The sequence below is a fragment of the Vicia villosa genome, unplaced genomic scaffold (genome assembly GCF_029867415.1).
Source record: "Vicia villosa cultivar HV-30 ecotype Madison, WI unplaced genomic scaffold, Vvil1.0 ctg.000843F_1_1, whole genome shotgun sequence".
Lineage (NCBI taxonomy): Eukaryota > Viridiplantae > Streptophyta > Magnoliopsida > Fabales > Fabaceae > Vicia > Vicia villosa.
Window position 1 is genome coordinate 332,943 of NW_026705373.1, and position 72,089 is coordinate 405,031.

Below are 72,089 nucleotides of genomic sequence, written 5' to 3' on the forward strand. Positions count from 1 at the left end.
GTTAGTAATAACTGAATCACAATTTCTAATTGATTTCAAATCAGAACTTCTTAAAAAAAATTTCATTTCTTGTAAACTGATTCAGTTCTTCTTGCATAGCAATTATCCAGTCTGGATCTTCTAGAGCATGATCAACAGAAGTTGGCTCGATCAAAGATACAAGGCCTAATTGACAGTCTGCATTGTTCTTAAGGAATGCTCTTGTTCTGATTGGATCATCCTTCTTTCCAAGAGTGACATCTTCTGAATGACCAGAAATGAGTCTGGATGATCTTCTGACAGATGGTTCTTCAGAAATGCTTAGATTATCCAGAGAAGCTGATACTTGATCTTCAGATTCTTTGCTTCTGAGAAGCTCTGCTTCTGATGCGTTGCTCCTTGGCTCAACAACTTCTGATACATCAATATCACAATCTGCAAAATTATCAAACTGCTTTGGTTTTTCAGAACCAAGCTTATCATCAAACCTGATATTGATTGATTCTTCTACAACCAATGTTTCAGTATTGTATACTCTGTAGCCTTTTGAGCGTTCAGAATATCCAAGAAGGAAACATTTTTGTGCTTTGGAATCAAATTTACCAAGATGATCTTTAGTGTTCAGAATAAAGCATACACATCCAAAAGGATGGAAATATGAAATGTTGGGCTTTCTGTTCTTCCACAGTTCATAAGGAGTCTTATTTAGAATAGGTCTGATAGAGATTCTATTATGAATATAGCATGCAGTGTTTATTGCTTCTGCTCAGAAATGCTTAGCCATATTGGTTTCATTGATCATGGTTCTGGCCATTTCTTGCAGAGTCCTATTCTTTCGTTCTACAACTCCATTTTGCTGTGGAGTTCTAGGACAAGAGAAATCATGGGCAATACCATTTTCTTTGAAGAACTTTTCAAAGAATCTGTTCTCAAATTCACCACCATGATCACTTATGACCTTTATGATTTTACACTCTTTCTCAGATTGAATCTGAGTGCAGAATTCAAAGAACACTGAATGAGACTCATCCTTGTGTTTCAAGAACTTTACCCATGTCCAGCGGCTATAATCATCAACAATGACTAATCCATATTTCTTCCCTCTGACAGATGCTGTTTTTAATGGGCCAAACAGATCAATGTGCAAGAGTTCTAGTGGCCTTGAGGTAGAAACAACATTCTTGGACTTGAATGCAGGTTTGGAGAACTTGCCCTTCTGACATGCTTCACAAAGAGCATCTGATTTAAATTTCAGATTAGGGAGTCCTCTGACAAGATCCAGTTTGTTAATCTGAGAAATCTTTCTTAAACTAGCATGACCTAATCTTCTGTGCCAGACCCACTGCTCTTCAGAAACAGACATAAGACAAGTCACCTTCTGACTCATAAGATCTTGCAGATCTGTCTTATAAATGTTGTTCTTCCTCTTGCCGGTAAATAGGATTGAGCCATCCTTCTGATTTACAGCCTTGCAAGACTTTTGATTGAAGATTATATCATAACCATTGTCACTCAATTGACTGATAGATAAGAGGTTATGTGTTAATCCTTCTACAAGAAGTACATTTGAAATGGAAGGAGAGTTACCAGACTTTATAGTTCCAAAACCAATTATCTTGCCCTTCTGATCTCCTCCAAACTTGACTTCTCCTCCAGACTTAAGCACCAGGTCTTGGAACATAGACCTTCTTCCTGTCATGTGTCGTGAGCATCCAGAGTCCAGGTACCATGACATGTTGTGCTTTGTCCTTTTTGCAGCCAAGGATATCTGCAATAGGAATAATCTTATCCTTAGGTACCCACATTTTCTTGGGTCCTTTCTTGTTAGTTTTTCTCAAGTTCTGATTGAACTTGGGTTTAGCAATATAAGACATAGGAGGAACAACACGATAATCTTTAAAAGGAGATTCATGATATTTCTTAGGTCGTGTCACATGTTTCTTGGTGTGAACAGTGTTAAACTTCTGTGCATGTGATGTGTGCCTAATATCATGTGAGTGGCCATACTTGAACTCATCATACAATGGCTTGTATGTGATTTTCATCTTATCAACAGGTTCAAGTTTGTATGGGGTTTCACCCTCATAACCAATGCCTACTCTATTATTTCCAGACACAGCATATATCATAGAAGCAAGTTGACTTCTGCCTATGCTTCTAGATAAAAAAATTCTGAAGCTCAAGTCATATTCTTTCAGAATATGATTCATGCTAGGAATGGCTTTTTCTGTTTCAGAAGGAGATCCACTGTTTTTGGATAATTTTAAAACTTTTTCCTTCAGTTCAGAATTTTCCAATTCCAGCTTCTTAGTTTCAAATTCAAATTGCTTCTTCAGCTTTTTGTATTTGATACTAAGATGAGCTTTGAGTTCCAGAAGTTCTGTTAGACTGGAAACTAACTCTTTTCTAGATAGTTCAGAAAATACCTCTTCAGAATCTGATTCTGATCCGTCATCTTCTGTCGCCATCAGCGCACAGTTAGCCTGCTCATCTTCAGAGTCTGAATCATCTTCTGACTCATCCCAGGTTGCCATAAGACCTTTCTTCTTATGAAACTTCTTCTTGGGATTTTCTTTCTGAAGTTTCGGACACTGATTCCTGTAATGTCAAGGCTCATTGCACTCATAGCAGACAGCCTTCTTCTTGTCAGATCTTCTGTCATCAGAAGATTCTCCACGTTCAAATTTCTTTGAACTTCTGACGCCTCTGAACTTCCTTTGCTTGTTCTTCCAGAGTTGATTTAGCCTTCTGGAGATCAAGGACAGTTCATCTTCTTCTTCAGATTCTGATTCTTCAGAATCTTCTTCTCTTGCCTGAAAAGCGTTAGTGCATTTTTTAACATTAGATTTTAATGCAATAGACTTACCTTTCTTCTGAGGCTCATTTGCGTCCAGCTCAATTTCATGGCTTCTCAAGGCACTGATAAGTTCTTCCAAAGAAACTTCATTCAGATTCTTTGCAATCTTGAATGCAGTCACCATTGGGCCCCATCTTCTGGGCAAACTTCTGATGATCTTCTTTACATGATCAGCCTTGGTGTAGCCTTTGTCGAGAACTCTTAATCCAGCAGTCAAAGTTTGAAATCTTGAAAACATCTTTTCAATGTCTTCATCATCCTCCATCTTGAAGGCTTCATACTTCTGGATTAATGCAAGAGCTTTGGTCTCCTTGACTTGAGCGTTTCCTTCATGAGTCATTTTCAAGGACTCATATATGTCATAGGCCGTTTCCCTGTTAGATATCTTCTCATACTCAGCATGAGAGATAGCATTCAGCAAAACAGTTCTGCATTTATGATGATTCCTGAAAAGCTTCTTCTGATCATCGCTCATTTCTTGCCTTGTCAGCTTTACGCCTCTGGCATTTACCGGATGTTTGTAACCATCCATCAGGAGATCCCATAGATCACCATCTAGACCAAGAAAGTAACTTTCCAGTTTATCTTTCCAGTATTCAAAGTTTTCACCGTCAAATACTGGTGGTCTAGTATAACCATTGTTTCCATTGTGTTGCTCAGCAGAGCCAGATGTAGATGGAGTTGGATTTGCTTGAGATTCACCAGCCATCTTTAACTGAAGCGTTTTTCTCTTCCTGAATCTTTTCTAAACACGGTTAAGTGCTTGCACCTTAGAACCGGCGCTCTGATGCCAATTGAAGGATAGAAAAACACTTAGAAAGGGGGGGGGGGGGTTTGAATAAGTGTAGCTTTAAAAAACTAGACAGATAAAAATAAATTGCACAGTTATTTTTATCCTGGTTCGTTGTTAACTAAACTACTCCAGTCCACCCCCGCAGAGATGATTTACCTCAACTGAGGATTTAATCCACTAATCGCACGGATTACAATGGTTTTCCACTTAGTCCACGACTAAGTCTTCTAGAGTATCCTGATCACAACCTGATCACTCCAGGAACAACTGCTTAGACACAAGCTAAGACTTTCTTAGAGTATCCTGACCACCACGTGATCACTCTAATTACAACTGCTTAGACACAAGCTAAGACTTCCTAGAGTATTCTGATCAACACTTGATCACTCTAGTTCCTTACAACTTAATGTAATCTAATAAGAGTTATACAATGCTTCTTAAAAGCTATAATCACAAACTGTGATATTTCTCTTAACGTTTAAGCTTAATCTCACTAAGATATTACAACAACAATGTAGTGAGCTTTTATGAATATGAAGATTCTGAGCTTTGAATTGAACAGAGTTTCAGCAAGTTAATATGAGTTGTTTTGTTCCAGAATCGTTAACCTTGCTTCTCATCAGAACTTCATATATATAGGCGTTTGAGAAGATGACCGTTGAATGTATTAAATGCTTTGCGTGTTCCGTACAGCTTTGCATTTAATGTTATACGCTTTTGTCAACTACCTCGAGCCTTGTTCACGCTGTGTCTACTGACGTTGCCTTTAATAGCTTCTAACGTTCCTTTTGTCAGTCAGCGTAGCCTGCCACTTGTACTTTCTTCTGATCTGATGTTTGTAAATACAACGTTTGATTATCATCAGAGTCAAACAGCTTGGTGCAAAGCATCTTCTGATCTTCTGACCTTGAAGTGCTTCTTAGCGTGATACCATCAGAACTTCAGTGCTTCTGATCTCATGTTCTTCTGATGCTTCCATAGACCCATGTTCTGATTCTGCTTCGACCATCTTCTGATGTCTTGCCAGACCATGTTCTGATGTTGCATGCTGAACCTTCTGAGTCAAAGCTTCTGAGCGCTGATTTATGCATACTCTTTATATATTTCCTGAAAAGGAAATTGCATTGGATTAGAGTACCATATTATCTTAAGCAAAATTCATATTATTGTTATCATCAAAACTAAGATAATTGAACAGAACAAATCTTGTTCTAACAATATGCTGTGTCTGGAAACAAAAGAGTCGGCATTGGTTTTGAGGGTGAAACCCCATACAAACTTGAACCTGTTGATGAAATGAAATTCACATACAAGCCATTGTATGATCAGTTCAAGTATGGCCACTCCCATGATATTAGGCACACTTCACATGCTCAAAGTTTTCACATAACACACACCAAAAAGCATGTGACACAACCTAGGAAATATCATGAAACTCACATTAAAAATTATCATGTTGTTCCTCCTATTGCTTACAATGTTAAACCCAAGTTCAATCAGAACTTGAGAAAATCTAACAAGAAAGGACCCAAGAAAATGTGGGTACCTAAGGATAAGATTATTCCTATTGCAGATATCCTTGCCTGCAAAAAGGACAAAGCACAACATGTCATGGTACCTGGACTCTGGATGCTCACGACACATGACAGGAAGAAGGTCTATGTTCCAAGACCTGGTGCTTAAGTCTGGAGGAGAAGTCAAGTTTGGAGGAGATCAGAAGGGCAAGATAATTGGCTCTGGAACTATAAAGTCTGGTAACTCTCCTTCCATTTCAAATGTACTTCTTGTAGAAGGATTAACACATAACCTCTTATCTATCAGTCAATTGAGTGACAATGGTTATGATATAATCTTCAATCAAAAGTCTTGCAAGGCTGTAAATCAGAAGGATGGCTCAATCCTATTTACCGGCAAGAGGAAGAACAACATTTATAAGACAGATCTGCAAGATCTTATGAGTCAGAAGGTGACTTGTATTATGTCTGTTTCTGAAGAGCAGTGGGTCTGGCACAGAAGATTAGGTCATGCTAGTTTGAGAAAGATTTCTCAGATTAACAAACTGGATCTTGTCAGAGGACTCCCTAATCTGAAATTCAAATCAGATGCTCTTTGTGAAGCATGTCAGAAGGGCAAGTTCTCCAAACCTGCATTCAAATCCAAGAATGTTGTTTCTACCTCAAGGCCATTAGAACTCTTGCACATTGATCTGTTTAGCCCAGTAAAAACAGCATCTGCCAGAGGGAAGAAATATGGATTAGTCATCGTTGATGATTATAGCCGCTGGACATGGGTAAAGTTCTTGAAACACAAGGATGAGTCTCATTCAGTGTTCTTTGAATTCTGCACTCAGATTCAATCTGAGAAAGAGTGTAAAATCATAAAGGTCAGAAGTGATCATGGTGGTGAATTTGAGAACGGATTCTTTGAAAAGTTCTTCAAAGAAAATGGTATTGCCCATGATTTCTCTTGTCCTAGAACTCCACAGCAAAATGGAGTTGTAGAACGAAAGAATAGGACTCTGCAAGAAATGGCCAGAACCATGATCAATGAAACCAATATGGCTAAGCATTTCTGGGCAGAAGCAATAAACACTGCATGCTATATTCAGAATAGAATCTCTATCAGACCTATTCTAAATAAGACTCCTTATGAATTCTGGAAAAACAGAGAACCCAACATTTCATATTTCCATCCTTTTGGATGTGTATGTTTTATTCTGAACACTAAAGATCACCTTGGTAAATTTGATTCCAAAGCACAAAAATGTTTCCTTCTCGGATATTCTGAACGCTCAAAAGGCTACAGAGTATACAATACTGAAACATTGGTTGTAGAAGAATCAATCAATATCAGGTTTGATGATAAGCTTGGTTCTGAAAAACCAAAGCAGTTTGATAATTTTGCAGATTGTGATATTGATGTATCAGAAGTTGTTGAGCCAAGGAGCAACGCATCAGAAGCAGAGCTTCTCAGAAGCAAAGAATCTGAAGATCAAGTATCAGCTTCTCTGGAGAATCTAAGCATTTCTGAAGAACCATCTGTCAGAAGATCATCCAGACTCATTTCTGGTCATTCAGAAGATGTCATTCTTGGAAAGAAGGATGATCCAATCAGAACAAGAGCATTCCTTAAGAACAATGCAGACTGTCAATTAGGTCTTGTATCTTTGATCGAGCCAACTTCTGTTGATCATGCTCTAGAAGATCCAGACTGGATAATTGCTATGCAAGAAGAACTGAATCAGTTTACAAGGAATGATGTTTGGGATCTTGTTCCTAGACCAGATGGATTCAATATAATCGGTACAAAATGGGTCTTCAGAAACAAGCTCAGTGAGAAAGGTGAAGTGGTAAGAAACAAAGCCAGACTGGTGGCTCAGGGTTACAGTCAGCAAGAAGGGATTGACTATACAGAAACCTTTGCACCAGTGGCCAGGTTAGAATCTATTCGTCTATTAATTTCATTTTCCACTCAATATAACATCACTCTCTATCAGATGGATGTTAAGAGTGCCTTCTTAAATGGTTATATAGATGAAGAAGTTTATGTCCATCAACCTCCTGGTTTTGAAGACTCTATGTCTCCTAATCATGTTTTTAAACTAAAGAAATCATTGTATGGATTGAAACAGGCTCCCAGAGCTTGGTATGAACGCTTAAGTTCTTTCCTTCTGGATAATGGTTTCACTAGAGGAAAAGTGGACACTACTCTCTTTTGTAAAACCTTTAAAAGGGATATTTTAATTTGTCAAATATATGTAGATGATATTATTTTTGGAACATCTAATGCTACACTTGGAAAGGAGTTTGCTGAGTCTATGCAGGCTGAGTTTGAAATGAGCATGATGGGAGAACTCAAGTACTTCCTTGGAATACAAATAAATCAAACATCAGAAGGAACGTATGTTCACCAAACCAAGTATGTGAAGGAACTTCTGAAGAAGTTTAATCTTCTAGACTGCAAAGAAGCCAAAACTCTTATGCATCCAACATGCATCCTAGGTAAGGATGAGGTAAGTAAGAAGGTAGATCAGAAGTTATACAGAGGTATGATTGGATCTCTTCTATACTTGACTGCTTCTAGACCTGACATTCTTTTCAGTGTTTGTTTGTGTGCTAGATTCCAATCAGATCCTAGAGAATCTCATTTAACTGCTGTTAAGAGAATTCTAAGGTATCTGAAAGGTACTACTAATGTTGGCTTAGTTTACAGAAAATCTAAAGAATACAACTTAGTAGGATTCTGCGATGCTGACTATACTGGAGACAGAATTGAAAGAAAGAGTACTTCAGGAAGTTGTCAATTTCTTGGAAGTCATTTGATCTCCTGGTATAGCAAGAAACAAGCAACTATTGCTCTATCAACAACAGAAGCAGAATATGTCGCTGCTGCTGGTTGTAGTACACAGATGCTCTGGATGAAGAGTCAGCTAGAAGATTATCAGATATATGAGAGTAACATTCCTATATTCTGTGATAATACTTCTGCTATATGTTTATCTAAGAATCCTATTCTTCATTCAAAAGCTAAACATATTGAGATTAAACATCATTTCATAAGGGACTATGTTCAGAAGGGTGTTCTATCTTTAAAATTTGTGGATACAGACCATCAATGGGCTGATATCTTTACAAAACCCCTGGCTGAAGATAGGTTTAAGTTCATTCTGAAGAACATCAGTATGGATTTATGCCCAGAATGAGAAGATGAGAAGTTCTTATGTATGAGTATCTTCTGAAATGTAAATGGATTATTTGTTAATCAGAAGTTCTGATTGAAATCAATTAGAAATTATGATTCAGTTATTACTAACGTTTCATTGTCTAAGTTGATTCAGAACCTCTTTAAAAGCAAAACAGCTGTAACGTTTTATCTCGGGATGGTAAACCTGTCTTTACTGTTCATGGATAAGCGCGCGTGCAGTTGAAGGGACGCCGACCATAGGTAACTGTGCAAGTCACCTCATTTGTCTTTATTATCTCTCCTCATGTCACGTAACATTAAATGCTATTCATCATTTGTTTCATTTTTTTTTCTCTTCAAACGTCTCTCCTTCCCTCTTATATTTTCTCTATTTCACTCTGTCTTTGCTCTTCTTCTCTATCTCTCTGCATCCTAGCTGTTCAGTATCTGCAAATCCATCATGAACCCTTCATCAAGCCCAGGAAACCATAAAAATGATGAAAACAAAAAGAGAAAAGCTGATGAAACTTCTTCTTCCAAACCCAAAAAGATAAAGATCACCTATGACCCTCTCAAGTTGTCTGGAAACTATTCTAGACGTGTGTTTCAACCTCCCGGTGAAAGCCCTCCATCATCTCCATCTTCCTCCTCGTCTTTTTATCTTCCAAGACTCAACTTCCTCTTCATCTAACCTTTCCTCTCCCTCAACCCATTCCAAAGAAATTTCCTCATCTTCACCTGCTGAGAATGTTGTTTCTGATAGAGATTGTGGAAAATCTGCATCAGAATCAAGTCTCCCTAACCCCTCGCCTGGAAGCCCAAGAAGCAGTCAATGATGCGTTTTCACGCCTTCATGGCAAGAAAAACTGCAAATTATGACAGGGTTCAAGACATGCTGGCGCAGATTTTGTCTTAGCTAGGGTCTTAGTCTTTGGTCTTAGTAGTTTTCTTTCCTTGTTGCATCTGCTTGTTAAACATAAGAACTTTTGTAATATCTTTTGATTATCAATGAAAAGTTTCTCTGTTTTTTACATTCCAGTGATTTTATTTGTCGTTTTTTACATCTGAATCTTTTTGAATATTCTTTTTGATGTTATGACAAAAAGGGGGAGAAGATAAATGATAAATGATTTGATTAATCTATCAGTTGCTGGGTAAATCTCCCACACATTCACTAACAAGAACTGCAAGTTCTATATGGTTTAAGTGTTTTGCAGGTATAAAGAAGTGAAGAAAATCTTCAAAGCAAACACAAGAAGCAAAACCATAAGAAGCGTTATTCTGTAAAAAGAATAAGCTTATGGAAACTGAAGCAAGCTGAGTGCTATCAAGCTTCAGAATCAGAAGCACCGATAATAGAATTTGATCCAAAATTTGTCTATTTGCTGTGACAAAATTCTATTAGCTCTGATACATTTTATGTTCTGACTCGTTCATGCTGACTTTTGTCGTTTAGTTTTTGTTCTGTAACATTTCAGGATGTAGAGATGCTCTGATGATGCTCTGGTACATTCAACAATGTTCTGATACAAATCTAGCATGAAGTGATGTTGGTAGAAATTCAAAGCTCTGAAGCTATCCGAGGGAAGCAGAAATCAGAAGCTGTGAATGTTCTAAAGATCCAGAAAACTCAAGTTCTGAAGCTGTCCTAAATGGAAGCAGAAATCAGAAGTTGTGAATGTTCTGAAGATCAAAGAAATTCAAGTTCTGAAGCTGTCCTAGATGGAAACAGGAATCAGAAGCTGGGAATGTTCTGAAGATCAAAGAAATTCAAGTTCTGAAGCTGTCCTGAATGGAAGCAGGAATCAGAAGCTGTGAGTGTTCTAGGGATCTAAAGAAATTCAAGTTCTGAAGCTGTCCAATGGAAGCAGAAGTCAGAAGCTATGAATTCTCTGAAGACAGAAGCTTATGTGATCGTCTCTACCGAAATAATCAGGGAAGTTTTTTATTAAAGTTCTTCGAGTATTTATTTCAGGGGGAGATTATTTATCTCAGGGGGAGATTGTTAATCTCAGGGGGAGACATATTCACATGCTTATGCTATAGCTGTGTAATTTGTCTTTTTGCCGTCTGCTCTTTCTGATCGCAAATTCATATCATTTATATATGTTTTTGTCATCATCAAAAAGGGGGAGATTGTTAGAACAAGATTTGTTCTGATCAATTATCTTAGTTTTGATGATAACAATAATATGAATTTTGCTTAAGATAATATGGTACTCTAATCCAATGCAATTTCCTTTTCAGGAAATATATAAAGAGTATGCATAAATCAGCGCTCAGAAGCTTTGACTCAGAAGGTTCAGCATGCAACATCAGAACATGGTTTGGCAAGACATCAGAAGATGGTCGAAGCAGAATCAGAACATGGGTCTATGGAAGCATCAGAAGAACATGAGATCAGAAGCACTGAAGTTCTGATGGTATCACGCTAAGAAGCACTTCAAGGTCAGAAGATCAGAAGATGCTATGCACCAAGCTGTTTGACTCTGATGATATTCAAACGTTGTATTTACAAACATCAGATCAGAAGAAAGTACAAGTGGCAGGCTACGCTGACTGACAAAAGGAACGTTAGAAGCTATTAAAGGCAACGTCAGTAGACACAGCGTGAACAAGGCTCGAGGTAGTTGACAAAAGCGTATAACATTAAATGCAAAGCTGTACGGAACACGCAAAGCATTAAATGGATTCAACGGTCATCTTCTCAAACGCCTATATATATGAAGTTCTGATGAGAAGCAAGGTTAACGATTATGGAACAAAACAACTCATATTAACTTGCTGAAACTCTGTTCAATTCAAAGCTCAGAATCTTCATCTTCATCAAAGCTCACTACATTGCTGTTGTAATACATTAGTGAGATTAAGCTTAAACGTTAAGAGAAATATCACAGTTTGTGATTATAGCTTTTAAGAAGCATTGTAAAACTCTTATTAGATTACATTAAGTTGTAAGGAACTAGAGTGATCAAGTGTTGATCAGAATACTCTAGGAAGTCTTAGCTTGTGTCTAAGCAGTTGTAATTAGAGTGATCACGTGGTGGTCAGGATACTCTAAGAAAGTCTTAGCTTGTGTCTAAGCAGTTGTTCCTAGAGTGATCAGGTTGTGATCAGGATACTCTAGAAGACTTAGTTGCGGACTAAGTGGAAAACCATTGTAATCCGTGCGATTAGTGGATTAAATCCTCAGTTGAGGTAAATCATCTCTGCGGGGGTGGACTGGAGTAGTTTAGTTAACAACGAACCAGGATAAAAATAACTGTGCAATTTATTTTTATCTGTCAAGTTTTTAAAGCTACACTTATTCAAACCCCCCTTTCTAAGTGTTTTTCTATCCTTCAGGGACAACCCGCACAGTTCGCATTCCTGCTAACAATGTCCTTAAGGATAATGATTACCTGGATCTACAATACGGAGTACAAGAGGTGGACAACACAGACCAAGCACCTCAGACACAGTAGTCTATTCCTAACTCTGGGGAAGACTCCAAGGACAATGAACAAATCAAGGCACTAGAGGAGAGACTAAAAGCAGTAGAAGGATACGATGCTTTTGATGTGGATGCTTTCGAAATGAGTTTAGTCTCAGACTTGACTATCCCACACAAATTCAAGATTCCTGATTTGAGAAATACAAAGGACTCACATGTCCGAGGAACCACTTGCGCATGTATGTGCGAAAAATGGCTGCCTATGCCCATGATCAAAAGCTGATGATACATTTCTTCCAAGATAGCTTAAGCGGAGCATCTGTTGACTGGTACATGCAATTGGAGAAATCGCATATACAAAGCTGGAATGATCTTGCTAACACATTCTTGAAGCAATATAAGTACAACCTAGACACGGCACCCAACCGGATGCAATTACAAAACATGTCACAGAAGAAGGATGAATCATTCAAGGAGTACGCCCAAAGGTGGAGGGAAATGGCTTCTCGAGTCCAACCTCCTTTGATGGAAAAAGAACTGGTGGACATATTTATGAGTACTTTGCAAGGGCCATACTATGATAAGATGGTCGGAAGCATATCTTCAGGGTTCTCGGACTTGGTAGTCATTGGTGAAAGGATTGAAAATGGGATCAAAAATGGGAAGATACAAGAGGCACCCTCAGGTTCCTATCAAGCAAAGAAGTCATATGATAGGAAAAAAGGAACCCAACACTGTGGGGGCAATCCTGGTTAATCAGACCCCGGCACTACAACAGAAGGATCAACAAAAGCAACAGGGTGGCCAACGCCCGTGGAGGTCCAAGCCAAAACGATCATTTACTCCATTGCACATGCCACTGTCTCAAGCTTTGCAATACCTGCTCAGTCAGAATTTGATAACTCTGCTACCTCCATACTCAGCTCCAGCTAACCCCGCTCCTGGGTACAAGCATCATGCTAGGTGCGCTTATCATTCAGATAGTCCTGGTCATGATACAGAGGATTGTGGGCCGCTGAAGCACAAGATCCAAGATTTAATTGAAGAAGGACTCATTGAGTTCGAAGAGCCTCGCAAGTCTAATGCTATAAGTGGCTAGAAGGAGGGTTCCTTAGATCATTAGTTTTGTTTTCATTTGCAATTTCCTTTCAGTTTGTTTAAACATTGGTTTGCGGTATACGCTATGTACTTTACAATAATCATTAATGCATTGCTTACGTTTGTCTTGGTTTATTCCTAGTGTTTTCACTATATTAGAAACTATGTTTTTACTTGGCTTTATTATTTGTGATATTCAACTATTGTTCAAAGATGTGTACCTTTAGAGGGAGAATGACGAAAATGATACCACAATCTCATACAGTGCGCTTTCGAACAGACCGTGTTGACGATGTACAGGCATTGTTTCAATTCCAATACAGTGGAGATATAAGGATGTTAATCCCTCGTCAACCCCTTTGAGCCTGAGAAGTAGGAGTTTTCCTTCAAGTACAAAATAAAAACCCTCAAAATATAACCTGGGGTAGGGTAGATGTTCAGTTAACTGAATTATCCCAAATTGTTCCTTTGAACATAATCACTGATGGTTCCCCATCATAATTAAGCCTGGCAGTCAATGTCCTCATAGAAAAAGAAAAATAACACGAGGCCTGCCAAGTCAAAACCTATTAAGGAGACTTAGGCAAAATTGGGGCATCCCGCTGACTGTAATTTTAAATAAATAGTTCAGGCAAACATTAGGGAAAATAAAAAAAAGGGTCACTATATACCCTTGACAAATGGAAAATATTACAAAAGGAGGATGACTGTCTCTGCAGATAAACCTTTGGTTTTTGAACCATCATAAATGTCAGTATTACAATATCCAAAGTCGTTTGGAGCTTAAACGCATAGTTAACTGAGTATAGGACTGGAGAACATCACGAAGAAAGGGGTGGGTTAAATAAATTTTGAGCCTTATATCCGTTGTTTCTTAAAACCCTGAACCAAGGCCACGTTACAACCCTTAAAAGTCCTAACTGAAGCATGGTTAGTTCAAAAGCATACCGTTACAAAAAGGTATCCCGACTCCTTAAGGTCTACTATAACTCTTGAAGTTGATATCACTTTCTTACAAAAAAAAAGACTATGTTTTACTCAAAAATGTTTTTAAACTTTCAAGACAGACGTATGCATTCGCATCTGATGAATTTCATCGTAAAGCACACTGATCTATATAGATTCAAATGTTTTAACATCAGGGAGAATTTGCATGGGGCATGGCTACTGGCTAAAAAAATCCTACCGACATTTGAAATAGCTTTAAAAGCATATCAAAGAAGAAACATCTCCTACGCCTGACTCGGATGGCTAGTGTATATACAAGGCATAGCCCGTTGTCATCCTATTTATCTGGGGCAATCTAATCAAGATCCATGGGATCTCTCAAGGACTCTGAATAGCCCATGGGGCAAGCCCATTACCTGGGGGCACGTTGCAAAGGTCATTTCATATAAGATGGTGTTAATATATTTCTCACGTCCTTTCTAGGAACCTTTTTAGGTAATTTTCTCTAAAACGTCTCTTAATCCTTTCAGGCAATCTTCTTTAAGACATGCTCAAATATCTATTATCCTTTCTAGGAGCCCGTTTCAAATAGTCTTCTTTAAGACACATCCTCTCGTTCTTTCTACCAGCCTTTCCAGGTGTTTCTCATCAGTTTCAGAAATCTTTTCAGATAGTCTTCTCTAAGACATATTTCTTTCTAAGAACCTTTTCTAGGCAGTCTTCTGTAAGACATCCCTTAACTTTTTCAGGTAGTCTTCTTTAAGATATTCCTTACCCTTTTCAGGTAATATTCTCTAAAAATATCCTTTGTCCTTTCCAGGAACCTTTCTAGGTAATCTTCTTTAAGACATCCATCAATCTTTTCAGATAGTTTTTTTCTTAAGACATGTCCATGATACCTCCAAAAACCTTGTCAAAATTTGTTTAAAGTACAATCCTCTTTAGGACGGTCTCCTATCCTTTCTAGGGTAATCTTCGTCAAAATGTCTTTTCCTGAGTTTTGTTTAAAACACTACATTCCTTAAAATAGTCTTTATCCTCTATGGGATTCTTTGACCCTTTTTGCAAATGTGCCTCCCCGAGCTTTGTTTAAAGCACAATCTTGTTCAAGACAATCTCATATCCTTTCCAGGAATCTCTTCAGGTAATCTCCTAGAAGACATCATCTCACTCTGAGTATTCAGCGAACTTTTGTCCATCGGACACGACCAAGACGCATGACTAATTCTGAAGAGCATTTGCTTCACATTCGAATCAATATTTAGCATCATGGAGATTGGGTTAATCAAAGGCGATCATTGCTAACAAAGATCCCTGAACCGGGGGAACCACGTCTAGGGGGTTCTCCTAAACAGGGGCATACAATCAATGATCCTAATGCCTGGGGCATATCTTTCAAGAATTCAAATACTGGGGCAGTGCATATCAAGGTTCATGGCACGACATGGTAATATTCGAGGTCCCTCTAAGGATATTTCCTTCAAGTCAAATGGTGCGTCTCTCAAATTTTTGATATCGAGGAAATCACACTAGTATCACACAAGGAGCATTGCTGCATAATTGGCCTTCTTACGCCTGTATTATTCACAACCTACAATGTGGGATTGTCGTACATACATAATTCTCATTTATTTTGAGAATCTCATGACATGACACATGCATCATAACATTGCATGAAATCAACATTTGCCTTTTCAGGTCACTCCAAAGTCAAAAGGATATCATCATCCAAATACGGTGCAAATACGATCGTTTCAACGATTTAATCTTAACAATTTTGATGTTTTCATTCTGAGCCTTTCTTCAAAGGCAATTCAAAAATAATCAAAGATTTTCTTACCTTTCAAGGTAGTCTTCTCCAAGACGCTTATCAACCTTTCTAGGTAGCCTTCGATAAAACTTTTTTATCATCGCTAGGAGTCTTTCTATGTCAGTCTTGTTCAAGACATATCTAGGTTAACCTTGTAATTTTGTTTAACATATTTCGTATCCTTTCTAGGAACCTTTCTAGGTTGGTTTTGATTAAGACATTTCATATCCTTTCAAGGAACCTCTCTAGGTTAGCCTTGTTTAAGACATGTCATCTCCCGTCTAAAAGCCTTTCCAGGTCAATCTTATTTAAGATGTTTCATATCTTTTTAGAAACCTGTCAAGGTTATCTTGTTTAAGAAGTTCATATCTTTTTAGAAACCTGTCAAGGTTATCTTGTTTAAGAAGTTCATATCTTTTTAGAAACCTGTCAAGGTTATCTTGTTTAAGAAGTTCATATCTTTTTAGAAACCTGTCAAGGTTATCTTGTTTAAGAAGTTCATATCTTTTTAGAAACCTGTCAAGGTTATCTTGTTTAAGAAGTTCATATCTTTTTAGAAACCTGTCAAGGTTATCTTGTTTAAGAAGTTTCATATCTTTTTTTAGAAACCTGTCAAGGTTATCTTGTTTAAGAAGTTTCATATCTTTTTAGGAGCCTTTCTAGGTAATCTTGTTTAAAACGTTTCAGGAGCCTTTCTAGTTTTGTCTTGTTTAAGACATATCTCAACCTCTCTAGGTAATATTCTTCAAAAATTTATTCAAATCTTTCTAAATACATAGCTTGCTCTGTCAAAGAGTTTCCTCAGTCAGTCTTCTCTAAGACAATTCTTCCCGAGCTTTGTTTGAAGCCTAATCTCCATCACATCTGTCAATGATCTACACTGTTCAAGAAACCTCTTCAGGGTTAAACAAAGTCAATGGGTAACAAGGAGACAAGGCGTTGGAATTGTCATACATACATACTCATTTGCATACACGCAACATTTACATGTGTAAACATTCATACATCTACATTATACAAACAACAGGCTCATATGCATACACACGATGCATACGCATTACAAAAATCACCTATACAGGTAAACTTGTCCGAACCAGGGCAGATGACTCCTATTGATGCAGGCGAACTTGCTAGAATTATAGCAAGTAATCCTTCGGGGTTGCGCAGACTACGAGAACTTACTAAAACTATAGTAAGTGGGGTTCATAAACTGCGAAAAGCTTGCTAGCACTATAGCAAGCTGATCACACAACTGACTGCAGGTCCTCGCTATGTAAGGCTCAGGCTTTAGCAGGACATTTCTTTTCTCTCACCCTCAAGTACAAGGTAAATTTAGGGGTCTTCCATTATTTAATAACTCTTCGATTCAGAAAGCGTGAGACCTGAGTATTCTCACGCCACTAAATCCAAGATAATTAAATAGGGGCAGCTGTCATACCCCAAAATTTACCCAATTTAATTTGCACCTATCAATTTACTAAGGGCGTTAAAAATTAGGAGCCATAGGGTTTAGTATACCTATTATTAAACTCGCTCTCCTATAGAACTCCCTTATAAATTGATTAAAACAAAATAGAGGTGTGAATAGCAAATGTTTAAGATCCAATTTGGTTCAAGCCCATTGGTATTATCATTTCTCTTTTTTTTTTTTTTACACTAACCATAAGGATTATTAATATTATTATTATTAATTTTTACCAAGGATAGTATTAAGAGTATTGATATATTAGTATTAATTTAATTAACTAAATTATTATTAGTATTTTATATGATATGTTGTTATTATTAGCTATAAAAAAAAAAGAAAGAGAGTAGTAATTAAATAGGTCAAGTGGTTTTTGTTGGATATTTTTGGTTGTTATTGGGCCAAACAAAAAAGCTGGGATATGGACTTAAGGATTTGGAGGATCTGGGCCGGACCATGGACTGGGTGCGGACCGGGTTAGACCCGAACCCTGTTCATCGTCTCCTCCAACCCTTCCTCACGCCGCGGCCACCCCAAGCAAACCCTAATTCCTAATCTTCAGCGCCCAAGCCCAGAAGCAAAAATCAAATTGAATCTTCAATACAATCACAGACAAAACTAAATCAAATCTTAACATAATTGAGTCTTCAATCAACATTAAATCTGAATCAAATATAATATGATTAAAATCATTTACAGGTTAAAAATCACAATCGAATCAATGCTACAAAGAACCTGAATCTAATCTTTCCCTAAGTTGAATCCTAAACCTAAGTATAAAAGAAAAAAAGAAGAATTAGAGGGGGGGATTTTTTTCTGGAAACTTGAGGAGTCTCGGCGCCGCTAACAAACCCTTGGATCTTCATCTTCACCTGCGAAAAGAGAAACAAGGAGATTAGCGAGGAGCTTACACGCACCAACAGACAAGACAAAAGGTACAAACCGGTTTCGAACTTAGCTTAGGGTTTTATTTGATTGCATGCCTGAATGTCATTTATGTTTAAATTTGGGTTTAAGTATGGAGGATCTGGGGTGGGGACGATGAAGATCGTATGATCTTCATCCGGTTTTTTGGGTTTTACGACGTGGATGGGGGCGGCGCACGGTGGAGTATGGTGGTTTTCTGGGTAGTGTTCTTAGAGAGAGGAGAGAACAGAGTAGAGAGAGGGAGAACGAAGAGAGAGAAAGAAATCTGGGAAATGAGGATAAGTCCCAAAGCAAAATGGGGTTAATCCCCCTAGAACCGCCCGACGGGAGACAAATGGCCTTTCAATGGCCACATGTTAGTGTGAGAGAACATGATCCTCTCCGCCTCCCTCCCCATACGCCTTCTTTCATCAATACATGCAGGCCGTCGGATGCCTATAGATCTAGATCCAACGCATTAGAGTCTGAGAACACACCACTGTCCTGCGCCTTCACCACACCGGATTCGAATGGATCAAAAACATAAAGGGGCCTGATTCCTTATTGTTAACACCACCTTATTTACTACTCTCATGACAATATACACCCCTCACGAATAAAAGAATAACACTAATGGGCTCAGGCCCTTGCTGTTCACACATCCCTTAATTACTGACCTTCATAAGAATGCACCCCCATGTGAAAAATAAAGTAAAACTAAGTAATTAAAATTCTATAATTTTAATAATTGTTTAATTGTTTTTTTATTTATTCAATTTAATTTTCTCCTCAAACCGACTAAATCTATTAGTCGTAGTAGACGAGAAATAATTTTTAATTAATTAATTAATTTATAATTCTATTAATTCTAAATCAATTCTCTCCTCGACCCGACTAAATCTATTAGTCGCTTTGGACGAGAGATAAAAAATACGTAAAATCCAAAACACATTTAATTTGCTGTCCGCGACGATCTATCTATCGATCTGAGTAACCAGCAATGCCCCATAATCCGTTAGCTATACTGATCAAATCTATTGATCACCGCATCTAACGGTAACATATCAAATCAGGGTTGTACGCCCAAACAAACACTTAAAACACATCAAACCACAAACTACGGATTTTCATCCTCTTCAATCAGGCCATTCAAAAAGCCTCAAAACCACTTCAAAATACATTCAATTCAATTCAAAGGCGAACAACCCTGTGCCCGAACTACGTTGCTCTGATTCTCCATAAGGAGATACGTGGGCACTTGGATAACCAAGGCGAGTCCCCCTCCCTAAAATCTCAATTTTCCCCTATTCAATTCCTTAGCTATTAACCTTAACTTTTAGCCATAAAACTTGACCCTTAGATTCAAAGCCAATAGGAAAGGGTTGAGGGTGCCTAACACCTTCCCTCGACCTGATTATAATAACTTACCCCGATCTCTAAACTGCGTAGGGTTTCCTATTCGCCCTTCAGAATAGGTGGCGACTCTAAAGCTAAATTTTTAGGGCAGGTTGCTACAGTCATCACCATTGCTACGGTGATCATGTCCTTCTTCTGTCTACATAGTCCTGAAAAATGTGGACCTGCGATGGTTACACTCCCGATCATCTATTTTCTGTTGGTCATAGCATGGGTTATTAATCGTCATTCTTAAAGTTTGTCGTATCTCTTATTTTCTTAAATGTACCGTTTACTCGTCGTACCGTTCATTATAGTATGTAATGTTTGTACTGTCAGTATTAAATGTTGTACTATTTGTCATACTGTTGCTTAATTATTCAGATAATATTTTGTGTGTTTTCTGCCAGTTAAATATTTATTTTTCTGTGCATTAAATGTTTTTCAGGGTTATCGGTAATTTTGCTCGCGTACAGTAAATATTAGTTATTTATTATGTCTGTATTTTTAACAAGTCATGTAAATAAACTTTCATCTTTCACATAAAACAAAAACAACAAAAAGAAAATTAACTTTGACTGTTGATTTTTCACTCTAACTGCTACATTAATACCTGAACAGTCAGTTGACAGTCAAACCACTGACAGTGCAACTCTCCGTGTTTTGTGCCATCAATCAAATCAAACTTTTGCATTTCAAAATTCCAAGATTTTTGTTCTAGAAGTCTTCTGAATATCACATGATTAGCAGAGACTCAACACTGCACAAAAATCAGGTACGCTTAACTGTCCCTAATTAGGGTTTATTGTTTTTCAGGAGAAACAAGTTTTTGAGACCTCAAATGGATTTCATGGACCTCCATATATCTCAAAGTACCATCATACAAAGTTTCAAACTTCAATTCGCTCAGACGCACAGTCAGCAGCTCAAACAGTCAACAGACGACCCGTTTGACCAAAAAAGTCAACAAACAGTCAAAAATGAAATTTTTTGTCAACATCCATATTTTGTCAAAGTATTCATCATTTGATCATTGTATGATCATAATTCATCAAGGAAAGATCAAAAATCAACAAAACCCTAAGATTCAAAATTAGGGTTTTCTCCTAAAAAGTCAACTGAACTTTGACTGGTCATAACTCTCTCATCCTTCTTCCAAAAAATTCAAACCAAAGCTCATTGTGAAGGAAATTCAATTATCTTTCAAATGCAATTGGTGCCATGACCATTTGATTCACCATTTGAAAAATATGAACCAAAACATTACAGGTCATTTTCAAAGTCAACAAAAAGACACTTTTTTCAAAAGGACACACAAGGAGCATGGAAAATCATTTTGACGTGAGACCAAAGACATTGGTTAGAGGACTCTTTGAGGTTACCAAAACGTGCAAGATCTCCTTCATATGATAAATATTGAGGGACTTACACCTTGTTGAAGTTGGCTAAATTTTGGGAAAATGCATAAAACCAACATTGATCAAAAATGTATTTTTTCCAAATGGGGCCAAGTTTTCATAGTTCAAACATGTTTACCATGATATAATGGGCCTCCCACGACCAAGACAAAGCCCACATCATTTTTGTTCCATTTTTGATTTAATTTTATCATAATTAAGAATAAATTGAAAAAGGAAAATGGAAGGATAATGCATAGAGAAGTACAAGGCAAGAGAAGTGAAGAGGAGCAAGACTTGGTCAAATTTTCAAAGATTTTTAATATTTAAAAATCAAAGTTTCAACAAAGCTCATCAATGCTTTTAGCTTAGTTTTTAAGCACCATGTAGCTTATAAATTAGGTAGCATACTTCATCAATGTAATAGAGAGACACGAAATAGAGCAAGATATAGCATAAACTCACTTCATATTTCAAAAATAATCAAAGAAACTTCAAAATTCGTATTTAAATTTGCAGCTAGTTTCAAAGCAAACTAAGTCCATAAATCACTTCCTGGAACTTATTTGAGCAAGTTCAGATCCATAACCAAGTTCATAGAGGCCTGAAACTCGAGTTCTCTCACTCTCCGATTTGGTAAACTTTCATTGATTTTAAACTCTCATTTTATGTGTTGTTATCATGTCTAATGGTTATGGTTGAGTTTGTAATAATCATTAGGTCAGGTTTGAACCCTAGCATGAGAGTTCTAACGTCCAGAACGTAGGTTGCCATTGTCAACCGTGAGTTTATGTTTCTCTTCGAATCTCTTAACACAAGCACTTTCAGTCCAAACTAACCTCGCCATTGGATTCCCCGACCTCGATTTAGGGGGGGTAGGGTCTTCATTTGGTGTTTAAACTAACGATTTCGCAGGTTTTGAAAACTACCTCGCCGGAGAAGACAACCGGAAAACACTATTCCGGTGGTAAGCAAGGCTAGGGCATGGTTGACTGCATGCGTGGCTTCCTCCCTCGCTCCTATTGGCTGGTCAACAAGTCTATGGCTCGCGTGGCAAAATGTTATAACATGATTGGTTCTGGTTTAAAAACGTGGACCCCACATAATTCAAATTCAGAAAAAAAGAAACAAGTGGACTGGGCCTATACGAAGTGATTTCTACACCCCTGGTTTCTGGCCCAAATGCATCTTTTGAACTAAACCCAGTTCTTTTTCAGATTCACTTATTACACCCCCTGCATATTTTAATTAATAATCTCTATACTTTGCATTTTAATTAAAATCACAAAACACCAAAAATATTTTATTTTTTAGTTTTAATCTGATAAAATATTTATTTATTTTTAGACATAAAAATATTAATATTTTATTTAAATTAAGGCTATTTTGCATAATTAATTAGTATGTATATTTATATGTTTGCTATTTAATTATTTCAACTCATCAAAAAATCATAAAAAAATTGTTCTTTATATTAAATATAGTTTATATATCATAGGCTAATTTTGTACATATTTAGAATAATTTTCTCTTTAAGTTTTAATTATTTGTGTAATTATTTGTATAATTATGTGTTAATTAACTTAATAAATTTCAAAAATTCCAAAAAAATTAGTTTTGTTTTAAAATTAATTGAAAAGCATTTTGAACATATTTTGAACTTAATTTTTTAGGTTTAAATTCTATTCCCATCTTTTCCTCATTTTAATTAAATTAATCATGCATTAATTATAATTAAAATCAATCATAAAAAATCCAAAAACACTTCTTTTATTTTCTTGCACTTTAAATTCCTAGATCAAGTGTATAGGTTGTCAAATCCATGTAAATAGCGTAGTTTACATTTCCTGCACAATCGATGTAATAGCGTAGATTTACTTTCCGCATTTTACATTTCCGCATTTTAAATTCCAGCACATATAAACTGCGTGTATGTCAAAGATAAAAATTGAATCGTTAGATCACTAACTTCAAAGATAAAATATCTGAATCTAAACACAATCACACTTGCACCTCTTAAGGCAATCCCCTTTCTCATTCTTTTCAAAAATCAAAAAAATCAAATTCTACTGTTTCGAGTACAAAATCGAACTTTTGTTTATATCCGGTGAAAGGATAGATTTTTAAAGGAAATGGGATAAAGACCTTATAACTCAGGGTCGACCTCCTAATTTGCTTGCTCAAATCAAAACAAACAAATCTCTCATATATCATTGTTTTTCAAAATAAAACTTTCAAAAAGACAATACTTTGTATATATCCAAACAAGGATCATTACGAAGTTAACGTTCTTTTTTCAAAAAACATCTTTTGAAAGATAAAAACACTTTGTATACATCCGCACAAGGATCATTACAAAGTCAATTTACAAAGGTATTTGAAACCACATACGAGCATTTCAAGGCAATAGAAAAGTAATTGAAAACAAGTGAGCTAAGCAAATTAAAGAGCCCATGGATAACCATGGATACAAAGGGTGCTAACACCTTCCCTTTGTATAACCTACCCCCTTACCCAGAATTTCTTAAAGGTCTTTTTTCTGTTTCTTTTATAAACCTTTCCTTAATTGGATAAAATAAAAGGTTGGTGGCGACTCTCTGATTTTCAAACACAAAAGTAGAAACAAAAAAGAGTCAGTTCGCGTATCTCTCCGCGAGAGGTATGGTAAAAAACCGAGGGCGACAACAAGTACAAGTTACGACACCACTTCAACACAAAATAACAAAATATCAATGTGTATTACAAAGTATACACTGAAGTTCCAGACAATAGTATTAGTGCATTACATTACAATACTATAGTAGCCACACAAAAGCACGACCTATATCAAAACTAGGAAACCCATCACACGACTTAACAGAGAAACACTTAAATATTACAGTAGACCTTAAAAACACAACACCTAGGTGTGAAGAAGAGAAAGTCATTCGTAATTATAGGTTTAAGACATAACGAGTTTGGGTTGGATGTGGGTTAAATAAAGTTTGGGTTGTAACATAATGCTTAATGATTTGATTTTTAAAATACAAACCGCAAACTAAACCGAACTAAAAATTACTTAAATTTAAACTTAGTGCACTATACAATCTCTTAAATTAAAAAAGAACTAAAAAGAAAAATAGTGAAAAGGAGGCAAAGTTGTAAGCGGCTAGTATTTGATTTTCGGAATTGTTTTTTGGCGCTACAGAATTCCGGCTTAAAACAAAAAGTAAAATCGATCTTCAAGACTTCAACTAGGTAGCAAGGGTAACTTTTCAGAATCGTGAAAACAAAAAAGCCAACTTGTTTAACACAGCGTTGCGTAGATGCAATCAAAGATCAACAAATTTTTCAAATCTCCCTCCGACCCCCTCCTCCTCCCGCCGCCACCGCCACCGACGACGATGATTTGATCAATTGGAACTGGGAGTGTTAAGCTTCAAGCTTTCTCTATAGAGAGGAGTACAAAGAAGAAGAAGAGAGATAGAAGATAGAATAGATTGTTTATTACTCATCATCATGAACTCTACAAACTGAGTTTACATTCTATATATACAACACTATGCCATAACTGAATGTAACCACCTAACTAACAGAAAAACTGAAAAGCAGTTAGATGGATTGTATGCATGGAGTCGTATCGTAACTATCATGTGGTTCCTCTATCTTAACAGCCCCCCTCAAGCTGGAGTGAATGTCAATCATTCCAAGCTTGGACTGCAGATTGATGAAGGGACCCGGATGCAAAGATTTAGTGAGAATATCAGCTACTTGTTCTTTTGAGGATATTGACATGAGGTGAACTGTTCCCGCAAGAACCTTGTCACGCACGACATGGCAATCAATCTCAATATATTTTGTCCTTTCATGGAACACTGGATTAGTGGCGATATGCATAGCTGACTTGTTGTCACAATAAATGGTGAAAGGAAGTTGATATGAAATATTGAAGTCAGCAAGGAGAGAAACGAGCCAAATGCCTTCGCAAGTGGCTTGAGCTAGGGCACGATACTCAGCCTCTAAGGAGGATCGAGACACCACCAATTGCTTCTTACTCTTCCAACTAATGAGAGATTTTCCCAGGAAGAAGCAGAATCCTGTAGTCGATCTTCTTGAATCCGGGCAAGCTCCCCTGTCAGAGTCAGAAAAACCTGTGAGACATAGAGTGCTAGAGGCACTGAAGAATAAACCTTGACCAGGGTTATTTTTGAGGAAACGTAGAATATGTAATCCTGCTAGCATATGTTGGTCAGTAGGAGCATTCAGGAATTGGCTGAGTTTGCTTACTGCATAAGCAATATCGGGCCTAGAATGAGTGAGGTATAAGAGTCGGCCTATGAGTCTTCTGTATGCAGTAGGATTAGAAATAGGTACTCCCAATGTTGAGTGAAGTTGCAAGTGAGGTTGCATAGGGGTATTGCAAGGTTTGGCACCAAGTAATCCTGCATCATTAATTAAATCTAGGGTATATTTCCTCTGGCATAGAGAGATGCCTTGAACAGTTCTGGCAACCTCAAAGCCTAAAAAATATTTGAGGACTCCTAGATCTTTGATGCTAAATTTCTTGTGTAGCAAGTTTTTGAGTTGTGTGATTTCTGCAAGGTCAGTGCCACCAAGAACTAAATCATCTACATACACTAAGACCACAGTGAAACCAAATGGTGAAATTTTGGTGAAGAGTGAATAGTCAGCTTTGGATTGAATGAATTTGCTTGCAAGTAGAGTATCAGTAAGCTTAGTGTTCCATTGGCGACTGGCTTGCTTTAAACCATATAAAGATCTTTGAAGTTTGCATACCAAATCAGGAGAAGGGATGGAAAGACCTGGGGGAGGCTTCATATAAACCTCTTCATTGAGATCACCATGGAGGAATGCTGTATTGACATCTAGTTGAAACAAGGGCCAGTTGTTAATAGCAGCAATAGCCATGAGCATTCTTATGGTAGTCATCTTTACCACAGGGCTAAAAGTGTCCATGTAATCCAGGCCTTCAGTTTGTGTGAAGCCCTTTGCCACTAAACGGGCTTTGTACCTCTCAACTGTGCCGTTTGCATGTAGTTTGAGCTTGAAAATCCACTTGCAACCAATAGATTTCTTGTGAGGTGGTAAGGGTACAAGAGTCCAAGTATTGGTTGAAGATAAAGCATGCAACTCAGTTTCAATTGCCTCTTTCCAATTAGGGTCAGTGATGGCAGATTCATAAGAGTTAGGCTCAGTGATGGCAGATAAAAGAACAACATAATTTTTGTGTGTCAATGATAGATCAGCATATGATAAGACTGAAGAAAGAGGATACTTACATTGCTTAGGAGAATTGGCAGCAGTACCTTCAGAAGTGGGGATTGTACTTAGGAGATGACAGTGATAATCCTGGAGATAGGAGGGAGGTTTTGGTTGTCTTTTGGCTTGTTTAGGTAGTAAAGAATCTGAGCTGGGATGAGCAAGGGTTGTGGAGTTGGGTAAAGAGGTAGAGTCAGCATTATGGGAGGTGTTTGGATCAGGGATGTTTGAGGGTGATAGGCTTTGACTTGAAGAAGAAGGTTGATCAAACAATTTGTTGAAGTCATCAATGCATGTGGAATGTGATGCAGATTGATAGGGAAATATGTGTTCAAAGAAAGCAACATCTCTGGATACAAATATTTCTTTGTTTTGTAGATCAAATAGGGTATGACCCTTAATGCCAGATCTGTATCCTAAATAGAGGCATTTCCTAGACCTAGGATCCAGTTTCTTTCTGTTGGCAGATAGAGTAGATGCAAAACACAAAGAACCAAATACTTTGAGTGTGGTAAAATCAGGTAAAGAGTCATACAGCAATTGGTAGGGTGACTTGTGATGTAAGTAAGCAGAAGGTAGCCTATTTATGATATGAACTGCATGACCAACAGCATGTGCCCAAAATATGTGATCTAGCTGGGACTGAAATAAGAGGGCATGAGTTATACCAAGGATGTGTTGGTGTTTCCTCTCAACAATGCCATTTTGTTGAGGGGTACCAACACATGAAGTCTGATGCAATATGCTTGTTTGTTTGTAAAAATCATGCAAAAGAAATTCACAGCCATTATCAGATCTAATGCATTTTATGGATGAATTAAACTGTGTTTTGATCATTGATACAAAGGATTTTACAAGAGATGAAGCTTCAGACTTAAGCTTCATAAGAAACAGCCAAGTAAACCTACTTCTATCATCAACTATAGTGAGAAAGTATCTATAACCCATCATTGATGGTGTGGAAAGTGGTCCCCAAATGTCCATATGGACTAAATCAAAATTGGACTCTGAACTGTGAGTGCTATGAGTGAAGGGCAGTCTTCTTTGTTTGGCAAAGAAACATACATCACAAGGGATAGATTTGTGGATAGGTTGTATAAAAGGGAATGACTTGTTAAGATGCATCAGTGTAATGTTGGAGGGATGACTAAGTCTTAAATGCCAAAGTTGAGAGTCTTTGTCTTGATTTCTATGCTGTATTGAATTGATAGAGGGGATGGATGGTGTTTTATGTAAAGAGACTGTGGGGGACTCCAAGATGTACAATCCACCACTCATGCTAGCTGTGCCAATCCTCCTCTTGGAAAGTATATCCTGTATCAAGCAGTCATTATCATTAAACATCAATTGACAATGAGAGAATTTTGTAAGTTTTGGTACTGATATCAAGTTGAATGAAAAATCAGGCATGTAAAGAACATCAATGAGCTGAAGAAATTGATCAAAAACAATAGTGCCAGAATATGATGTTGTAACTAAGGCTCCATTAGGCAGTTTGACTGTAATTGGCTCTATTCTTTTGAGGCATTGGAAAAACTCTCTATTATGGCAAACATGATCTGTGGCCCCTGTATCAAGAATGAATAAGTCAGGACTAAGAATGTTTCCAGTGATACCTGCACTGATGGATGACTCAGTTGTCAAGTGATTGACTTGAGGCATGGATGCTCCTTGTAATAGAGCCAACAAAGCTTTGTGTTGAGCAGGGGTGAAGGATAAACTAGTCTGAGTTGAATCTTTGTCTCCATGAGGCTCAAGCTGACTTGTATCATGAGGTCCAGACTGTGCCATATTGATGGAGCTCTCTTGTTTCCAATGAGGTGGGTAACCATGCTTTTTGAAGCATGTATCAACTGTGTGGTTAGTCATGCCACAGTGAGTGCAAATTCTGGATCCTCTTCCTCTACCACCATAAGATCTACCACCTCTACCTCTGCCTCTAGAACTGGTGCTGGTAGATGCATGTTGGTGTGTGTTGTTAGCAGTGGAATTGGCATTAGGGCAAGCAAGGAGTTTGGACTCATCAATGGAGATGGCAGCCTGTCTTTCTTGCTGAACAAGTAACGAGTAAACTCTGCATAAGTTTGGAAGAGGCTCCATGAGCATAATCTGAGATCTAACAGCTGAGTATTGTTCATTTAAACCCTTAAGAAACCGAATTACTTGGTCACCATCATGGTAAGCTCGAATTTTGGTAATGGCTAGGCAAGTGGAATCACACAAACACTCCGGAATTGGACGAAAATTGTCCAATTCTTGCCATAGTTTCTTGAGCTTAGTAAAATAAGAGGAGATGGAAGCATCACCTTGCTTCAAATTGTAGATCTCTTCTTGAATGTCAGAAATGCGAAATACATCGCCTTGATAAAATCGTGCTTTGAGTTCATTCCATATTTCTTCTGCAGTTTCCATCCATAAGATACTCTGTGCAATTTCAGATTCAACTGAATTATGAAGCCAAGACATGATCATTGTGTTGCATCTATCCCATGCAAGAGAGTTGACATCTTCATCCATTGGCGGGGGCAAAACACCATTGATAAAATGAAGCTTGTTCTTGGAACGCAAAGCCATGGTCATGGATCTTGACCAAGAATGATAATTGTTGGGTGATAACAATGGAGTGACTAGGATTAAGGCAGGATTTTCGTTCGGATGCATGAAATAGGGGTTAAGGGTATCAGTTTGATAACCTTTGTTCGTAGCTTTGGATGAAGCAGTTCCATGAATATGAACGCCATGGATGCTAGGAGTAGAATCTGCAGAGCTTGCTTCAGACATGTCGCAGTAATGGAGAAAAAGGAATAAAGAAAAAGAAGAAGTGCACAATGATGAGATGAGTAAACAGAAGCAGCGGAATCAAGAAAATGTCGATGATACCATGTTAAGCTTCAAGCTTTCTCTATAGAGAGGAGTACAAAGAAGAAGAAGAGAGATAGAAGATAGAATAGATTGTTTATTACTCATCATCATGAACTCTACAAACTGAGTTTACATTCTATATATACAACACTATGCCATAACTGAATGTAACCACCTAACTAACAGAAAAACTGAAAAGCAGTTAGGTGGATTGTATGCATGGAGTCGTATCGTAACTATCATGTGGTTCCTCTATCTTAACAGGGAGACCAATCAACACACTATCATCAACACTTACACCCGAACTCGTCGGAACCCTAATCCAACTCCTTCACCTCCCACTGTAATCGATAAACCAGTAGTAGTCAAGAACAAGAAGAGAAGCTACGCTCAGTTCCATTTGGAATTAGGTCAATCCGATTTCCTGTTACGCGCGTGTTCCACTTGTGGTATTGAGTTCACTCCCGGAGACGTCCAAGACGAGAAACTACACGCCCAATTTCACAAACGTTATACGCAAGGAATCCAATTCAGAGTAATAACTAAATTCAAATTCCCCTTTTCTCATCTCTATAATTTGATTCCTCTGTCAATTGATTATTTATTTTTTCTTTAGGGTTGGAATAATGAAAGGGTTATTTCTTCTGATAAAAGTGGTCGACTTATTATTGGTGTTGGATAATGATCCGTCTTCTCACAGGAACAAGGTTATCCCCATTTCTGATGAATTGTTGGGTTTTGAAGTGTTGAATGGGTTCTTGTGAAATTGTTGTTATGGCAGGTTCAAGAAGTTGTGAAGATGATGGAAATTGAGATGGGAAGTGGATGGATAGCGAATCAACACTGTAAGGTGGCTAGTATTCTACTTCATCTCAAAAAACTTACAGTTTAGATTTAGATTTTGGTACTGTTTAGATTAGCTTTTGAATTATATAAGTGTGCTTGGTAGCTTCAATCACATTAGCTAAAATTGATTATCTAGGTAGGTGTATACTTGATTTTAACATATTGGAAGTGCTCGAGTAGAATTGATTCTAAATTGTATGCTTAGTTTAACATATTGGAGCTTTTTCCTTCAAATTGTTTTTTGTTCTTAAATGTATTGTTCAGCTCGGTGTTATAGAATATCCCTAACACTTTTAGTCATAAACAATTTTGATCAATGCAAGAACAAACATATATTTAAGTTTATGATTATTCATTTATGGAAAGATGCTTTCAAAGGTGTAGATATTCATGGATATCAAATGAGACTTGAGAGAGGTTCTGCATATTATAATTTATAAGCAATGAATATTTGTTACTATTCCAACTCTGAAAGTTTTTCTTATAATGACTATGCTGTTTTTAACATGTGAAAAACATCATGTTAGGTTGTTATTAGCTATAGCCTTGCATGTAGTTAGTATATTATTGTATATACCTACGTTAGTAGTAGTTAGTTGCATATACATACTTTTTGTTATGTATAAATAGTCTCTGTATCTATTTCTAACATTTAATGAAACAGTAATACATTTTCTTCCAATACACTTCTTTTTTTCTTTTCTCTCTTCCTTCTTGAATGCATCAGTTTCTTCTCTCTCCATGATGAGATTTTTCATCATTGACAGTTGTTTTATATATTATTGATTGGCATGTTTGTACATATACAGGTTTATTTGTTCATTTCTCTCCAGAAGGTTGTTGGGTGCGTGATTGCAGAACCAATCAAAGAAGCATTTCCAGTTTTGTCTTGCTCAGATGACGGACAATCAGCTAGCGCAAAGAAAAGGGAGAAGAAGCTGTCTCCAACCACTCTCCAATTTGGGAATATTGTTTTTCAAAGGGAATTTGGAAAAAGAGCTGCGAAAGTGAATGTGAGTGATTCTATGGATGGTAGGGAAATTGTATGTGAAAGCAAACCTGTTGCTGCTGTTTGTGGTATTGGAGCCATTTGGGTCACTCCCTCCAACAGAAAAAAACACATTGCTAGCCAATTGCTGGATGCCGTGAGGTAAACAAAACTTGGTTTAGTTGTTTCTCATGGAAATAGTACCCTGCAATGTCTGAATAGTACATAGATTTGTGTGACAATAACAACAATTGGATTCAAATACTACACAAGCAATGGAGTAATATCACATCTTTTAGGCATTTAGACTTAGTACTAACTATTTTGAATTAGTGTTAATTGGTTTATTATTCTTTGTTCAATTTCCGGCTAGTTGATTCAATTTTTTTCTGCACTAAATTTATAACAGGAAAAGATTCTGCACAGATGAGCTAGAACGTCCTCAGCTAGCATTTTCTCTACCAACCTCGGTTGGGAAGGCATTAGCCTGTAGTTACTCTGGTACTGGATCATTCTTGGTGTATAAAGCAGTTTAAACAGTGAGTAAACACATGTTGAAATCAAATGAAGAAGTGTAGATGACATGTTCTTCACTTTCTGTCGGTAAATGTTTAGGCAAAACCTTATTGCGTGTAATGGAGGTTGAGTAAGAGATTTCATATGCACTTAAAAATGTATTTATATTTGTATCTTCAGTTATATATGACATTAGCCATTAATGGTTGTTGTAATGAGCCACCATCAATGAGAATGTTTGTTAGTATTTGATTATTCTCCTGTAGTATGTCATGCTGAGTTCCGTTTCAATTCATTTGTCGAATTATTTAGATATGGATGAAGGGTGCTATTTAAGGTGGAAACAATTGATCATGTTTGCGCTTATTTCATAAAATTGATCCTCAAATGTGAGTCAAACCCGTTGTACTAGAATAAGAATTGTTAATTAAACCATTTTTCAGACCATCTTTACTAAGTATGCTGAGAACAAAATGTTGATTATCTTGGTGTTATTTAACTACTAAACACTGTCTTCACTATAAACACATTAGGTAAGACTTTGTCGAAATAATCACATACTTTTGCAACAATATAGATTTCCCTTTGTATAATTTAAATCTATCATATAAAACCATTTTTCTCAAATGTGAATCAAACCCGTTGTACTAGAATAAAAATTGTTAATTAAACCATTTCTCACTGGTTTTAAAGTTACAATTTTTCTGTCAATGCTTTTTTGCCTGAGACGACAGCACCAGTTGCAACTTTTTGTGCTTATACGACAGTTGCCGTCCGATCTTCTGATCAAAGGGGGTCAATCTCTTGAAAAGGTGAAATTGCAGTGACAAATTTTCGATCTCTTTCGGATGATATTAATTTGAACACATTGCTATACTGGGGAGGATGACCCTTATTTCCCTATACCACTTTATCTGGAAAAGGGACTAACCAATGAAGTATGACTATGCATTCTAGATCTTTTAGTTTTATCGACACTGTCTGTTTTGAGATTGTTTCATTCTACTATCCTTTCTTGAAAATTGGGTGTGAAAGCATGTTCAAATACTTCTGCTGCTAAATCAACTTCCGAAACTAATGCTCAGGTATTCACTTTTTCCAATTACTTTGCTGTTATGGTGGTTTAATAATTGTTTTATTTGTTTCTAATGATTTCATTGGTTATGTAGAAAAATACTTATTTGTAGCAGCTGGAACTAGATATGAAGAATAGACAATCTAGATTAATGGATGTCAGTGGGAACTCTCAGTGGAGATATTTAATCTGGTAATAATTGTTTAAAAATCAGTAAATGGCTTTCTTTGATTATAACAATAACAATTGTAGTGGCCACTAATTACAGCCACTAAGAATCTGGTAATAATTACTTTCTTTATTAAGATCGATGGTGTTTGAATCAGGGGGCATGTCCTGGCGCGTGCGGCTGTTAATTGTGAGAAACCAAAGTCTGGGTCAAAGCACCAATATGCCGAGTTCAAATCAACAGATTAGTTCTAAGTTAGGTGTCATTTATCGGATCCAAGGGAGGTTCGATTTGATTGAGGATCTGTTTGAATGATTGATTGAGGGGATTATCAGTTGGTCGCAGCTCCTTCGCTCATTAGATAGCGTAGCTTTGCATCTGATTTCTATCGCATCAAGTAATCTGTAGCCTGAGGCTGAATGTTTCTATCGATGTTTCGAGCCTGATTTGAATCAATGCTGCAGCATTCAGGGCAGCCTTTCATGTGCATTTTGTTGTTGTTGTTTGACTGCGTATGATGTGCATTTATATCGAACCGCTTAAAATACCAGTGGAATAGTATTCCAATGTTTTAGCTTTCTGGTTGGAACTTGGAACAATGATTTTGGTGTTAATAGCTTGGTTTATTATAGGTAGGGGTGGCAAAATGGATGGATCGGATGGATATGGATTGGATTGCTAATGGATGGATCTAATCAATCCATTAGTCCATTAACAATCCACTAAATCTTCATCTAAAAAGTCCAATCCAATCCATCCATTAAGATTAAAATCCAATCCAATCCATCCATTAATATTTTTTAGTGGATGGATGTCCATCCATCCAAAACATTTATTTAAATATTTTAATTAATTTTTTTAATAATTTAGATTTTAAAACTTTACAAAAACTTTTTTTTTTAATTTCTCTAGAATAATATTTTTACAATATATAGATATAATAGATTCATGTATTATATTTATTCATAGTTTATAATATTTAATAGATAAGTTTTTGATAATTATTTGGTAGTGTTATTCTATTTCATTTCTCTCTTTTTTTTTAAATGTTATTTCTAATTTTTAAGTACTTTCGTCCCTCGAATTGTGAAATGACAATCACCATCATCTAATTACAATTTCATTTAATAATTGGAATGATATCTTATTTCTCCTTCAATACTTAACTACTGTATTGAATTGTAGAATTTTTCAATTCTATTTTGAAATATGATTTCCAATTCAAATGAATTGAACAACCGCACAGTGTTTTTCAAATTGAAATTCCACCACTTCCTCGATTTTCAAAGTGACGTTCTTTTACTACACTCTTTTCTCTCTCTCTCTCTCTCTCTATATATATATATATATATATATATATATATATATATATATATAAAATAACTTTTTCAAGAAAAAGATTTTTTTTTGAAATTTTAAAATAAAGTTAAAAAAAATCCATTGGATTTATTAAATGAGATGGATGGATCGAATCCATTCATATAATTAAATGGATGGATTGAATCCAATCCGTTAACTAATTATTTAGTTGATGGATGGATTGGATGGATAAATTATTGGATGGATTGGATGGATTTTCCTTTAATGGATTTTATTGCCACCCCTAATTATAGGGTATATAATTTTCTTTCTGTAACAGGGAACTGATAAACACATCGTTGTGTCGACAACATATATGTCGATATTCTATTCAATGTTAACGGTCAACCATACTTAAAATTTGTACTCCAAACAAAAACTTGTGCTCCTAATGATGCAGCGGACGCCATGCTCTGAGAAAGCGACTTGAAGAGGTATACATACATTTTTATTGTGGCTAATGGTCCTTGAATGATTTCTTTAGTTTTATGAGTTACTCTCTGTTGTTTCAACTTGGATACGAACTTAAAGACGACCAAGTTGAGAGTTTGTTTTGGCATTTCAAAGTTGTGGCTGATCAAAAGAATTGTGGCTGAGCAAAAGTTAACGGGTGATTTTATCCTGTTCCATTTCATTGACTCAATCAACAAATTGGGTTTATACTTAAACTTTCTCCATTCAAATAGTGATAATAATTTCTTTAACCATCGTTGTCTGATGTCCGATAATGTTCATTCCCCAAACTTGGCTTACATTCTATGGATTTACCGACTAGATATATCTTTTATGATTAAGCTACACAACACACTGTACTTGCATTACGGTAAATAATATTTGAAAGATTTCTATATTGAAGGAAGCATGGATTTCTAATGCTTAAGTTAGCGACGAGACATGAAGGTTACAAACAGAAGGAATCGGTAATGATATTTTTTATATTGTTGTCATCATGTGTTTGGAAATGAAAAGTTTGTATTGATGTTTATTATGCATGCACATGATATTGGTTTGAGAAGATGGATTCTGCGACTTTCCAGCATCAGCAGCAGCACCTGAAATCAACTCTGGTGGTGATTGTCCTAACTCATCGTCATTGATTTACGGGAACTGTGAATTGATTCAGCCTTACAAAGGTCTTCAACCTGAGGTTTTCTTCAAGATGTCACATGACGTCTATAACTATGGAGAAGGGTATGAATCTTAGTAACATTCCCAAATTGCTTATTCTTGAAAAAGTTGGAAGAAAATAGGCTTAATTATAGGCATAAATGGATATAATGATCAATAAATTAATTTCTTGTCAGCATGGCATAATTCAGAAGACTCGGAGAGTAAAAATAAAACTAATATTGTATCTTGCATTCTTGTATGTTTTATGTTAACAAAGTAAAAAATGAAATGATGCATACTATTAATATTATTATAATCATAGTTAATGATTTTTTATTAAAAGTTACATGATACAGAATGTTTATTTTACAGCACCCTAGAACTTGGGAAGCTCAATTCTTGTCTGGTATAAAGGTATGAATGAAATTCCTACTTAGATTTCACACAGTATCTTCTATCTATATTTGATTCAATTAATTATAAATTATATATATTTATGTTGCAGACCATAGACCTCATTGCTGTTAGAGAATGTGTTGTTGTTCAATTAGAAGCTGTTCACAAGGTTTCATCTCTCTCTCTCTCTCTCTCGATCTCGATCTCTGATAACACGATTTTATATCGTATATTTAGCTTAAAATCCATAGATATTTATAGCATTTTCCGTTTATTATGTTAATTTATTATGATATTACGCGTGTATTTGCTTCGTTTCAGGTTTTACACTTCAATTACGACTATTTGCGAAAAGGAAAGAAAATTGAGCTTAAATGACCAATATTTATGCCTAAAAGATGAAAAGGGAGTGCTGAAGTGAAAGAAGGGTGCAATTAAGGACCCAAAGGCCCAAAAGAGACGAACCAGCCCACAAAGGAACAAAAATGCGTAGCCCAAACCATGCAAGCAAGCGGAGACGCACGTCTCCACGTTCTCTTCTGCCACGTCACCAAGAGGAGACGCCCGTCTCCAACTGCCCCTGTTTTTCCTCCACTTGAGACGCACGTCTCAAGTCAGTCAAGAGCACTTCCTGAAGAAGCGGAGACGCACGTCTCCAAGTCCCAGTCAGAAAAGCTCCCTCAATTCACGGATTCCAACTGCAGAACCTCTCCTATAAATAGGACCTGCTATCTCACTTCCAAAGGGTCCGATTTCCTGCCAACGAAGTGCTGCCGAAATTGTACCGCGAACTGCTTTTCTTTATTCTGCTTTCATTCAACCGTTTATTTTCTCACAACGATTTCTACACTGGAAATTGTTGTGAACTTTTTATAGATCTAGCCTTACGTTAGATTTATCGTTTTATTTCCTTGTTTTTATTTTCTGCCATTTAAATTCCGAAGAACGATCCAGCCAACTTGTGGTGGAAGTTCAGTACTTGAAGATCCAGTTACCATTTATTTTATTCAGGTTTTTATTTACCGCCTTATTTATATTTGTTTGCATGATATATTATATGCCATTTAATATGCTTATTATTATGAACCGAACCGATTTACGCATGTTTAATCGTATTAATATGTCTGGCTAAATTACTAAAGGTGTCGGTATGTAAAGTAAGTTAACCGTAGGGATCCAAAATAAATTGGCTTAATTATGTTTTATTAATTATCACTTATTTTTGGTTTATATGTCTAATTTAATTAGTAAGTCTTAAAACCAATAGAGCGAAAGTTTGAGGGGTTAGGACGGTCAAAGGTTAAAATCAATAGAGCGAAAGTTTGAGATCTTTAACCAGATAGTAGACATAGGACATTAGTTTTAAGGATGGCGAAAGCGTATTAAAACTAATTGGAACTTATCTATTTTCAAAAATTGTTTTTACACTCGAGCGGGATGGCGAAAGCGTACGTTAGGGTTATTAGCTTGCTCCGAGTCAACAGAGCGAAAGTTTGAGATTAAGAGATTTAAATAGATAACAACCTCGTAAAATAGGCATTTTATTAATTACATTGTTTCCAAAAAGCTCATCTAAAATCTAATGGGATGGCGAAAGCGTACATTAGGATTAGGATAGTAGTCTGAATCAACAGAGCGAAAGTTTGAGACGAGGATTTTTAATCAATGGAATTAGTAAAGATTTTTAATTTAATTATGCAAAAGCCAATGGACCTTCGGATTACCTTTAGTTAAACGAAATACATACTGATACCTGTCTTTTATTATTATTCTTTATTTTCTCACAATCATTTTCCCTTAGGAACAATCAAAATTTTAGTACTCCTAGCTTTACATAGTAACCTTAGATAACGGTAGATCGATTCATAGTCCCTGTGGATTCAATATCTTTTAAAACTACACGACACGACTGTGCACTTGCAGTTATCAGATTTATAGACACATAAAGTCGCAATCAAGTTTTTGGCGCCGTTGCCGGGGACTATTTAAGTCGATATCGTAACTCACTGTTACACCGTAGAGACTAGGAAAATTCTTCCCTTTCTTTCTGAACGATTGTATGCCAAATACTCGTTCACAAGGAGGAGATTTAATACAACGAATTAACGAGATCGAACGTTTCATTAACGTCAAACGACGAGCTCACAATCTTCCCGAAGTAGCAGAAATTCCGATTAATCAGGAATTGATTTTTACTGATCAAATTAATCAAATCACCCCGAAGTTAGAGATGGCTGCTATTCGTCCTCTTAGAGACTATGCCGCTCCTTCGCGCGCTGAACCGCATTCGAGTATCGCACCACCTGCGATTGAGGCAAACAATTTCGAACTCAAACCTTCGTTGGTCCAAGCTGTTCAACAGAATCAATTCTCTGGAAGCCCTGTAGACGACCCCAATCTCCATTTATCTGTGTTCGTGCAATACGCCGACACTATCAAAGCCAACAACGTTAGTTCCGAAGCTATTCGATTACGCCTTTTCCCTTTCTCCTTGAGAGATAGAGCGAGAGCGTGGCTTCAATCCCTGCCTTCCAATTCCATAACTACGTGGGACGAATTGAAGAGAGTATTCTTAGCGAGATACTTTCCGCCTAGCAAAACTGCTATGCTTAGAGGTCAAATCAACGGATTTACCCAGAAAGATAACGAATCGCTCTTCGAAGCTTGGGAACGTTACAAGGACATGCTTAGAATATGCCCTCATCATGGACTCGAACCATGGCTGATCATCCATACTTTCTATGGTGGTCTCTTATATAACACTAAAATGACTATAGATGCCGCTGCTGGCGGAGCATTAATGGACAAACCCCATGATGAAGCATACAAACTCATAGAGAACATGGCACAAAACCATTACCAATAGGGTGGAGAACGAGCCGCTCTAGAGAAAGCCCAAACCAAAGGAGGAATGTATGAAATAAGTGGTATAGACCGCGTTAACGCTAAAGTAGACGCTTTAACTCAAAAGATCGAGAACTTAACCATCACTCCTTCAGCCACCGCTGCCGCTGTAACACCTAACTGCGAGATTTGTGGATTGACTGGACATGTAGTTGCTGAATGCCAACTCTTGATTGGAGTCCCATCTGATCAAGTAAACTATGCTCAAGGAAACCCTTATTCTAACACGTACAACCCTGGATGGAAAAACCACCCGAACTTTTCTTATAAGAACAACAATGCGTTGTACGCGCCTGGACAAGCACCTGCTGTACCACCTGGCTACCAAAAAGCGCCTGTAGCTGCTCAAAACACCCCTAGGAAGTCAAATCTAGAAATCATGATGGAGAACTTCATAGCTTCCCAACAACAAACCAATAAGGACTTCCTAAATCAAAACATCCACAATAGCGAGCAACTAAAACAACTATCGAACAAAGTAGATGCTTTAGCTACGCATAACAAAATGTTAGAAACTCAAATCTCACAAGTAGCTCAACAACAAGCACCTAGTGCTGCCCCTGCTGGCACGTTTCCTGCTCAACCTCAACCCAATCCTAAAGGACATGCGAACGCGATAACACTACGAAGTGGAACGAATTACGATGGACCCATAGATCCTAGAACTCAAAACGTACCCATGTCACAACAAGAGCCAAAGGAAACCCAAAAGAAAACAACTGACGAACAAACTGCTAAGACTGATGAGAACAATAACGAAGTGGAACCCGAAAAAGAGAAACCTTACGTTCCACCACCACCTTATAAGCCACCAATTCCTTACCCTCAGAGATTAGCTAAATCAAAAACCGAAGCGCAATTTAAAAGATTTGTAGAACTTCTGAAGCAATTAAACATAACCATACCGTTCATAGAAGCCATAACTGAGATGCCTTCGTACGCTAAGTTCTTAAAAGAAATCTTATCAAACAAAAAGAAACTCGAGGATAACGAAACTATAACGCTTACCGCTGAATGTAGCGCTATCATCCAAAATAACATGCCTCCAAAACTGAAAGACCCTGGTAGTTTCTCTATACCCTGCGTAATTGGAAAAACCATCATAGAGAAAGCCTTGTGCGACTTAGGAGCTAGTGTTAGTTTGATGCCTCTTTCGACCTGTAAGAAACTCAATCTAGGTGAGCTTAAAGCAACGAGAATGTCTCTTCAACTAGCTGACCGTTCAGTTAAATACCCTGTAGGAATGTTAGAGAATATCCCTGTTCGTGTAGGTCAATTCTACATCCCAACTGACTTCATCATTATGGATATCCAAGAAGATTCTAACATCCCGATCATATTAGGAAGACCATTTTTAGCAACCGCTGGTGCAATTATAGATGTAAAGCGAGGAAAGCTTACTTTCGAAGTAGGAGAAGAGAAAATAGAATTTATACTTTCCCAATTCCTAAATGCACCTTCTATAATTGACACATGCTGTTCTGCTGACATAATCGACGAGTGTGTCAAGGAAATAAAATCCGAACCAAATAAGGAAACCGAGATCCTAAGAATTCCTATGCCGCCAATTCTTGAAGATGACAACTGGCGTGAGGAATATCAAGATAACCACCTGAGTGAATGCTTAGCCTTAACTCCCGATCCTATACCTGGACCTAAGAAACCTGCTATAGAGCTGAAGACACTTCCTACCGATCTTAGATACGAATTTCTAGACGAAGAACTAAACCGACCAGTTATAGTTAACGCCAACTTAGGACGAACCGAGACTGAAAAATTACTTAATGTCCTAAGAAAATACCCTACCGCTTTAGGATATAACATATCAGATCTGAAAGGTATAAGCCCTTCTCTGTGTATGCACCGCATTATGCTCGAAGACGATAGTAAAACCTCTAGGGAACATCAAAGGCGAATAAATCCTATTATGAGCGATGTGGTTAAAAAGGAAATCCAAAAACTGCTAGAAGCTGGAATAATATATCCTATATCCGATAGTAAATGGGTTAGCCCTGTTCACGTCGTACCAAAGAAAGGAGGAGTCACTGTAATCACTAATGCAAAAGGAGAATCTGTAGCACAACGTACCCAAACTGGATGGAGAATGTGCATTGACTATAGGAAGTTAAACAAAGCTACCCGAAAAGACCATTTCCCTTTACCTTTCATAGATCAAATGCTCGAACGCCTAGCTAAACACTCTCATTTTTGTTATCTGGATGGATACTCCGGATTTTTCCAAATTCCTATTCACCCTGACGACCAAGAGAAGACCATATTCACCTGTCCTTATGGTACATTCGCTTATAGACGAATGCCTTTTGGACTCTGCAATGCACCCGCGACCTTCCAAAGATGCATGATGGCAATATTTGCCGACTTCCTAGATGGAATAATGGAGGTCTTTATGGACGACTTCTCTGTCTGTGGAGGAAGTTTTGAAACATGTTTAGAAAACCTTGAAATGGTGCTTAAACGATGCGTAAGCGTAAACCTAGTCCTTAATTGGGAAAAATGTCATTTCATGGTTCGACAAGGAATTGTACTTGGACACATCGTATCCGATAGAGGAATCGAAGTTGATAAAGCAAAAATCGAAATTATCGAAAACCTTCAACCTCCCAAAACCGTTAAAGAAATAAGAAGTTTTCTGGGACACGCTGGTTTTTACCGACGCTTCATTAAGGATTTCTCTAAAATAACCAAACCCTTAACTGAACTACTTATGAAAGACTCCGAATTTATTTTCACCGATAAATGCACTGAAGCATTTCAAACGCTTAAACGAGCATTAATCTCTGCGCCAATTATGCAACCTCCCGACTGGAATGAGCCTTTCGAAATAATGTGTGACGCAAGTGATTATGCTGTAGGAGCCGTTCTAGGACAAAGAAAGAATAAGAAACTACATGTCATATATTATGCGAGTAGAACCCTAGACGAAGCTCAGATGAATTATGCCACGACAGAAAAAGAATTATTAGCTGTCGTATTCGCATTAGACAAATTCCGTTCTTACCTGGTAGGAGCCAAAATAATCATATACACTGACCACGCCGCCATTAGGTACCTCCTAACCAAAAAGGACGCTAAGCCAAGACTTTTGAGATGGATCTTGTTACTGCAAGAGTTCGACCTGGAAATTAAAGATAAGAAGGGCACTGAAAATGTCGTAGCAGATCACCTCTCTCGATTGGAAAATCTGAAACCCGAACAAGTACCAATTGACGATGATTTCCCTTATGAAAGACTCATCGCCCAATTAGAAGCAAATGAATTTGAACCGTACCGTCCAAACTCTGAAACCAACAAATTAGCAGAAATAACTTTAGCCCGATCTGACGCACCTTGGTATGCAGATTTTGTAAACTACCTAGCTGCTGGTGTGCTTCCTCCTGATCTAAGTTACCAACAGAAGAAGAAATTCTTCCATGACCTAAAACATTACTATTGGGACGACCCACTCCTGTTCAAAAGAGGCCCCGATGGAATCTTTAGACGTTGTGTACCCGAGGAAGAGATAAGAAGCATAATAACACACTGCCATTCTGCACCGTGTGGAGGACACCATAGCACATCTAGAACCTGCGCCAAAATCCTTCAATCTGGACTCTTCTGGCCCAACCTGTGGAAAGACGTTTATTTTGCTGTACTAAGCTGTGATAGATGCCAACGAACTGGAAACATTTCAAGACGCGATGAAATGCCTCAAAAAGGCATTCTAGAAGTAGAAATATTTAACGTCTGGGGAATAGACTTCATGGGACCGTTTCCGTCGTCGTTTGGAAATCAATATATACTCGTAGCCATCGATTACGTTTCAAAATGGATAGAAGCTATTGCTTCTCCTACAAACGATACACGAGTAGTTATCAAACTTTTCAAAAACGTCATCTTTCCTAGGTTCGGTGTGCCAAGATTGGTAATTAGCGATGGTGGGTCCCATTTCATTTCAAGAATACTTGAGAAACTCCTTCGAAAATATGGAGTGAATCATCGAATAGCCACACCATACCATCCACAAACAAGCGGTCAAGTAGAAGTATCTAACCGTGAAATAAAACAAATATTGGAGAAAACTGTTGCTATATCTAGGAAAGATTGGTCAACCAAGCTAAATGAAGCTTTATGGGCTTATAGAACAGCTTTCAAAACTCCAATAGGAACTACCCCATTCAAACTCGTTTATGGAAAATCATGCCACCTACCGGTAGAGTTAGAACATAAAGCCTATTGGGCCATTAAGAACTTAAACCTAAACTACACTGCCGCTGGTGAGAAACGACTTCTAGACATAAACGAATTAGAAGAACTTAGACAAGACGCTTACGAAAACGCCAAAATCTATAAAGAGCGAACGAAAAAATGGCACGACAAGCGTATATCTAGGAAAATTTTTAGCATAGGCGATAAAGTACTTTTATTTAATTCTAGACTAAAATTATTTCCTGGTAAGTTACGATCTAGATGGTCTGGCCCTTTCGAAATAACTAACATATTTCCGAGTGGAGCGATAGAAATCAAAGGAGAAACCGTCAAACCTTTTGTCGTAAATGGGCAACGTCTTAAGTATTACCATCATCTCGAATACGATGAAAACATCGAAGTTTTTAAACTTGACGAACTGCCCGCTCTTTCGAAAAAATAGTTTTCTATTTTAAAATCGTCGAGCTTACGACATTAAACAAAGCGCTTGGTGGGAGACAACCCACATTTATTTATTCTTTTTATTTTTATTTTATTTTAATTTTTAATTTTTAACCTTTAATTTTCATTTAATTATTCTATTTTTAATTATTCTAAATTTTAATTTTCTTATTTTTTTTCATACATCTTATAATAATTATTATAATTATAGCTGCTATCTTAATTCGAGAAAATACTTCCTTTTTATAATTATAATTATTATTATAATTTGTTTTATTTAATTTTATTTTTTTTTTAAAAATGAACACTAGCCTAGTTCTAACTTAATCTTAATATTTTCAACTTCTAGGTTTTTCATTTAACTACTAACTACGATGCAAGAAGTTGATAATATGGAAGTTGTGTTCCGTGGTAGAGGACAAGAAGCAAGATTTAACAAGCTGGCTGAAAGACACATGGAGTTGACTTGCTATCCTCACCAACCAACTATGGTGAAACTTGGTATCGAAGAAAGCGTCCTGCACCTGCTTAACCAAATTGGTTGGACTGGTTCTCACTTGTTCCGCAAGTTTAGCACTTACCGGAAGCTCACTCTGGAATTCTTGAGCTCCCTGACCTATCTTCCAAACTGTGGACAAGGGCTGAGAAAATGAGTTATTCTCTTTAGACTCTTTGGTATGGAGTTTAATTTCTGCATCCGAGATTTTGCTGAAATGTTAGAACTACCTCATGGACCTGATGCATACGCCAAAGTAGCTGAAGAAAATCTTCCATACTGGGAGTTGGAAAAATACTGGGGCAAGATCACTGGAAACGACAACCCTGAAGAGAATGAATTTCAATCTGAGAACATCCACAATCCTGCTTTCCGCTACTTTCACAAGATCCTTGCTCACTATATTTTTGGAAAGCCTGATAATGTCACTGAAGTTACGAGAGAAGAGTTGTTCATCATGTTTTGTACCTCTCAGAATCGCCCGGTCAATGCCATCGCATTCATGCTAACAAACTTCGAGCGCATCACGCAAGACGAAGTTTCACCCATTAGGATCGGCGGATTTGTCACTATGATTGCTAATGCCATAGGAATGAGAGTGCCTTTGCTTAGATTGACACCTTATGGTACCCATACCTCTATGGACATCAATTTCTGCTTTAATCGAGGTATCATCGGTAACCTTGGACCTGGTCGGTTTGAATTGCTCATTGATAACAAAGTTTGGTATCAGTTCACCTTACCGAATCCTAGGACGAGTGTGCACAACCCTGCCAACTGGCTTTACTATGGTCAGATTCCTGAGAGAGAGCCATCAGCTGAAACTCCTCAAGCTTATGAAAATTTTGATGAGGAAATGCCTGCATCTGAATCTGAACCTGAAACACCTCCTGGTTACTATGAACCTAATCCTGAAGATGAACCCATACCTGATTATGAACCTCTTCCTGTTGATGAACCTATATCTGAGTATGAGCCTGAAACTCGTTCTGAAAATTCCGTTGATGATTACACTGTTGATATGACTGATGTCGAGCTCGAGCAGCAACAACCCGCTACATCCACCGCATCGGTGAATCAAATAATGCCTAATCTGAATACGCACGAGCAAGCCATCACTGCGCTACAACAAGATGTACAACATGTGCGCAATGAGCTACACACTTTGCAAATGCAGTTCTTCGATTTTATTGACACCGTAAATGCTCAGTTCGACGAAGTTTTCAAACACATTCAGTCTAATGAGCACAACAATAGATGTGGCTAGATGTTACCGTATTAGACTATTAGATTTTATTTCTAGTTTTAGTAATTTCTATTCCTAAGTTTAGATTTTCATTTTTCTGCACTTTTACTTTCTGCTTCTGTTAACACTCAGTACTGGTTTAATATTAAATGCAAAATTCTTTTGATTACTGCTACTGTGTTATGTTACACTGCTATTGACTGCTATATATACTTGCCTGGTTATCATTTTTGCTGTTAATAGTATTAAAATTCGACACTGTTCTGAACTGATGGACAATTTATGGTATCTGTCAGCACTGTCTGGTCACTTGCATGCGTGACCCACTTGCCTGCAACAGGAGACGCCCGTCTCCATCTGTGTGGGACCAGCTGACAAGAATCAGGGGACAGGAGACGCACGTCTCCATGCTCTGCCCCAGCAGACTGACTGCCTGAGACGCACGTCTCCCAAGGCCAGCAGTCTGCATTTGACCACGCAGACCATTTTTCTTTCCCTCTTGAATTTTGAATTTGAATTTCAAAATTCACTCTTCCTCATTCTTCCCCTATTTATTCCATTTAAACTCCATAAACCTCATTCATCCTCCATCATTCACCTCTTAATTCTTCATCATTTCCTAACCTTCTATTCTATTCAAACTTCAAACACCACCATTAATCCATTTTAATTCTCCATTAACCACACCATTTTCAAACCTCACTATAAAACCACACCACCACCACTCTTCTTCTTCACAACTTTCATACCATTCTCTATTTTTCTACACTACATTTCTATTTTTCATTTCCATACTCACCATGCCTCCACGTTCATTCATCCGTAGTGAGCGTCCCGAGCGACCACCTCCCGACCTTTCAAACATTATCTTCCGAGATGATGACAATGATGCTCAACGAACAAAATATGTCGCCTTCTACGAACGTTCGGTTGTTCCCACAAAATTTGTGAACACCGAGTGTCTAGAAACTTTGGGTCTCATTGATGGTGTTACCCGTTTGCTCACTAAATCTAGCCTCCACCATCTTTGTACCGAACCCGTACCTACTTATGAGCCGCTCGTCTTAGAATTTTTGAGTTCTTTCAACTACAACACTCCCTCTAATCAACCACTCTCAACCGGTAACATCCAATTTCGGATGTTCACCCGTGAATATGCTCTAGATCAAGATGTCGTAGCTTCATATTTGCATTTTAATCATGCACCAAACGCTCACCGCTCAATCTTTCAAGAACTCAATGGTCGATCTTGGGAGGAACTCGCTTTTGAATTTTGGTTCCATCTCACTGGAGAAAATCCTACCGGTTGGAGAGCTCTCCATGCTTCTCACATTCAAAACCCCGCTATACGTTATTTTCAACGTGTCCTGGGGCATACCATTTTTGCGAGATCTAACAACCACAAGGTAAACCAAAATGAATTATTTTTCCTTTACTGTGCGCTTAATAATATCCGTTTCAATGCCGCACCGTTTATGTTCCAACACATCCAAGGTTTAGTCAACGCCCCCGCTACAACCCCATTCTTGCTTGGCGGAATTATTACTTCCTTGGCCTGTGCTTTAGGTCTTGGTGACGAGCTCCTCTCACTCTCGCATCTCATGAAGCCTGCTCAGTCACTCGATCTCACCTACTGCCGTGACTCCCACTTGGTTTCACCCCGCCATGATGGCCGATACACTTTGGTCATCAACAAAGTTCTTATTCCTTATGTCATCCTTCCATGCCCAGAAAGAATCAACATCCGTTATGTTCAACGTTGGAGGCTTATTGAAGACAACCCTCAAGATGACCAACAAGAACATCCTAATGAACCTATGGATGCAAATGAAGAAGAACTCAACCAAGGGCAAGCTGATGTCAACCAACCTCCTCCAAACAACCCTCCGCCTATCACTCTTGAAGCCATGTATGCTGCTATTCAACGCCAAGATCAACTCGTTCAAGCTATGCAGACAAACCAAACTGAAACAATTAGGCTCATCCGAGAGATGGAACAGGAGCACCGTGACTATGCTATTAGGAACGAAAGTCAATACACTGAAATTGCTACATATTTGCATGATCTTGACATTCGTGTGAATGACTCTCCTCCTGATAGACGTCGCCGTGTTCGTACAAGAGGCGCGAGCAGTTCTCGCAACCGCAACAATGAGGAGTAGTTCTTATGCACTGAGGACATTGCATCATCTAAGTCTGGGGGAGTCGTATTATTTCTATTTCCTTTAGTTCTATTTTTCCCTTCAGTTATTTCCCTTCCTTGTAATGTTTTTCTAATTCAATAAAGAATATTTATGGAATTTAAGTCTTATATGTATAATTCCGTAGTTATTTCAATTTCTTCCATTTTCTTGAGCCATAACAAAATTTTTTGCTCCTAAACAATAAATACAAACCCCACACGTTCGTGAAATACGAAGCTACTCAAACACTAAACGCATAGAAATTAATTCAAGTTAACATCCTTATTGTCCCAACACTCTAAAACCCCCGAGTATGCGTAACCGATTTGAATACCCGTTATACCAAAACCATCGACTTTAAGTTTTGAAACAACCCTTAGTAGTTTATTCTAGCAGTCGGCACCGTCTTAGATACAAACTACGCAGAGAGTCGATGAATATAAGTGTATGATCCTCATAATAATAATTATGTGCTTAACCATAAGAAGAAATGTGCCTACTAAGTAAGGTGATCCTCACAAGATCATTTAACCTAACGGTCGCAAATCTCAAATACAAAGAGTTTAAAAAACTCACTGTCGATTGGTTCAGAAGTCATCTGGTACTGAACTTGGTAGGAAGGACTATTGTCTGATTCCCCACAATCTACAAGTGAGTGCTAAGGAGTATACCACATATTGTGCCAGAACTCCATGAGAAGGATCATAGTCACTAGCCGACTACTCTGCTATGTGCGTGTCAAGATAATGGGCTTAATGTGATTGCGCGCGAATGAAAAGGGTGAAACATGATGACGAGTCAAAAAGGTCGAGCTATAATGGCATGATTCGGATTGGTATGCATACTGGGAGTTGTCTAGTGTTGTTACTATAAGTTTATTGCTAGGATCATTATCACTTTTTTTTCAAATAAGAACTCTATGTAGCTGAGTATGACCGAACGACGTGGTGGAAGTGTGTTTCATTTATCTTTATCTTATTATTTTGCTTGAGGACAAGCAAAGGTTCAAGTCTAGGGGAATTTGATAACACGATTTTATATCGTATATTTAGCTTAAAATCCATAGATATTTATAGCATTTTCCGTTTATTATGTTAATTTATTATGATATTACGCGTGTATTTGCTTTGTTTCAGGTTTTACACTTCAATTACGACTATTTGCGAAAAGGAAAGAAAATTGAGCTTAAATGACCAATATTTATGCCTAAAAGATGAAAAGGGAGTGCTGAAGTGAAAGAAGGGTGCAATTAAGGACCCAAAGGCCCAAAAGAGACGAACCAGCCCACAAAGGAACAAAAATGCGTAGCCCAAACCATGCAAGCAAGCGGAGACGCACGTCTCCACGTTCTCTTCTGCCACGTCACCAAGAGGAGACGCCCGTCTCCAACTGCCCCTATTTTTCCTCCACTTGAGACGCACGTCTCAAGTCAGTCAAGAGCACTTCCTGAAGAAGCGGAGACGCACGTCTCCAAGTCCCAGTCAGAAAAGCTCCCTCAATTCACGGATTCCAACTGCAGAACCTCTCCTATAAATAGGACCTGCTATCTCACTTCCAAAGGGTCCGATTTCCTGCCAACGAAGTGCTGCCGAAATTGTACCGCGAACTGCTTTTCTTTATTCTGCTTTCTTTCAACCGTTTATTTTCTCACAACGATTTCTACACTGGAAATTATTGTGAACTTTTTATAGATCTAGCCTTACGTTAGATTTATCGTTTTATTTCCTTGTTTTTATTTTCTGCCATTTAAATTCCGAAGAACGATCCAGCCAACCTGTGGTGGAAGTTCAGTACTTGAAGATCCAGTTACCATTTATTTTATTCAGGTTTTTATTTACCGCCTTATTTATATTTGTTTGCATGATATATTATATGCCATTTAATATGCTTATTATTATGAACCGAACCGATTTACGCATGTTTAATCGTATTAATATGTCTGGCTAAATTACTAAAGGTGTCGGTATGTAAAGTAAGTTAACCGTAGGGATCCGAAATAAATTGGCTTAATTATGTTTTATTAATTATCACTTATTTTTGGTTTATATGTCTAATTTAATTAGTAAGTCTTAAAACCAATAGAGCGAAAGTTTGAGGGGTTAGGACGGTCAAAGGTTAAAATCAATAGAGCGAAAGTTTGAGATCTTTAACTAGATAGTAGACATAGGACATTAGTTTTAAGGATGGCGAAAGCGTATTAAAACTAATTGGAACTTATCTATTTTCAAAAATTGTTTTTACACTCGAGCGGGATGGCGAAAGCGTACGTTAGGGTTATTAGCTTGCTCCGAGTCAACAGAGCGAAAGTTTGAGATTAGGAGATTTAAATAGATAACAACCTCGTAAAATAGGCATTTTATTAATTACATTGTTTCCAAAAAGCTCTTCTAAAATCTAATGGGATGGCGAAAGCGTACATTAGGATTAGGATAGTAGTCTGAATCAACAGAGCGAAAGTTTGAGACGAGGATTTTTAATCAATGGAGTTAGTAAAGATTTTTAATTTAATTATGCAAAAGCCAATGGACCTTCGGATTGAAGGATAGAAAAACACTTAGAAAGGGGGGGTTTGAATAAGTGTAGCTTTAAAAACTTGACCGATAAAAATAAATTGCACAGTTATTTTTATCCTGGTTCGTTGTTAACTAAACTACTCCAGTCCACCCCCGCAGAGATGATTTACCTCAACTGAGGATTTAATCCACTAATCGCACGGATTACAATGGTTCTCCACTTAGTCAGCAACTAAGTCTTCCAGAGTCTTCTGATCACACACTGATCACTCCAGGAACAACTGCTTAGATACCCTCTAAGACTTTCTAGAGTATTCTGATCCACACGATCACTCTAGTTACAACCTGCTTAGATAACCTCTAAGACTTCCTAGAGTATTCTGATCCACACGATCACTCTAGTTCCTTACAACTTAATGTAATCTAATCTAAGAGTATTACAATTGCTTCTTAAAAGCTATAATCACAAACTGTGATATTTCTCTTAACGTTTAAGCTTAATCTCACTAAAATATTACAACAGCAATGTAGTGAGCTTTGATGAAGATGAAGATTCTGAGCTTTGAATAGAACAGAGTTTCAGCAAGTTAATATGAGTTGTTTTCTTCAGAATCGTTAACCTTGCTTCTCATCAGAACTTCATATATATAGGCGTTGGAGAAGATGACCGTTGAGTGCATTTAATGCTTTGCGTGTTCCGTACAGCATCGCATTTAATGTTATACGCTTTTGTCAACTACCTCGAGCCTTGTTCACGCTGTGTCTACTGACGTTGCCTTTAATAGCTTCTAACGTTCCTTTTGTCAGTCAGCGTAGCCTGCCACATGTACTTCCTTCTGATCTGATGTTTGTGAATACAACGTTTGAATATCATCAGAGTCAAACAGCTTGGTGCAAAGCATCTTCTGATCTTCTGACCTTGAAGTGCTTCTGAGCGTGATACCATCAGAACTTCAGTGCTTCTGATCTCATGTTCTTCTGATGCTTCCATAGACCCATGTTCTGATTCTGCTTCGACCATCTTCTGATGTCTTGCCAGACCATGTTCTGATGTTGCATGCTGAACCTTTTGAGACAAAGCTTCTGAGCGCTGAATTATGCATACTCTTTATATATTTCCTGAAAAGGAAATTGCATTGGATTAGAGTACCATATTATCTTAAGCAAAATTCATATTATTGTTATCATCAAAACTAAGATAATTGATCAGAACAAATCTTGTTCTAACAATCTCCCCCTTTTTGATGATGACAAAAACATATATAAATGATATGAATTTGCGATCAGAAAGAGCAGACGGCAAAAGACAAATTACACAGCTATAGCATAAGCATGTGAATATGTCTCCCCCTGAGATTAACATTCTCCCCCTGAGATAAATAATCTCCCCCTGAAATAAATACTCGAAGAACTTTAATAAAAGACTTCCCTGATTATTTCGGTAGAGACGATCACATAAGCTTCTGTCTTCAGAGAATTCATAGCTTCTGACTTCTGCTTCCATTGGACAACTTCAGAACTTGAATTTCTTTAGATCCCTAGAACACTCATAGCTTCTGATTCATGCTTCCATTTAGGACAGCTTCAGAACTTGAATTTCTTTGATCTTCAGAACATTCACAGCTTCTGATTTCTGCTTCCATTTAGGACAGCTTCAGAACTTGAATTTCTTTGATCTTCAGAACATTCACAGCTTCTGATTTCTGCTTCCATTTAGGACAGCTTCAGAACTTTGAATTTCTACCAACATCACTTCATGCTAGATTTGTATCAGAACATTGTTGAATGTACCAGAGCATCATCAGAGCATCTCTACATCCTGAAATGTTACAGAACAAAAACTAAACGACAAAAGTCAGCATGAACGAGTCAGACCATAAAATGTATATTAGAACACATGATATGTATCAGAGCCATATAGGCTAAAATAATGTATCAGAGCAAATAGAATTTTGTCAGAGCAAATAGACAAATTTTGGATCAAATTCTATTATCAGAAATTCTGATCATTCTTCTTTCTTGCTTCTGATTTCTGAAGCTTGACAGCACTCAGCTTGCTTCAGTTTCCATAAGCTTATTCTTTTTACAGAATAACGCTTCTTATGGTTTTGCTTCTTGTGTTTGCTTTGAAGATTTTCTTCACTTCTTTATACCTGCAAAACACTTAAACCATATAGAACTTGCAGTTCTTGTTAGTAAATGTGTGGGAGCTTTATCCAGCAACTGATAGATTAATCAAATCATTTATCATTTATCTTCTCCCCCTTTTTGTCATAACATCAAAAAGAATATTTCAAAAGATTCAGATGTATAAAACGACAAATAAAATCACTGGAATGTAAAAAACAAAGAAACTTTTCATTGATAATCAAAAGATATTACATGAGAAGATGTTTAACAAGATGAGAAACATTCCTAGCAAATACATAAAAAATCATCCCAAGAGGAAATGACTACAAAAATTAAAAACAAAACCCTAGCAAGACACATTCTGTGTCAACCCATCAAGAATCCCTGTGGTCTTCTTGTCTTTCCAGACTAGAACCTCCACTGTAGGAGAGATTCAAGAGACCAAAGAGAAGGAGAGGGACAGTTCACAGACAGAGAACTGCTGTTGCAAACGGGGCTTTCTCTTAACATAGAAGTTAAGAATATCATTCTTAACCTCTTCCCATAATTCAAGAAAGTCTTCTGTCTTTGGGTGAACGTTGATAACAACATCAAAGAAGAGGTCTGACTTGAGAGGTATTAGGAGAGCCATCCCGAAATATGCAAAGATCTGCCGCCTTTGAGTCATAGATCTTCAACAGGCTTAGAGCATGATTAAGAGATCCAGACACAGGAGTCAAGATGAACGCTAGGTTTGAACTAGGATTTTTTTTTTTTTTTTTTTAAAAAAAAAAAACTTTGTTTGAACAAGAGAAAAAAATAGGAGAGAGAGAGAAAACTTGATGAGGAATGCAAAGGAACGGAGGATTTAAATAGACACAAAAAAAATGAAAAAGTACAATAAAGAAAATGGTGAAAAACAATTAATGTTACATGACATGAGGAGAGATAATAAAGACAAATGAGGTGACTGGCACAGTTACCTATGGTCGGCGTCCCATCAACTGCACGCGCGCTTATCCATGAACAGTAAAGACAAGTTTACCATCCCGAGATAAAACGTTACAGCTGTTTTGCTTTAGAAGAGGTTCTGAATCAACTTAGACAATGAAACGTTAGTAATAACCGAATCATAATTTCTAAAAGATTTTAATCAGAACTTCTGATTAAAAAATGATCCACTTTCATTTCAGAAGATACTCATACATAAGAACTTCTCATCTTCTCATTCTGGGCATAAATCCATACTGATGTTCTTCAGAATGAACTGAAACCTATCCTCAGCCAGGGGTTTTGTAAAGATATCAGCCCATTGATGGTCTGTATCCACAAAGTTTAAAGATAGAACACCCTTCTGAACATAGTCCCTTATGAAATGATGTTTAATCTCAATGTGTTTAGCTTTTGAATGAAGAATAGGATTCTTAGATAAACATATAGCAGAAGTATTATCACAGAATATAGGAATGTTACTCTCATATATCTGATAATCTTCTAGCTGACTCTTCATCCAGAGCATCTGTGTACTGCAACCAGCAGCAGCGACATATTCTGCTTCTGTTGTTGAAAGAGCAATAGTTGCTTGCTTTTTGCTATACCATGAGATCAAATGACTTCCAAGAAATTGGCAACTTCCTGAAGTACTCTTTCTTTCAATTCTGTCTCCAGCATAGTCAGCATCGCAGAATCCTACTAAGTTGTATTCTTTAGATTTTCTGTAAACTAAGCCAACATTAGTAGTACCTTTCAGATACCTTAGAATTCTCTTAACAGCAGTTAAATGAGATTCTCTAGGATCTGATTGGAATCTAGCACACAAACAAACACTGAACAGAATGTCAGGTCTAGAAGCAGTCAAATATAGAAGAGATCCAATCATACCTCTGTATAACTTCTGATCTACCTTCTTACTTACCTCATCCTTACCTAGGATGCATGTTGGATGCATATGAGTTTTGGCTTCTTTGCAGTCTAGAAGATTAAACTTCTTCAGAAGTTCCTTCACATACTTGGTTTGGTGAACATACGTTCCTTCTGATGTTTGATTTATTTGTATTCCAAGGAAATACTTGAGTTCTCCCATCATGCTCATTTCAAACTCAGCCTGCATAGACTCAGCAAACTCCTTTCCAAGTGTAGCATTAGATGTTCCAAAAATAATATCATCTACATATATTTGACAAATTAAAATATCCCTTTTAAAGGTTTTACAAAAGAGAGTAGTGTCCACTTTTCCTCTAGTGAAACCATTATCCAGAAGGAAAGAACTTAAGCGTTCATACCAAGCTCTGGGAGCTTGTTTCAATCCATACAACGATTTCTTTAGTTTAAAAACATGATTAGGAGACATAGAGTCTTCAAAACCAGGAGGTTGATGGACATAAACTTCTTCATCTATATAACCATTTAAGAAGGCACTCTTAACATCCATCTGATAGAGAGTGATGTTATGTTGAGTGGCAAATGAAATTAATAGACGAATAGATTCTAACCTGGCCACTGGTGCAAAGGTTTCTGTATAGTCAATCCCTTCTTGCTGACTGTAACCCTGAGCCACCAGTCTGGCTTTGTTCCTTACCACTTCACCTTTCTCACTGAGCTTGTTTCTGAAGACCCATTTTGTACCGATTATATTGAATCCATCTGGTCTAGGAACAAGATCCCAAACATCATTCCTTGTAAACTGATTCAATTCTTCTTGCATAGCAATTATCCAGTCTGGATCTTCTAGAGCATGATCAACAGAAGTTGGCTCGATCAAAGATACAAGACCTAATTGACAGTCTGCATTGTTCTTAAGGAATGCTCTTGTTCTGATTGGATCATCCTTCTTTCCAAGAATGACATCTTCTGAATGACCAGAGATGAGTCTGGATGATCTTCTAACAGATGGTTCTTCAGAAATGCTTAGATTCTCCAGAGAAGCTGACACTTGATCTTCAGATTCTTTGCTTCTGAGAAGCTCTGCTTCTGATGCATTGCTTCTTGGCTCAACAACTTCTGATACATCAATATCACAATCTGCAAAATTATCAAACTGCTTTGGTTTTTCAGAACCAAGCTTATCATCAAACCTGATATTGATTGATTCTTCTACCATCAATGTTTCAGTATTGTATACTCTATAGCCTTTTGAGCGTTCAGAATATCCAAGAAGGAAACATTTTTGTGCTTTGGAATCAAACTTACCAAGATGATCTTTAGTGTTCAGAATAAAGCATACACATCCAAAAGGATGGAAATATGAAATGTTGGGCTTTATATTCTTCCACAATTCATAAGGAGTCTTATTTAGAATAGGTCTGATAGAGATTCTATTCTGAATATAGCATGCGGTGTTTATTGCTTCTGCCCAGAAATGCTTAGCCATATTGGTTTCATTGATCATGGTTCTGGCCATTTCTTGCAGAGTCCTATTCTTTCGTTCTACAACTCCATTTTGCTGTGGAGTTCTAGGACAAGAGAAATCATGGGCAATACCATTTTCTTTGAAGAATTCTTCAAAGAAGCTGTTCTCAAATTCACCACCATGATCACTTCTAACCTTTATGATTTTACACTCTTTTTCAGATTGAATCTGAATGCAGAAATCAAAGAACACTGAATGAGACTCATCCTTGTGTTTCAAGAATTTTACCCATGTCCAGCGGCTATAATCATCTACGATGACTAATCCATATTTCTTCCCTCTGACAGATGCTGTTTTGACTGGGCCAAACAGATCAATGTGCAAGAGTTCTAATGGCCTTGAGGTAGAAACAACATTCTTGGACTTGAATGCAGGTTTGGAGAACTTGCCCTTCTGACATGCTTCACAAAGAGCATCTGATTTGAATTTCAGATTAGGGAGTCCTCTGACAAGATCCAGTTTGTTAATCTGAGAAATCTTTCTCAAACTAGCGTGACCTAATCTTCTGTGCCAGACCCACTGCTCTTCAGAAACAGACATAAGACAAGTCACCTTCTGACTCATAAGATCTTGCAGATCTGTCTTATAAATGTTGTTCTTCCTCTTGCCGGTAAATAGGATTGAGCCATCCTTCTGATTTACAGCCTTGCAAGACTTTTGATTAAAGATTATATCATAACCATTGTCACTCAATTGACTGATAGATAAGAGGTTATGTGTTAATCCTTCTACAAGAAGTACATTTGAAATGGAAGGAGAGTTACCAGACTTTATAGTTCCAGAGCCAATTATCTTGCCCTTCTGATCTCCTCCAAACTTGACTTCTCCTCCAGACTTAAGCATCAGGTCTTGGAACATAGACCTTCTTCCTGTCATGTGTCGTGAGCATCCAGAGTCCAGGTACCATGACATGTTGGGCTTTGTCCTTTTTGCAGCCAAGGATATCTGCAATAGGAATAATCTTATCCTTAGGTACCCACATTTTCTTGGGTCCTTTCTTGTTAGATTTTCTCAAGTTCTGATTGAACTTGGGTTTGACATTGTAAGCAATAGGAGGAACATCATGATAATTCTTAATGTGAGTTTCATGATATTTCCTAGGTTGTGTCACATGCTTCTTAGTGTGTGTAATGTGAAAACTTTGAGCATGTGAAGTGTGCCTAATATCATGTGAGTGTCCATACTTGAACTGATCATACAATGGCTTGTATGTGATTTTCATTTTATCAATAGGTTCAAGTTTTTATGGGGTTTCACCCTCAAAACCAATGCCGACTCTTTTGTTTCCAGACACAGCATATATCATAGAAGCTAGCTGACTTCTGCCAATACTTCTAGATAAGAACTTCCTGAAACTTAAATCATATTCTTTCAGAATATGGTTTAGACTAGGAGTGGATTTTTCTGAATCAGAAGGAGATCCAACATTATTGGATAATTTTAACAGTTTTTCTTTTAATTCAGAATTCTCCAACTCAAGCTTCTTTGTTTCAAATTCAAATAGCTTTTTCAGCTTTTTGTATTTGAGACTAATCTGAGACTTGAATTCCAGAAGTTCTGTTAGACTGGAAACTAACTCATCTCTAGTAAGTTCAGAAAATACCTCTTCATAATCTGATTCTGATGTAGATTCTGATCCGTCATCTTCTGTCGCCATCAGCGCACAGTTGGCCTGCTCATCCTCAGAGTCTGAATCATCTTCTGACTCATCCCAGGTTGCCATAAGACCTTTCTTCTTATGAAACTTCTTCTTGGGATTTTCTTTCAGAAGTTTTGGACACTCATTCTTGTAATGTCCAGGCTCATTGCACTCATAGCAGACAACCTTCTTCTTGTCAAATCTTCTGTCATCAGAAGATTCTCCACGTTCAAATTTCTTTGAACTTCTGACGCCTCTGAACTTCCTTTGCTTGTTCTTCCAGAGTTGATTTAGCCTTCTGGAGATCAAGGACAGTTCATCTTCTTCTTCAGATTCTGATTCTTCAGGATCTTCTTTTCTAGCCTGAAAAGCGTTAGTGCATTTTTTAATATTAGATTTTAATGCAATAGACTTACCTTTCTTCTGAGGCTCATTTGCGTCCAGCTCAATTTCATGGCTTCTCAAGGCACTGATAAGCTCTTCCAAAGAGACTTCATTCAGATTCTTGGCAATCTTGAATGCAGTCACCATTGGGCCCCATCTTCTGGGAAAACTTCTGATGATCTTCTTTACATGATCAGCCTTGGTGTAGCCTTTGTCGAGAACTCTCAATCCAGCAGTCAAAGTTTGAAATCTTGAAAACATCTTTTCAATGTCTTCATCATCCTCCATCTTGAAGGCTTCATACTTCTGGATTAGTGCAAGAGCTTTGGTCTCCTTGACTTGAGCATTTCCTTCATGAGTCATCTTCAAGGACTCATATATGTCATGGGCCGTTTCCCTGTTAGATATCTTCTCATACTCAGCATGAGAGATAGCATTCAGCAAAACAGTCCTGCATTTGTGATGATTCTTGAAATCTTTCTTTTGATCATCATTCATTTCGCTTCTCGTGAGCCTTACACCAGTAGCTTTAACAGGATGTTTGTAACCATCCAACAGAAGATCCCATAGATCACCATCTAAACCAAGAAAGTAACTTTCCAGTTTATCTTTCCAGTATTCAAAGTTTTCACCATCAAATACTGGTGGTCTAGTATAACCATTGTTACCATTGTATTTCTCAGCAGAGCCAGATGTAGATGGAGTTGGATTTGCTTGAGATTCACCAGCCATCTTTTACTGAAGCGTTTTTCTCTTCCTGAATCTTTTCTAAACACGGTTAAGTGCTTGCACCTTAGAACCGGCGCTCTGATGCCAATTGAAGGATAGAAAAACACTTAGAAAGGGGGGGTTTGAATAAGTGTAGCTTTAAAAACTTGACCGATAAAAATAAATTGCACAGTTATTTTTATCCTGGTTCGTTGTTAACTAAACTACTCCAGTCCACCCCCGCAGAGATGATTTACCTCAACTGAGGATTTAATCCACTAATCGCACGGATTACAATGGTTCTCCACTTAGTCAGCAACTAAGTCTTCAGAGTCTTCTGATCACACACTGATCACTCCAGGAACAACTGCTTAGATACCCTCTAAGACTTTCTAGAGTATTCTGATCCACACGATCACTCTAGTTACAACCTGCTTAGATAACCTCTAAGACTTCCTAGAGTATTCTGATCCACACGATCACTCTAGTTCCTTACAACTTAATGTAATCTAATCTAAGAGTATTACAATTGCTTCTTAAAAGCTATAATCACAAACTGTGATATTTCTCTTAACGTTTAAGCTTAATCTCACTAAAATATTACAACAGCAATGTAGTGAGCTTTGATGAAGATGAAGATTCTGAGCTTTGAATAGAACAGAGTTTCAGCAAGTTAATATGAGTTGTTTTCTTCAGAATCGTTAACCTTGCTTCTCATCAGAACTTCATATATATAGGCGTTGGAGAAGATGACCGTTGAGTGCATTTAATGCTTTGCGTGTTCCGTACAGCATCGCATTTAATGTTATACGCTTTTGTCAACTACCTCGAGCCTTGTTCACGCTGTGTCTACTGACGTTGCCTTTAATAGCTTCTAACGTTCCTTTTGTCAGTCAGCGTAGCCTGCCACATGTACTTCCTTCTGATCTGATGTTTGTGAATACAACGTTTGAATATCATCAGAGTCAAACAGCTTGGTGCAAAGCATCTTCTGATCTTCTGACCTTGAAGTGCTTCTGAGCGTGATACCATCATAACTTCAGTGCTTCTGATCTCATGTTCTTCTGATGCTTCCATAGACCCATGTTCTGATTCTGCTTCGACCATCTTCTGATGTCTTGCCAGACCATGTTCTGATGTTGCATGCTGAACCTTTTGAGACAAAGCTTCTGAGCGCTGAATTATGCATACTCTTTATATATTTCCTGAAAAGGAAATTGCATTGGATTAGAGTACCATATTATCTTAAGCAAAATTCATATTATTGTTATCATCAAAACTAAGATAATTGATCAGAACAAATCTTGTTCTAACACGGATTACCTTTAGTTAAACGAAATACATACTGATACCTGTCTTTTATTATTATTCTTTATTTTCTCACAATCATTTTCCCTTAGGAACAATCAAAATTTTAGTACTCCTAGCTTTACATAGTAACCTTAGATAACGGTAGATCGATTCATAGTCCCTGTGGATTCGATATCTTTTAAAACTACACGACACGACTGTGCACTTGCAGTTATCAGATTTATAGACACGTAAAGTCGCGATCAATCTCGATCTCGATCTCGATCTCGATCTCTCTCTCTCTCTCTCTCTCGATGAATCCAATGGTTGATATATGTTCCTCTCATCTCTCATTATAAAATGACTCTCACTTGATATGCTCCCATATATATATATATATATATATATATATATATATATATATATTGAAATAAAAGATATTATTTATTCCAGAGTGATCAATTACAAGCACAGGCTAAAAAAGCCACATAAATTGAGCTCTATTTACATGAGTATGTTAACTATATGGTTCCTATATTTGGATTTCATCCACCCTCTATAGACAATTGCATCTATAATATTCCTAGCAACAACCTGTTGGTCTCCATAGGCACCCACAGTCCCAAAAATCTTGTTGTTCCTATACATCCATATTCCATAAAAAGCTTCAACTATAGTGGCTTTAAGTAATCCCATTTTCCAGTCTTTCCCATTGGTTTTCCTTTTGATCCAGTTGAGATATTGTCATTGATATCCAACCAGTTCAGAATTTTGGACCAGATGCTGATAGTTCCTTTGCAATTAAACATCAAGTGTGTCATTGTTTCTTCATCCTCATCACAAAGCTCACAATTAGTAAGTTGCAGTAGACCAAACCTCTTCAGTCTTGTCTTTGTTGGGAGCCTATCTTGGGAAACAAGCCACATTATCACATTAGCTCTAGGTCTTGCAATATTATGTTGCATCATATGGTACCAGTTAACCTTGTTGCTGTCCTCAATCAAAGCATTGTAAACCTGCATCATCTTGAATTTTCCTTTTAAAACCATGTTGTTCTAGAGTTGCTGAATTTTATCAATGTCAACTTTTCTGGCCATTATATGATTAAGGATCCAGGTACAGTTATTGGTATGAAGATCAGTCATAACATCACAACCTTTCAGATAGTATGTGTGAATCCATTTGATCCACAAATTATCCAACTCCATACAAAACTTCCAGAGGCATTTCAAAAGAGCAACATTGTTCCAAATTTCCAAATTCAAGATATTTAGTCCCCCTTGTTTTACAGGCCTGCAAACCTTCTTCCATGCCACTGGGCTTTTTTTTTGCTAGGAGTAGCTCTCCCTGACCAAATGTAAGACCTGCATATTGTATCCAGTTTCTTGATGACACTGTCAGGTAGAGGGAGACTAAGCATCCAATATTGAGCAATTGCCACAACAATAATTTTTACCAATTGGATCCTGCCAGCTATGCTAAGTAGATTAGCAGACCAGTGCCTAATTCTACTAACAATCCTATCTACCAAGGGAATATAATGATTTAAACTCAGCTTTTTACTAGCCAAAGGAATGCCTAAGTACCTGATAGGGAGATGACCCTCTTCATAGCCTGTTAGGTGCTTCACCATTAGCTTTGTTCCAGCATCCATCCCTCCATAGAAAGCCTTGCATTTCTTAGGGTTTACAATAAGCCCAATTGAATCAGAAAAGGTTTTAAATGCTTCAAGAAGCATCTCAATGGATTGATAGTCTCCTCTACTAAACAAAAGGACATCATCTGCAAAAGTTAATGGAGTAATGATCAGCTTTTCACAATTGCTGTGGTAGTTGAAATTTGGATTCTTTGTCATCTTGGACATGATCCTATTCATATACTCCATCATGATCACAAATAGCAAAGGGGAGATTGGATCTCCTTTCCTTATGCCTCTTTTGGCCTCTAAAATATCAGAATATTCTCCATTGACATTGAATCTGTAGCTGACTGTTGTGGTACCCAGCATGATCCATTTGATGAATTTATCAGGAAGGCCTATTTCATTAAGCACTTTATCCAATGATGACCAGTCCACCATGTCATAGGCTTTTTGGAGATCAATCTGCAACATACATTTAGGAGTTCCACCACTTCTAGTATACCCTCTTATCAACTCAAAAGCTAGAAGAATATGGTTTTGAATCACTCGCCCTTTCAAGAAAGCAACCTGACTTTGATGAATAATCTCATGCATCACATTACCAAGTATATTAGTAAGAATTTTTGAGATGATTTTGTAGAATGTGGTACATCCTACAATAGGCCTGAAATCCTTCACTTCATTGGCTTGATCATGCTTAGGAATTAATGTTACAATAGTGCTATTGAATACTTTGTATAGATTGCCTTTTACAAAGAATTCTTGGACAACTTCAATTACATCATCCCTAACAATGTTCTAGCTAGTTTTAAAAAACTTAGCACCATATCCATCTATGCCTGAAGCTTTTAGATCCCCTATGCCCTTCAATGCTTCCCAAATCTCCTTCTCAATGACAGTGCTAATGAGATATTCCCTTTGAACAGGGGTAACTTGCTTACCTCTCCTCATGGCTTCTATATCCACATGTTTGAGGCTTTCATCTCTAGTCCCCATTAACTTCTGATAGAAGGTCATGACCTCTTTCATTATGTCTGCCTGGTCAGACACATAATTGCCATCTTCAGCCTTCAACATTCTCATACTCTTGCTCTTGTATTTAGCCTCTAAGAATTATATTTATTTATAGAAACAATTAGAAGTTGCAAGATAAAAAATTACTCAATACCTTTGAATTATTATTATTATTAATATTACCTTTATTATCACACTTCTTTTTTATAAAGTGACAATAAATAAAATTTAATAACTATTGAAATATATTAAACTATAATAAAATATAAAATTTGATATTTACTTTAATGCATTGTTAGAATAAGGATTGTATCTTAAAAATCATTACAAAAAGACAATTAAAATTTATTTATATAAATTTTTTATTTAAAGCATAAATATCTTTTTAATTGTTATATTTGTGAAAAAAATTCTTATTTGTGTTTATTTTGAATTTTTTTCTATTATTTTACTTAAAGAAATGTCAATTTGAAAATTTTTATAAATAATTTTTAAACTAACAGAAATAAATTAACCATGTAAAAGTAAACAATATAAATGTACAAACTAATTATTAGTAGAAAAATCAAAGATATAAACAAAATTTTGATAATGATAAAGATTAAAATAGTAATTATAGAAATCACTAAAATTATAACAATCCTATAATATCATAGGAATTTTGAAATTAAAAAATCAGGGCCGGCCCAACATATTTGGAGACCTAAGGCAAAATTTAAGTCAATTTTTTATTTAAAATTTTATATATTTAAAAATATGATTTTTATGATTAATGATAGTTGTTATTGTTTATAAACAATAATAGAATATTAATACTTTTTAAAATTAAAATAGAGATTAAAGATAATGCACTAACTTTACAAAATTATTTTACACAATCATTTAATAGGATTTTATCACTCAACCGTGTTATATTAGTATTTTGAAAATAAAAATGTAATTTGACAGGATACAAGTCTCTCATTAATTGACAGTCTAAAATTATTTTACACTATCAGTATAAAAATATTTGACAGAGTTTAGGGTTTATATATATATATATATATATTTGAGATGTTATAATGATTAAAAAAATCATAAGACCCCAAACCAAACAAAACACACTGAGTTCTGAGGTAGTGCAAATGTATGCATCATGTGTATAAACATATTTAAAAATAGGAAAATAGTATTATAAAGTATCGTACAGAAAAACGGCATTGGCTAATATGCATAAGGATTTTCCTTATGCACCATGCATAAGTCAATCTAAGCCATTGGATCATATTTTTAATCCAGTATTGAGTATTGAGTATTGAGTACTGAGTATTGAGTATTGACTATTGAGTGATGAGTATTGAGTATTGAGTAATAATTATAATTTGATATAATGATCCAATGGTCAATAATACTCTATGCACGGTGCATAGATTTTTATCTATGCACCGTAACTGCACCCCAGAAAAACATTGGTATCTAGAAAAAATTTATTACCGCTACGCACTTGATATTATTATGCCTAGCATTTAGATCATTTATAAATTATTAAAAAACTGAGGCCTATTTTTTTAGCATTTGAGGCCTAAATAAAGGCTCAAATTTATGAGGCCTAAAGCCCTTGCCTTACTGGTCTTATACTTGGGCCGGACCTGGCCTGCAAAAAATAATAGTATTTGAGAATTTCTTTATTGACCCCTACTTTTTTGGTCACCTGCGGCGAAAACTCAAAAATACTCCTACTTCAGAAATGTATTTCCGAAGTAATTTTTTTCTAGATATTTTCATAATTCGGAAATGTATCTCCGAAAACATCAAATGGGGGTGTTTTTGGAGATGCATTTCTGAAATAACCCATTTTTAGGTGTTTCGGAAATACATTTTCGAAAAAATTGAGTTTTTTTAATGAGAATTTGCCTCAGGATAAAGACCCACTTCATGTATGGTCTGTCATATTCTTGGTTTTCTTACTTGCTTTCTCAGGTTAACTTCATTGCCACATGTTTCCTTTTTTTGGGGGTTTATAAATAAATAGCATCAAGTTTTTTTTTAGTAATGGATTTTTAATTGATGCTATAGTTGAACTCAATTTGTATCTTTTGATGTTAGGAGATTGAATTAGGAATAGGTTAAATGTGAAATGCTCAATCCTTCTTGTTGGCTAGAAACCTGTAACATTCCTTGATCATCACCACCCAAACCTTCTCACCAACACACATCATCCTCAGCAACAACACTGTGCACATGATGAGATTGATCCAAAGTTGTTGCTCTTGTTATTGTTGTTGTTTGGCTTGCAATGTTTCTAGCACCAATGTCCATAGCAACATCAGAAGCAACCTTTTGAACAGACCTCAGAGACATCAAACCATCTCTCTGTTGGATACAATAAGAAGACAAAATCTCAGGAAAATTGAGTTTCTCCAAAGTTATAGATAATAGTGACCTGCATTTTTTCTTTTCGGAAGTGTACTTCTGAAACCCCCAAAAATTAGTGTTTTCGGAAATGCATCTCCGAAAACAACCCCCATTTCATGTTTTCGGAGATGCATTTCCGAATTCTGGAAAAATTTTGAAAAAAAATTACTTCGAAAATGCATTTCCAAAGTAGGGGTATTTAGGGGTTTTCACTAGGGTCACCCCCATAGAGGAGTCAGGAAAGAAATTCTCTAATATTTTAACCTTTATACTTAAAATATAATAATAATAACCTTTATTTTTGGTTAAAATGAGTTAACGCAATTAATATATTATCCTATTTTTTGCAATCATTACAAATTATACTATTTTTTGTGATCATTAAAAATTATTATGTCTAAATATGATAATTTATGCATATTTTCAATTTTTAAAATTTTCTTCTACATATTTTAGTAATGTTTTTTTAGTAAACAACATAAATATGAACGTTTTATTATAGTTTATTGATAATTGTCCTCTCAAATATTTTTATATGTTAAAAAATTAAAGGTCCAGGTTTTGTTCTGCTTACATTTCAACTTTTACATCCATATATTTTAAAATCAATAAATTCTTGATTAAACAATTTTGTCTTTTCTTTTGATAGTTGAATTGTATACTATACCAGTACCCGTGCGTAGTAATCCGTTTTTCATAAAAATAAATTGTTTTTTTAAATAATAAATTCTCTTGGTTAAATAATTTTGTCTTTATGGAGTGTGTGGCTGGAGCTAGTTGGTCATGGATGCTCAAAAAAATCTCGAAGCAAAGAGATTTGGTCACTCAGCATCAACCAACTTGGAACAAATTTCAGCAACAGTCCAAATTTAAAATGAGTAGTATGTATGCTGCCATATTACATGAGGATCTGAATGTTGATTGGAAAGGCCTTTTATAATGGAACCAAGCTAGACCTAGAGCTGTTATGACCTTGTGGCTATTGTGCCATGGCAAGATTGCTACAAAAGACAGACTGTGCAGATTCGGTTTTATTACGGATAAGATCTGCAGCATGTGTAAAGAAGCAGATGAGTCTATTAATCATGTCTTTTTTGAGTGCAGGATCACTAATAACATCTGGAAAGAGGTGCTTGGTTGGCTGCATATTGATAGGAACCCGATGGGATGGACTGATGAACAAAAATGGATGATTGAGAATACAAGGAAGAAAGGCTGGAAGGCTAGTATTTTGAAACTAACTTGTGCTGAAGTTGTTTATGGCATTTGGAATTATAGGAACACTATAGATTTTGAAAAGGTTAAGCAGTATAATGTTACAATGAATATAATGGATAATATAGTATACAGATGAATCAAAAGTATAGGAAACACCTAGCTGTGTTGATGGTATAGACAGTTTTAGGTTTGTTTTAGTGTTTTTTGGAGGGCTGAATCCTTAGGGATTGCTTTGTACTAAATGATCTTTTTGAATTAATAAAATAATTTTGTCTTTATGTTATTTCATTCTTATTACATTTTAGAAACAAATTCGCGTAACACACTAGTATCCGACCAAACCCACGGATATTCAGACCAGAATTCGTGCAACCCCTACAGAATTCGTGCAACCCCTACGGATTATTATATTTTTTTGTATAATTAAAGAGAAAAAAAGTAAATATATTTCAAATAATGTATGAATTCAAACACGGAAAAAATAAATTTTTGATTTAAATATTTTTATATGTCAAAACATAAATAATATTTATATACGGAAAAATATATGGATGATCCAAATACTATCAAATGAGAGACTTGTATCCTGTCAAATTACATTTTTATTTGTAACAATCGTTAGTTGGTCTAGTGGTGATTGGCCCTAGGCTATCAATTAATGAGAGACTTGTATCCTGTACAAAATACAAGTCTAGGGCCAATCACCACTAGACCAACTAACGATTAGTAATAGATAATGTATTTTAACACCCTATAAAAAAACATCATTTATAATTATTGACATGACATATAGAAGGAGAAAATTCTAGTTAAAAAACAACATTATATGTATACTTTATTTATATACGATGTCAAAATAACATTTCTCCTTATCATTAAGTCATGATATTATTGGTTTGTAGATCAGATTAGTATTTAAAAGAAGCTAATAAAAAACACACGTATTCTCAATTTCCTCATCAATGATAGATTAAAATGTTTCTCATCAATATTCTATAATTCTACAAGACTCAATTAACTTGTTTTTTCTACGTGTTAGAAGCTAAGATATGCTAATGTGAATCTCATAATTATTTTGTATTTATTCAAAGCTTTGATTTACAACTTATCTAGCACCTAATATATAAGAGAGTTAGAAATTGGTTGACTTCTACAAACGATCTAACATCCAATATATAAGAGAGTTAAAAGTTAGTTAACTTCTACAATTGATTTAGCTTCCAATTTATAAGAGAGTTAAAAGTTGGTTGACTTCTAGCTATCATAATATCTTAATCAAACTAACGACTAATTATCACAACAACTGGCCATAACCTTGAAATAAGAACAACTAACTGAATTGAGTACTACACTAACAGATTGCAAAAATTAATACTTGTAATATTCTTCCTTAAGCACAAGGTGGTTACAAACCAACTATGTGCTTAACTCTAAGATCTCGAAAGGCTCTAAAGCCTAAATGCTTAGTGAGTGTAAACGTTATCTTTAACAAAATGAATGTCCATCTCAATGTGTTTTTGCCACAATCCAAAATACATTTGTATTATAGATGACAACATTGAGGTTGTCAAATATAAGGTGGGAGGGAAGAAAGGAATGCATAATTAAGATAAGAGAGATTTTAACCACATAAGTTGGGACCAAAGAAAATGTATGAGGCAAAAGTGGACCTTTTATTATCAATAACACTAACCCAATCACTACCATTGTATGCTATAAGGGACCTTGTTGTGAGCATTCGAGAGAAGTAGAGTTAAACCATGGTTGACTGTGCCACTTAGGTATATGAGAATTCTTCAAACAACAACCAAATGTGTGGTTAGAGGAGATACCATTGTTAAGAAATGTAGCTGGGCCTACCTACAAAATCGACTCGTATGGTGAGGATTGCCCCCACTTATAAGCACATGTTCAGGCCATATATTTCTCGACGTGGGACTCTTAACACACTCCCTCACGCTCAGGACAACTGGAGCGTGGAAACAAATGGTGGATGATTCGATAGCAGAAACCTGGTAGCATGTGGTCCACCCGATCTTAAACCAGACTCTGATACCATGCTAAGAAATGTGGTTGGGCCTAACTCAACCCCACAAAACCGGCTTGTAGGGTGAGAATTGCCCCCACTTATAAGCACATTTTCAGGCCATATATTGTCTGATGTGAGACTCTTAACAACTATGAACTGGAATTTCTTGTTCACGCTGAATTTTATATTAGGCCTAGTCAAAGTTACATATTGCAAGACACTAACGATTGATCTATATTGATGTGGATATGAGAAAGCATCAATGTCAAGCTTTTGAGTTTGAGATAGCTGAACATTGGTGTGAGGACTCCATTAGCATCCAACATCTTGGTTCTTGATATGAGATCTTTTATGACTTGGATTGGGACAAGAGAACGGAGCCTCGAGCATTATAAATGACTTCAACGCTAAAAAAGTATTCTAGCATGCATGGCTTTTTCAAGACAAACATAAGATGGAGTTTATTGATGAGGTTATGAACTAGCTTAGAGGATGAACTAGTAATTAGAATATCATCTACATAAACCAAATCATACATAATGATGCCTTGGTGAGACTTAATGAAGACAATGGTAACATTTGTTTGACACAAAGCCAAATTGAAACATGTTTTGGTGGAGATTTTTATACCATTATCTTGATGCTTGTTTAAATCCATAAAATGTTTTATGAAGTTTGCATACCAGAGTTTTGTCAGAGTTGGTGAAGCCAGGAAGTTGGTGGATGTATACCTCCTTTGGAAAAAAAAACCATTGAAGAATGCATTATTGGTGTTAAGGTTGTAGTTTTCATATTTGTGTGTGATAGCAAGAGTAAGTGTATCTCTTATGGTTGTAGGCTTCATCATATGAAATAAAATCTCATTATATTCAAAATCAAGTTGTTGGTGGAATCTCTTGGAACCAAGTACGCTTTGTACTTGTTAATTTTCCCATTAGGATTTCTTTGACTTTGAACATCCATATACAGCCCACAACTTTCCTATGATTAGCTTGATTGTAAGGTAGTGATTGTACAAGTGTTTTTGTTCACCAATGCATTATATTCTTGTTGTTTAGCTTGAAACTAATCCGTAAGCATTTTATGATGTCAACTAGATGTGTGGGAAGCAATACAAACCATTGACATCAAGAAAACTTTCAAGAACAACTTGATTAGAAATCTGAGATTTTATAAAGCATTTGTTAGCATGAAACTCAAATAAGACAACATTGTCTTTGACAAATTTAAAAAATAGACACCAATTTTCTAGCTATCTCAGGAATGTGGAGAATATGTTTAAGTGTAAGTTTGGTGTCAGGTGCAGACTATGAGGTAAAACATGATGTGCCAATAAGTTTTGACCATTACCTATTTGAACTTTATCATTTTTTTAGTAGGGAATGTTATAATGTATAAGAAAATTAAATGTGGTAAAATAATGAGAAGCACATGATACAAAAAACCAAATTTAGGAGTCTAACTCACGTAGCAAGGAATATTCCTCGTTGTAGGCATGTTGATCTGTGGTGGCCACAATTGAAGTTGGAGGATTAGTTTTGGCAGGTACATCAAGCAAGTCACTATTCGCTTGATTTTAAGTGATGCAGACATTATCTCGAACGCCTTGTGTTTTTGACACAGAGATAAAATATTCATCATACATTTGCCAACAATTGAACACATCATGACCATATTTGCCACAAAGTTAAGAAGTTGGTCTTAAACCTAAGACACCTCCTTTAGATCGACCACAATAACTAATTTTATTAGTTTTTTTCACGGCCACGAAAAACACCATGAGTGGAGTTGGACGACTTATGCTGAGCTAAATTAGACGAGACCATGGAAATGCGAAGCTCTTGCCTAAACTTGCGGGAAGTTCAAGGCGACCATAGACACTCATGACAAATGGATTATACTCCTTAGAGAGACCATTAAGTACTGCATAATTTTGATCTTGTTCACTGATTAAGTCACCTACTGACAACAAGGCACCAGCAATAGCTTTGATCAGAGCTTTCATGATTACAATGAAGTGTTTATGAACTTTGTCACACACTTCATAGGATCATTTTCACATGAGAAGATCTAAAATTGTCGAAAGCAACCACGTAAAAATAGCATGATCTTGAACTATCCAAGTCCCATACTCCTCTAAAATGATGTTGCTAAGGCGATCTTCAAATGTTTTTAACATAAGGATCTTCTGATTGACAACATAATCATAGAGCTCATGTGTTAGGATCACACCTTCAACTTATTGGTTATGAAGCAAGTAGTTGTTAGTGTTGTGAATTCAATGCCAAGAACAATGTATAAAACAATGGATGAATAAAGAACAAAGAAGAACACAAGAATTGGTTATAACTGATATTCTTTTACTTTCTCTTAGAAAACAAGATTACAAGTTTACAAGTTTACAAGAATAACAAATAATCTCTCTCACCCTAAATTAGGATTTGTTGTGTACAATGATGAGAGACTAGTATGTTATTTATAATAAAACCTAACATACTAACTAATGAGCTTTTTCCACAAGGCTCATTACACAAGTCAACTTAATAAACAAGTTAACTTAACAAATTAGGGTTTAAACACTAAAACCTAATTCAACATGCTAACAACCCTAGCATCTTCAACACCAGCATGTGAACAACCTTCGACTTCATGCTTAATCTTGTCGAACCAAGAAGCTACCCTTCGGCCATACTAGAGTTCGATCCAATATCTCACAAATCTACACCTTGGATCTAACTCTACAATATCAAGGGAACAAACTAGCTTTCTTCATGCAGCTTTATCAACTGCATACAGTGGAAAAACTTGCAACTCGGCAATGTCTTGGTGATCATATCAGCAGCATTGTCCTCAGTCGAAACTTTCAGCACTTGGACTTTTCCACGCTCGATTACTTCTTTGACGAAATGCAGCCTCACATCAATGTACTTAGTTCGCTCATGATAGGCAAAATTCTTCGACAGGTGTATTGCACTTTGACTATCACATTTAATAGTGATACCTCGACCTTGAAGTTTCAGCTCCTTCGCAAAACCTTCAATCCACAATGCTTCTTTTACAGCTTCAGTGAGGGAAATATATTCTGCTTCAGTGGTTGATAGAGCAACAACCTTCTGAAGCGTTGCTTTCCAACTAATTGTTGTGCCAAACATAGTGAAAACATATCCAGAAATAGATTTTCTAGAATCCATACAACCTGCATAATCAGAGTCGACATATCCTTTGATTACTGCTTTATTATCTTCACCCAAGGCTCCACCATAAATTAAAACTCTATTTAGAGATCCATTTATATACCTTAGAATCCACTTCAATGCTTGCCAGTGAGCCTTTCCGAAATTCGCCATGTACCTGCTTACAAGACTTATTGCATATGCTATGTCGGATCTAGTACAGACCATAGCATACATCAAAGAACCAAATATATTAGCATATGGGATGTTGTTCATATAGGCTCTTTCATCATCAGTACTGGGACATTGATCAATACTCAGCTTGAGTTGAGGGTTTGTCGGAGTCACAAATGGCTTCGAATTCGACATACCAAACTTTTCGAGAATCTTTCGTAGATATGCCTCTTGAGATAAGCATAACTTTGAATTCTTTCTATTTCTTCGAATCCTAGAAGTATCTCCCAGATCCTTCATATCGAACTCCTTATTGAGTTCAGCCTTCACCCTCTTTACATCTTCGACATTGTTGCTTATCATCCACATAAAGCAACAAAATAACAAATGAATTACCAGATCGAAATCTGAAGTAAACACAGTGGTTGAACTGACTTCTAATGAAACTTATGCGTGCCATGAACTTGTCGAATCTCCTATTCCACTGTCGAGGAGATTGTTTCAACCCATATAAAGATCTCTTTAGCTTGCACACATAATCTTCCTTCCCCTTTTCGACATACCCTTCAGGTTGCCTCATCAGGATCGTTTCATCTAGATCACCATACAAGAACGCAGTCTTCACATCCATCTGTTCCAGTTCAAGGTCGAACTGTGCCACCATGGCAAGCAACATTCGAATGGACCTATGTTTCACAACAGGAGAAAAAACATCATTGAAGTCGACACATTCTTTCTGAGTGAAACACCTTGCAACTAATCTTGCCTTGTATCTTTTCGATGTCACTCCTTCAATTCCTTCCTTAACTTTGAAAATCCATCTACAGCTGACTAACCTTGCCCCAGCAGGTTTCTTGATCAGTTCCCAAGTGTGATTATCATGAAGAGATTTCATCTTATCATCCATGGCCTTCAGCCATTCAGTCTTATTTTGACTCTTCATAACTTCCTTATAATTTCTAGGTTCTTCGTCTAGAACCTCACTTGCAGAGATTAAGGCATAAGCTATAAGATCTGCATACCCAAGTCTCTGAGGTGGCTTGATGACTCTTCTTGACCTATCTCTCGATAATAGGTAGTCATCGATAGTTTCCTCAACTTCCTCAACATCTTCTGCTTCTTCTTCGACTTCATCAAGGATATGCAGTTCAACATCAACTTGCACCACCTCAACAGGAATCTCTACCTGTTCCAGCTCTTCTGCACTCTGACCATCATCATCATCTGTTTTCTTGAAAGTCATCTCAGCTTCATTGAAAACTACATCTCGATTGGTAATACACCTCATGTGACCTAGCTCTAGGTACCATAGCCTATAAGCTTTGGCTCCTTTAGGGTATCCCATGAACATACATTTCAGAGCTCTAAGTTCGACCTTGTCTTGCCTAATATGAGCATAGGCTACGCAGCCAAATACTCTCAGTTTGTCGAGATCTGATGGATGTCCCGACCAAACTTCTTCAGGTGTCTTCATATCTAACGCTGTCTAAGGACATCTGTTTATCAGATATGTTGCTTTCAAAACAGCCTCAGCCCAGAACACCTTCGTCAATCCTGCACTAGTCAACATGTA

At 36.8% G+C, this 72,089-nt stretch overlaps 2 protein-coding genes, 1 long non-coding RNA gene, 1 other non-coding gene and 1 pseudogene across 4 annotated transcripts; 2 read left to right on the forward strand and 3 right to left on the reverse strand.

Annotated features, from left to right (window-relative positions):
• Positions 1 to 27,791: 27,791 nt before the first annotated feature.
• On the reverse strand, positions 27,792 to 28,804 carry LOC131631538 (uncharacterized). Its single transcript, XM_058902334.1, has 2 exons — positions 27,955 to 28,804; positions 27,792 to 27,856 (listed from the first exon to the last, which is right to left on the reverse strand). The coding sequence occupies exons 1-2, from the start codon at positions 28,802 to 28,804 to the stop codon at positions 27,792 to 27,794; spliced, it is 915 nt and encodes a 304-aa protein (XP_058758317.1).
• Positions 28,805 to 29,047: 243 nt separating this feature from the next.
• Positions 29,048 to 31,490, forward strand: LOC131631557 (protein CHROMOSOME TRANSMISSION FIDELITY 7-like; annotated as a pseudogene).
• A 1,036-nt stretch (positions 31,491 to 32,526) lies between these two features.
• On the forward strand, positions 32,527 to 35,271 carry LOC131631559 (uncharacterized). Its single transcript, XR_009292732.1, has 3 exons — positions 32,527 to 33,111; positions 34,093 to 34,758; positions 34,855 to 35,271. It is a non-coding gene; the product is annotated as an uncharacterized LOC131631559 (long non-coding RNA).
• Positions 35,272 to 37,949: 2,678 nt separating this feature from the next.
• LOC131631572 (small nucleolar RNA R71) lies at positions 37,950 to 38,056 on the reverse strand. Its single transcript, XR_009292735.1, has one exon. It is a non-coding gene; the product is annotated as a small nucleolar RNA R71 (small nucleolar RNA).
• A 21,487-nt stretch (positions 38,057 to 59,543) lies between these two features.
• On the reverse strand, positions 59,544 to 59,921 carry LOC131631539 (uncharacterized). Its single transcript, XM_058902335.1, has one exon. The coding sequence runs from the start codon at positions 59,919 to 59,921 to the stop codon at positions 59,544 to 59,546; it is 378 nt and encodes a 125-aa protein (XP_058758318.1).
• Positions 59,922 to 72,089: the final 12,168 nt, after the last annotated feature.

Excerpts from the sequence above, each read along its gene's own strand:
- LOC131631538 (XM_058902334.1), bottom strand. The coding sequence starts at position 28,804 with ATGTCTGAAGCAAGCTCTGCAGATTCTACTCCTAGCATCCATGGCGTT. Across the intron at positions 27,857-27,954 it reads CACCAGTTCTAGAGGCAGAG|CATGGTTACCCACCTCATTG; the intron begins GTAGAGGTGGTA and ends TGCTTCAAAAAG.
- LOC131631539 (XM_058902335.1), bottom strand. The coding sequence starts at position 59,921 with ATGGTTTTAAAAGGAAAATTCAAGATGATGCAGGTTTACAATGCTTTG.